Source organism: Setaria viridis, chromosome 2 (assembly GCF_005286985.2).
Source record: "Setaria viridis chromosome 2, Setaria_viridis_v4.0, whole genome shotgun sequence".
Taxonomy (NCBI): Eukaryota; Viridiplantae; Streptophyta; class Magnoliopsida; order Poales; family Poaceae; genus Setaria; species Setaria viridis.
Window position 1 is genome coordinate 10,920,169 of NC_048264.2, and position 53,828 is coordinate 10,973,996.

Sequence of the window (53,828 nt, forward strand, 5' to 3'; positions counted from 1 at the left end):
TAGCCTGCTCCTCCCCGTGGTGGCGACCTCCACGACCCCAGCGCTGGTGGCCTATTCCTCCTCGGCACTCCTCCACCGCCTCGCCTCGGCCTAGCGCCGACGGCTTACTCCTCTGCCGCCTCGCCTCAGCCTAGCGCCAGCAGCCTCCGCGGCCCCCTGCTCCGCTGCATCCCCTCGACCCCAACACTGGCCGGCAGCCTCCGTACCCTCCCCCCTCCCCCCGGCGGCCTATGTGGCTGTAACACCCCGTGTTATTGACAGCCTAAGGATGCCAATAAGGAGTTAATGATGAGCTCTCGAGCAAAAGGGAGGTAGTTCGACTTAAAGTCAAATTCGAGCTGAATTTGACCGAAATTGCAATTTGGAGTTTCAAATTTGGATAAATTTGGCAAAAATATGAAGTTGAGGCTTGAGGGTGTTTAGAACTCAAAGGAGTGAAGTTGGAAACTAATTCTAGTCTTAAGCCCCTCAAGGATGTAACCGAAGAAGGAATCAACAGAGTTACCGTTTCCTGTCCGAAAATACGCGATTCTGAAAATCATAATGAGTACCCAAATTTGGAATTAGTTCCGGCATAATTTTTCATATAAGTGGGCAAATGTTTCTGAACATTAGTGAGATATGGTCCTTAGAAAAGCTAAGTGTGATGTTGTTGGCCATAGAAAGTGGAAAATTCAAATTTTAAATGAAGCTCAAAATCGGCAAATGAGCAGATTTCAGCCGAGTTGCTGAAATAAATTCTGTAAGTCTGAAAATAGCAGTGGATGGCCATGTTTGGAGCAAATTTCAGAGAAATATAGTGCAAAGGGTATATGAGTTCATGTGCAAAATGGAATTTTTGTTAGTTATAGAACACAAATAGATGAGGGTTGAACCATATGGAGCAAATGGTCCTGTGCCTAACAAAACTGAATCAGAGGATTCAGTACAGTTCAGTTCTGCCCGAACTTGGGGCTTAAAAATTTCGGCCCTAGAGTGCTTATCTCGGGTAGAGGCCAATCTATCAATTTAAGTACTTGAAATTCTTTACAAGTTTGCTTAAAGGACTTTTGGACCGTAGGATTCGAAATCAACCGATTTGGGAGGTCTATGCTTCGGAGTGAAGGAGGAGGGGGGGGGGGGGGGGGGGGAGGAACAAGCAGGAAGCAGAGTCGTGTCGCCGCTGGCACTCTCACCCGTCGGCCAGCGCGATGCATAGGGCCACATCTGCACCCACGCAAGCCTACAAGCTAGCCAAGGTGGCACTCATGCACGCGGTAAAAATTTCGTATATGTACTGTTCCCGCCGTTGCGCTTATCCCTGTTACCGCGTCACTCTGTTTTTCACCATCACAAGCAGAGCACGGCCGAGCTTTGGTTGCCGGCTGATTCCCGCCATTCCACCGCCTCCCGCATCGATTCCTCCCACCCAAATCCCCACCAGCATCTCGTCAACAACCACGCCTCCCCGTTTTTTTTAGTTTCCCCGCCGGCGAGCTTCTAGTCGCCGCCGTTTCTGTCCGCCCGCTGCCAACATCCTGCTCACGGTGAGCTCCTCCTTGCCGCCATCCTCTCTTCGTGTGGTAAGTTCTGGGTAAGACCACGGGTCTCTAGGGAGCCTTAGGAGGAGTCGAGGGCCATGTGTGTGCTATCGCCGTGCTTGGCCACGGCCAGCCGTCGGCCAAGCCACCCGCCGCCGTGGAGAGGCCAGCTCAGGCCATCTCCCGGGGGGCCGCTGTCGCCCACGGGTGCGCCGTGGCCTGGGGGTGCCTCCCCGGCCCGGCCCCGTTGCCGGCAGGACGCCGGCCGTCGAGCCGCGCCACCCCCCTGTCGCGCCCTGCTTTTGGGCGCAGGGAAGAAGAAGCCCCTGGCGCCAAGGGCCCATGCGCCAGGGAAAGAAGGAGAGAGAGAGAAGGGGGTGGGCCGGCGGGTAGAAAAGAAGGGGGCTAACGGTTGGGGCCCAGGTGGAAGTGAAGGAGGAAAAGAAGGGGGCCAACCTAAGAAGGCCCATGTGTCAGTACGTGAGGTAGGAGTGGAGTGAGTGAGAAAAGTTTGATCGGAGGTTTTGGATAATCATATGTTTTCCCTTTTGTAGATAAATCGTTTAAATTCAGTTTTCACCATTTAATTCACGGGAAATTCTAGAATTGTCCAAAAATAGTGAAACAAATTTTGTTAGGATTGTTTTATTTTCCTTTATGCATTAAAATTTTTAAACCTTAGGAAAAATAATAAAATTTAGGTATTTATTTAATTCCTTTTGATTAAGGTATTTAAATAAATGCTTAACCTTTATTAAATGCATAAAATTTTGAATAATATTTTCTTATTCATAAATTATTATTAAGCTATAGGAATTAAGTTTTGAGATTAGAAAATATTTAAAATTCTTTCTAAAAATAAAAGAAAAAGGCCTAAGGTAGGTTAGTAAAGAGATTAAAAATGTTGGGTTAATCTTTATGGGTATTTCAGTGTTGGCTTGCAACTTTATCATGAAGATAGGTTGTATAGTCACTTGTTGGCTTGCAACTTTATCATGAAGGAAAGTTGTATGGTCATGTGTTCAAAAATTTACATCTCTAACCCCTGCATGTACTAAATCATAGACACTGAAGCTCCAGAAGTGGAATTCTTGGATTTATCTAAAGAACCTTCGGAGTTTGAGGAGATTGTTGAGTTGATCCCCTGTGAAGCTGAACCCTCGGACAACGCTAACCTTTTTACGGATCAAGGCAAGCCCCGGTGCATCTATGCCTACCTAATTTGGAGTTATTATTTCATGTGTCCAATTATTGGTTATTTCTTTGTGAATGCATTAAGTCTAGGAGTTGATTGAAACCTACTCTTGTGTATAATCCTACCTTGTTTAGAGGACATCTTTGCCACTTGTTCACTAATTAGTAACTATCCTATGCTTAGCAATGCTTAGATACTTCAAGCAACTTGGCTGCTTAGCTCTAAGGTAAATTTTTGTCATACATATTAGTCAAGGAAAAATAGCCTGGAAATTTGAAATGCAGACAGAAGCTAGAGATGGTAGTTCTGTCTGCTAAGTTAATTTGGTTAAGGCCCGATCGTTGTCTTAACCTTTGATCAAGTGAGTTTTACCTGGTTGCTTACTGGGTATGGGACCAGTAAAGCCCGGTAGATTAGTTGGCTCTCTGATCAGGAATATTTCGTACCCGTACTTGACGTGCTGGAGAATGGCAGGGGTGTAGCCGGAAACTCACATGGAGATCAGGCCAGACGTGGGGTCCCATGTGGGGGTGCGTCCCTGGGTTCGGGTAGTCATATTCCCAATCTTTGGGTGCGGCTAATCGAAAGGTCGCTATGTACAACCTGGACAGTTGTACATAGCTGGTGGTCAGGGTATCTCCTGCAGGATATAGATTGATCCGGATCGCCACAATTCTCAGTTATGAATGTATTTGATCACCATTAAGCATCGTAGTGTAATCCAGTTGAATGTAATGTTTTTCTGAAATTAAATATGTTGTATGACTTAGTACAACTGATTGCAAAAATATTTTTCGCCATCTAGACTGGTCAGGTAACAAACTCAATCTGAAATAAAAGATAAAACTAAGGTTCCACTTATAGTAAGCTCCTTTCTACAAAATGTGAGTCAGCTAGTACACTAAAAAGCTATCATTCAATTTTTGAAAAAACTATCTATATTGGTTAGTCGGGCCAGTCTTGCTGAGTACTCTCGTACTTAGGGGAATCCTTCGTTGCTATTTCAGAACCTCAGCAGGAGTCCGCCGAAGGCGAAGACCCGAAGAACTAGGGTATTTTTACGAGTCTCATAATACCCTAGAAATAAAACTCAGTTGTTGTTTAACTGTCACCTAGACTAGTTTATGTTTTAAACTCTTAGAACTGCTCTGACCTGCATTGTTAAGTTTGTTTCAAATTATGGTTTGTAATAATTCGCACCTCGATATGTACGTAAAAATGTAATATTTGTTGATACCTTTCCATCATGGAAGTGATCCTGATGTATGGCTATGGATCACGTCGTGGACGTTTCGAGAAGTCCTGAGACACTCGACGAACTACCGGACTTATACTATTTTAAGTGCGTTTCAGATAATTACGGTTCTGATAGCGATTAGACGCACTTAAACCAGTTTAAATTGGACGGTTCCGCCACAGTGGCCCACTACTCCGCCGCCTCCCCTCAGCACTAGCGCCTACCCCAGCGCCTCCCACGGACAGACAGGATCGAAATGGGTTGAGTGTGTCCACTCATTTTGAGCTGATGCATTCGACCTGCATCTAGAAGAATATCAATGTGACCTAGTTCGACCCCAAACCAAACACACCATAAGTCTCTGCACATGCATCCAGTGTGCTTGCTCTTCTCACTAGAACACTCCTGGAATTCAAGTTTCTCCAAGGCTTTTATATCCGTCCCTAGTAAAATTTAGAGTGACCTTTGGGACGTTTATCATCCAAGCAAACCGTAGGGAAACATGCATTCCATAACTAAAACTCACCATTGATGAAACCCCAGCTTTAAAAGAATTCCTTCAAGCAACGACCAATGCACATAGGCATAGGCCTTAGAGAGATCCAAGTTTATATGCACAAAATATTTGCCTACCATACTAAGCTCTTTGTATTGCATGGATACACTCAAAAGCGATGGGGGGCATTATCTGTTATCGAATCGAGCTTCTCACAATCTTTGGAGTGACCGCTATAGTAGCAAGGTAAAGTTACAAAGATGTTACAAACATGCCAGCCTCAAGCTTGGGACCAGCTGATTGGGGTAAGAAAACCACATAACCCCAAAACATAGCACTATAATTCCACTTTTTACCCTCTAAAAACATTTACACTTGCTCAATCAAATACAGGACATCATACATAATATGTTGAGAAAAATGTGGTGAAGGCTGTCAAATCTGCCCAACTTGGGAAGAGGCTCTTCAGTTTCTTTGTGCTATCAACAATATACTGGTCAAGTACAGCTACATCAATTCTCAGACTTTCCGAAGAGTTGGCCTGTCATTATTCAGAGAAAGGTGTTTCACATTTCCCACGAAACAAATATTATGATGACAAACAAGAAAAGAGCTCCAACAAAGAAAGACAAACGATGAGAAAATAACCTCCAATATTTGAACATCCACATATCATAATAACTGTCAATGGAAGCCCCAATGGTATAGTTCATAAAAACATCGTTCAGTGGAGAAAATTAAAGGAAACTCCTACTTAGTTTGTGGCAGAGAAAATATATCACCAGCTTTATGGTTCTGATGTTTCAGAAATCATCTCCTTTATGACTACATAAGCTAGCATGGCATATCCAGTGGCGGAACTGAGGGGGGGCCGGCGGGGGCCATGGCCTCCCCCAACAAAGAAAAAAAAAAATTCTACTACCCCTTGTCAATTGTCAGCCCATAGACCATATCAGCACTCAGCAAGCCAAAACCGCAGGGGCCAAGCCCAATTGGCATTCTGTCAACTGTTGCCTAGTGCCCAACAACGCACACACGCACACAGGTGGTCAGGCAACGTTTCATTCCAATCTCACGACGCGCCGATGCTGCTAAAACCTCACCCACCGCCCGGTCTCCCGCTGCCTGCGAACTGCTGGAATCTTGCACTGCTATTGCGCCATCGACGACGGGCAAGCCGGTGGCCATGGCGGCGTGGCTGCAATGGAGGGCAACATCACGGCCGACCCTCTTGCTTCTGATGTTCCTCCTCCAGCTCAAACCAATGTAAGCAAGCCCTATTTCCCTAAGTCATATCGGTATATCCCATAAATTGTTTTCAATTTTATTTCTTCTCATAATATTATAGGATTTTTTGATGAAATTAGGCCAAAGACTTTTTTCTTACTCTACCAGTTTCAACTGCAACTACAGAGCGCATTTTCTGCAATGAAATTGGTTAAGACTACGCTTCGAAACAAAATGGAAGACGGATTTTTAAGAGATTGCTTGTTACTCTATATTGAGAGAGATTGCAATGAAGGTAACAGATTCGATTATTGATCATTTCAATATAGTGAAGAATAGCGCGGTCAAATTGAAATGAATAAGGTATATTGATCACTTTTGCAAACTATTCACTCTTGTGTATTGCCGTCGCATAATTAACTACTATAGTCATGGTTACCTATTGTATGCTTGTGCGGACAACGAAAAATTGGGACGAATTGCCAAAATTCTTGAACTGGCAAATGTTTATCTGGCCCCCCTTTAATTTTCTGTCCAGTTCTGCCACTGGGCATATCTGTCCACAGCAGCAGGCCAAGTGGAGGTGCAAGGAAAACAATGCGGTGTGGCCGTGTGGGTGGGGTGGTGAGAACATGTCTGCTATAAGAAGCATATTTGTCAAATATTATAACTATTGCCTATGGTTATACGACAAGACAGAACATCATGAGTTCGGAATTTTTTTTTGTAAATCTCTTAGTTCTTTACACGAATTTATACCTCAGAGCGTGCTTTAAGGCAGTTAGACATGTATATATAGTTTATCAAAGGGAGTAACCAGTATTCAGCTATGTTCTTCGGTATACATTATTCCCTTGGTCTTAATGTCCCAGTCTGCTAGAATTGAAAAATAACAACTAATGCCATTTAAGGACAAAAAAAAAACCCTGGCAGTGATTCTCATGGGTTTGATTACGGGGCATGTATCATTACCTCCAACCAGAATGACCAATCCACATCGCTCTTTCCACTTAGTCGACAAATATATGATGGTGGCCCGCCACTTACACTTTGAGGAGCTAAGGAGGACAAACAGAACTGGTTATTTCCTGCCAGTCTAATGGAAGTAAAGATGAGTAAATGGCAGAAAATAATTGCAACCACCTGGGAGCATGTCATCAGCAAAGGACCATTTTGATAGTGGCCCAGTAACATTGAGCACAGCAGTCCAAATCTCTGATAATGAACTGAAATAGATAAAAAAACATAAAATGAATATTCATATGGAAAAAAAGGTTTACAGGTTAGCAAAGTGTACTCTTTTCGATTGATGATAGTAAAACCCACATAATTCTTACCCAAGTGAGAGCTTGAGATGCACCATACGCTGCCCATTGCTACTCAAGGTCTTCTGAACAAGTAGCTGGGGAAAAAGCTGGTAGTGCTTTCTAATCTCATCAGTTCGTGCCTGAAACTTCAAACTTCCAGAGAACAAGAAAGGGACAGGATATAGAGCCTGAAAATGAAACAACCGTATACTGAATATTGCTTGATGTGCTACCCTTCAGCATGCATTCCTAAAGGAACAGTATGTCTTGAAAAAACTAGAGGAACATGCGATAATTTTGGTGACTCAATGTTAGGCTATCAAACTACACAAGTAGACAATCATGATTACTCACCACCCAAGAGCTTCTATCAGAACGATACTTTTCTTCAAAGGACAACTCTGAGTTATCCTTCAGCCATTTGGCTGCCTCAGGTGCATTATTGAAAAGGAACTCCAACGAGTTAGCATCAACCACAGAGAAACCATAGTTTGAATCCACAACATCATTACCATCTGAAAGAAAAACATCAAACATATATTTTCATACAAATGCTATGGGAATGGCCAACGTAGATAAGTACAAATTTTGTTGCTCACAACGTGCATAATAACTTTTGACAAAATGCCAATGCTGAAGAACGATCAATATTTAGACAGGGTCCAGAAGAGGACACATGTTTTGCTCTAATGCACTGAAAAAATTGTGACTAAAGAAATTCCATAAATTTTGAAACCCTGTACTACTATCCAACAGACAAGAATTGCTACATTGCAAACAAGAACTTGATTTCAATTTGAGCCAGAGCAGCTCAAGAAAGAGTTTCAAAGGATCAAATGAATACTTAAAATTGTTGCATCTTTGCAAACAATTAAACATTGAAAAAATGATTATGAGATGGAAATAGCTGTTTCATTTCAATTGATTCAACTTGGAAAGGAGACCAACCATGAGGAACTAGGTGACTTTTTGTTATTAAAGCAACCGAGATTGAGTTATAAGGCAGCGATTGAGCTAGAGGGACCCCAACTAAGCTAGTCTCAGGGCACATTGGGTTTAGTGCCAATGCCAGCCTTGCCAAAAAAAAAACGTAATATATCATTTGGCTATTGTTTGGTTTCTCACCAATAAGACAAACCAAATATTGCCCACTCTCTGTGCCATTTGTGCCAAAACCAGGATAAAATTGAAGGCACCAAGAACGTCAGCCAAAAAAGTAGCAGCATAAAGGAGGATCCTCAGTGGGGTGGAAAATCTGATTGGTTGCATGAACCTGAGACTTTCTGATGTGTGCTTCAGATGACTTTTTTCCCTAAACCATGTACTCCCTCCGCTCCAAATTGTAGGTCGTTTTGACTTTTCTAGGTTCATAGATATTATTATGCATTTAGATATAGTGTATGTCTAGATGCATAATAATATCTATGAATCTACAAAAGCCAAAACGACCTACAATTTGGAACGGAGGGAGTATCAAATTTATAACAAATTTGAAGAACTGCATTCCAAGGAATTAGTTGAGATATATTTTGAGGTTAAAAAAATTGCCAAGACATGGCATCGTCACAGACAAAGTTGGGACTTTTGGCAGTATTGGCATGGCAGATCTAAACACACCCTGACAAGATGAATTGGGGCTCAAACTAAACATGCCCTCAGTTCTTAAGAGCGATTAGCTTGTACCATACAAAGTGGGAGTACATAATTTTTTTTGCCATGACTCAAGAGCGAACCTGTAATATAAGAGTGTTGAAGAATAACTCTTTTTGGTGCTCCAGTGCTGTAAGGAAATAGTTGGGATGAGATAGCCAAAGCAACAACTGTAATTTGCAACAGGCCCTGGATAATTGAGATCTTGGATAACCAACGACCAGCAACAGGTGCTAGAGGACCAAAACACCAACCAACCACCAGTCCAACTACTGCTCCGACAATAACATCAGGCACAAAGTATCCTGCAAGAAGGCCAAATCATTAAATTAATTCCTAACTAATGATGTCAAGAGGTGGAGTTTAGATTACAAATTGTCCTGGACATAAGAGTAGTCCATGCGGAACATTCTGGTTAATAGCTTATACTACGGTACTCGACTTCAATTAGAAGCCCCTAAAGGGGATTTCTTTCAGCCAACATCCAGTGGCATTTGTAGTGAAATACTGTTCCATCATGAGTCTGCTAGACGGCAACCCAGAATTCTTGCTATTTTCTATGACACCATGAGTCTGCTGCGAAAGGTCTATCTCGCCTAAGTCAGATGGTGGAGCCCGCTAAACAGCATCTTCCTCTCTGTGAAATTCTTCAGTTATGTTATGGCATGTGGAACATGCCATACTACCTTGTGAATTTGTCTTCCAAATGTAACTCATCAAGGATTAGATGGAAGGTGAAGAAGAATTATATTTTAACAGGCAGAGTGCATTCCAACAAACAATCCACAAAACTAGAGCGTAATGCATGCGAACCACATTTCTCAGGTGTCTATAACCAAACACCAAAAAATCAGGGTGTCCAGGACCAAAATTGCGTTAATGCAAATATGATATGAACTATTCATGCCAAATGTTTTATAATGCTGCAAGTAATTCAACAAATTCTGAACTGAAATCAGAGGTAGTATACTAACCGTATGGTTTTGGAAGAGATCCCATCATGCCCATCTTTTCAATCAGGAACTGGATAAGGAATCCACCGTAGTAAATACAATAAAGGAGACATGGGGTCATGGGAACCACATACGCAACCAACGACCTGCACATTATTTGTCTGAATCAAAAACATTCAAAACAGAACTGGAAGGAAGCATACTGTGATGGCTGGATGTGGGCTTAGCATGCAGAAATTCTGTTAGAGAAACCACGTGTAGAATGATATCATGGAGATTGAAATTATCAAGTAAACTCATAGAACCGTTATAGCAGGGTTTAAAGTTAACATGAAAAAACACAGAAGAGTATGAAATAGCTGAATTTGATAAAAAGTAAGCAAAAGGGCAAAAAATAAAATGTGTAGCAGATGTCACCATTCACACAATAACTTGGTAAGCCATGACTTCCACTCCTCTACTAGATAATTTTTTATCACAAACAAGAGCATCTTGACTTCCCAATCTCCAAAAAAAAAAGTCATTATTGGGGTTTGGATTGCTTCAGCTATCTCCCAATCCCAATTAACAAATTAATTAACTTTGGGAGGCACCCAAAAACTAGCACCCCCCCCCCCCAACCCACCCACACAAAAACTCCCAATCCCTAACTGCTGCTGCGACTTGAGAGTGGACCTGGCATTGGGAATGAGATTATTCTGAAATGGTATTGGGGCTCTACCTAACACCGCCTTATTGGGAGACTGTTGGAAATTCTCAAGCACTCAGAGAGGGCTCTATACATGTTTTAAATTCACATGGTTGATGCAAAGGCTACATCAAAGATATAGGGAACTAGAGAGCCAGTAATACACCACCGTTTTCTAAAGCGCATCATCATAAATCAGTATGTCACATACATCATTTTTTTTTACGCAACCATCCCACATCTTACAGAGTTACAGTTATGTTGTAGTATGTGCTGAATCTGATATTTCAAAAATCTATTCATGCTTAAATAGGTATAGGCATCACTTGTTCACTCCAATAATTCAATTAGCTCTCATCGCTGAAAATTTACATATTCTGTTTTTATCAACATGAATTCACTTAACCAATGATTACCCAAAAGATGCTTCTACGCAAAATCTTCATTTTTATTATCGAACTGTCCATATAGTGATTAACGATAAATGTTTGTTGATGGCATTCAATGCGTAAGAGTGCATATGCCAGTGATACTAAGTGACTGTTTTTGGAATCTCATAGTGAGGCATTAAGACATAATAAAATTAAAAATAATTTGTGTTGAGTAAAAAAATAAATGTGTATGATTAATAAAGGGATAAATGTGTATGATTGATCGCATTGCAAACGTGGAAAATAATTAAATGAGATCAATCAGTACAAGAGAGTTTGCATACTTTGTTGATTGTTGGTTCCACTGTCTCTTAATGATGCTAGAGATAAATCGTCCAAGAAGCATGGACATGGAAATGAAAAACGTCAGAAAGCCTCCACTCAGCCCAGCTAGCATGTAGGCCTGCATAATAATGAAATTGACTAGGCACAAAACATCTAGGACATAGAAACTAACTGGTTCAAAATAAGGCAAAATTGAAATAGAACATAGCTTTTGTACCATATATGAACATACAACAACTATTTCTTCTAAAAAGGGTATGGCTGTAATCATATTATGCACAACATGAATGTTTAGAATATGGCCTTTTTTTGCAGGCTGCACAGTCAGTGGCTCATATACATGGAAGAAAATTACCGTATACAGGAAGCAACAATCTCTACTATTACAAAGAACCTTGTCAGTCATACTTCCACTGCCCCTCTCCCACCAAATAATTGCTAATAGGAAAACCAGTAAAAGAAGGTAGCTACCATTAGTTCATATCTAGGCTACCCCTTTCCTCACCTTGTTAGACCACCACATTTTATTGTAATATATCTACAACAAGTACGGTTGAAGTGTTATGGTGGTACTTTTCAACATGAATATACCCATATTATTCTTTTCTTAAACAAATCTACATATATTATTCGCAAGTTCAGTGTAAGCACTGATAATAACCAAAGTATAAGAAGCTGTATATACAGAAACTAAAACATTTTGCGAACGAGGTGCAGTAAAATTATTATTAAATAGTTGTGCAACTGCGATTTGTCAAGGTAAAGGGTGCTGAGAGATGTTCAAAACTATACCATAGTTATTGCAGAATACAACCCAAAAGCACCCCAAAAGTGTGTTTGCTCTGATAGCCCCTAGAATTTAAAAAACAAAAAGTCCATTAGAAGCCACAAACTAGATTCAATTTCAGTGCACTTCACCACCAGAAGATGTTAGATACACTATATGCAAGGGATTAGAAAACATATATATTTTATCCATAACACAGATCATGCAGATTTCAGGATGCTGACAAAAAAAATCTTGTATCCACAAACGAGTTGATATACCATAAAAATTTATACCGCACAAGGATAGGGCCAATTGAGAATTCTAAATTATGGCCACCCTAATGTTTGTGCACATGTAGTCTAGATAACTATTACTCCATTTCAAAAGATATGGCTGTAATTTTTCCAATCATGTTGAAATATGTGTGCATTGGTGCATGAAGATTAATTGATTTGCTATATCTTATGCATTCGTATATATTTTTACACCACTTAAACATTTGTAAACTCGACCCAAGCGGAGAGACATCCTGAAAGCATGGCTTGAAAGGTCGAGTAAAGTCACCGGAAAGCCGGCTCCACAGGCCAGGTGTTAAGTCTTAACCCATACTTTTGGGGAACACATAGCAAGGGGAAGGGGACTTTTTTATGTGAAAAACAAAGTTCGAGCCCAGGTTGCACATGTACAATCACAACTGGAGGACTTGCCACCATGCTACAAGCATGTTCTCCACAAGGCATTACGATCATCTATATGAAAGCAATACCAGTAAATCCTAACTTTCTTATTGTTGCACATATGAAGTATCAAGTCTAGTGTAGAAAAAAGAATCGAACTATTTGTTCAATCTGTGGGCACTGATGATCATGCAATTGAGTCACTATTCATACATCAACAACCAATACAATACACTAAAGAAGCATCATCATATCTTTTTCTTTGTATTCTTCTTCATAAAAAAAGAACTACCAAAATATTAGATGTACAAGGGGACCAAAAAAAAAGGAAAATGGGAAAGGATAGCACAAAGTACATGTTATAACTAAGGAAATACCCATGTAATCCTCGGCAGCAATAAACCAACCAGTGAAGTAGGGACAAACATAAAGAACGCCAAATAAGGGTGAGCAAACCTGCATCCGTGCAATGAATATATAAGAATATAAATTTGATTAGTACTCCCCTCTGTCCCAAAATATTCTAGTTTTATCCCAAGTCAAACCATCTTCAGTTCGACTAAGCTTATAGAAAAGAATAAAACTTATGATATCAAATTAGTATTATTGGATCCATGTCAAATACATTTTCATAGTGTACTTCTTTGATGTAGTGAATGTTGATACTCTTCTATATAAACTTGGTCACACGTAATATAGTTTGGCATAGGACAGAACTATAAATGCTTATATTTCAGGACAGAGGGAGTAAACATAATAAAGAGAATGTTTCACTTCATGTGTTCTCAGAAAGTAGCATATAGAAAGCTCAGGATACTGTGGCAAATTTCACATTCATTCATAGGTCATTGCACATTCTAGCATGCATGTGAGAAAGCACCTTAAAGGCAAGACATTACGATGAAAATCACAGAGCAACACTCACTGCAAGCTCGTACTATATAGACTTGTAGATAAAAATGCATATACCCAACAGAAAACCTGTTATGGAAGGAAATGAAAATATCGACAAAATTGGTAGAAATGACATAAATTAGTGGAGGTGGATGCACATATCTAGAAGCAACACTGTCGCGACTGAGTAGTGTATGGACGCAAATCAGACCCTCAATACACCTTTCACATTCTAGAAGAACTATGAAACGCCTATTGACACCAAAAATTTCTAGAAAGATAAATAATTACCAATTCATTGCATTCTTTGTGAACAACAATCTTAATGCTGCTGCCCCAGCAGGGATAAATATGGCAAGGATGACACCAAATGCATGTAGTAACATTCCTGCAAACCATATGTGAGGAAATTATAGCTGGCCAGCACATTATTATACAGAATTATGTAATACAAAATTGCTTAGTGATAATGCTAGTATTTAATCAGTTTGCTTTTAGAAAAAATATGGAATTATGTTGTCCATAAATCGTTTCCTGCGATTGAGCACTTCTCATAAAACTTCACAAATTGGAAATTTTATATATAACCCAAATTAAATGAAATATTATCTATAAAGCCAAAAGAAATATGTATGCATAAGTAAAGAAAAGATTTAGCTTCAGAACACTACGAGAAAGTTCAGCTTTTACCAGAAAATAGCATTCAAATATTTAGCCTAAGCAAATACCAAATGTAAATACACAATGATTGTGCTAAGGCCCTAGCTGTAAAGATGTCAATGCGTGACCTGGAAACTTTAAACTTGAGGGAGGACAAAAAGAATTATAATTGAATTTCGTAAAATTAGACTTCAGTGTTATATGCCAACTAATCATTTGACATTTCTCATCTCACATGAGTTTCTTTGAGTATGGGTTTATATATTTATGTCAGAGAGAAGTGTTTAAATCAAATTTTATACAACTAATCATTTGACATTTTGCTTCTCACATGAGTTTCTTTGAGTATGGCTTTATATATTTATGTCAGAGAGAAGTGTTTAAATCAATTTTTTTACAAATTATAATAAAAGAGCAGTATATTTGCAAACAGGTAGCCTGGACAAATTTAAATTTTAAGTCCAGATACGTCTCATACTCCCTTCTACCTTCTTAAAAATCCTCCACCCTCGTACGCAAAAAGTAAAACAGTCAGATGTACATTTCAGTCACTTACCTCTTATTAAATCCAACAGAGTTACAGACCATGACATCAAGCTAATGTTCGGGAACTTCAGGAACAGTGGTACAAGAAAAAAAATGGCTATTGGTAGACTGTGAAGAATCACAGAGACGTCACGAGAATAAAAAACCTGTATGTAGGAAAGAAGAATAATAAATTTAATGACAATCCACAAGCAATGGCAGATATACATGGCATATGAAAAGTGGGAAAAGAAAACTTGTTCACATCCAAAAGGTGTTGCCCTCAAATTTGGAAGAACATAACTTACCAGGAACCAAGTCAAATAATCAAAAAAGACAGCTCGAGAATCCTCAATTCCATCCTTAGCAGCTTTACTGGATATTTCATTCTCTTTTAACAACATGGAATTTGTGAATGCCTTCACTAGGAGGAATAAATTTTCACCACGTGCTTGAATACTTCCAGGACTGGTACAGAAAAGATAATTCTACAATTATAATATCCCATATAAAATATTAGAAATTCTTCTTAGGACAATAGTTTAATACATACAGTAGATTCTCCAATGTATCATATGAAGTATGATAGAAATAACCACCCAGAACAAAGATAATATCGAGTCCTGGAATGTTGGTGATGTCTTCAGCAAATATCCTATAATCTGTATCACCTGGAATTATTCCAAACATATCCTGTATATCCGAAGCAATACGGACGAGATGGATTATACAGTACTAGACATTAAAAGATTGAGTGGTTGCAACATGTATCAAAGAACAACTCAGGATGAATCCAGCATCAGAAAAGAGCATCTTAACGATCTTAACAGAATATTCACATACAGATCACTATTGGGTTCAATAGTACACAGTTTATTTAGATCCCTAAGAGACATGAACCAGTGAGTTACAAAAAATTGCCTAATTGTGAAAAATTATTTTCTGCATGCTACTACGTCTCCTTTACTTGTCGATTTGGATGTTCTTTGACCATTTTTTCATAATATTCTCAGGACCTAGAGAGATTTTTTAAAAAGGCACATGGAAATGGGAATTTGGGGTCATTATATTCAATGACCCGCCCTTCTCTTTTCCCTCCTTTTATGTACTTGCATTTACAATCTGGTGCCCTGTTTAACTACTTGCTCATTTACTGCCTCATTGGCCACTGACATGCTCACTGCCAGGCTATCCTATCTACCAAAACTCAAACAAAGCAAATTATTGTGATAAGATTACAAAAACAGTTCTTAAGAATAGTTTACTCTCAGTCTCGGAAACTATTGGTAGAAATATGAATTGCTTGTAAACCTCAAAATAAGCTTCTATTTTTCCCTGAGCTTGGCTGACAGCTTATAGGCTAAAGCTAGGCCGAAAGACAAGAGCTAGAACAAGCATGAAAATAGCCTTATGAAAGGAAGCACATGAAATGAAGCAATAGCGAACAACTTAAATAAAGTATATGAACCCTTTTTCACAACTTATATAAGGAATGATGCAAGTTAACTAGTTAAAAAGCAAGAACCTGTGCGACGCTATTGGCCATAGGATACTTTGCAGTCTGAGCATAAACACGAGAAGGCCACGATCCAGGTCCAGATTGACAAACTAAATCTGGAGAGGAAGAGACAAATTGATAGTGTAAGAGTCACATCTAAAATCAGCATAGTTGTCAAACAACAAGATTGATTTTTTAATATGCCTATGAAGTATGGTTGTCAGTGTCAACAAAAAAGCCATTAGTAGTTGTACCTTTTATCCAACAATGCCAGCATCAGTTTAATCATAAATCACACACACACACACACACACACACACACACACACACACACACACACACACACACACACACACACAAAAAGAATCCATAAAACAGAATTTGTACTTTCCACAAGGAACAGCGCTCAATTGCTACCTTAACACAAAATAGTAAAAGGTTTCTCATATCTAGAACAACAAGCATGAACTATCAAATATCTGATAAAAGTATGTCTTAACATTAATTCAAAGGTCTCTATATTATGAATCGGTCAATTCAAATTAATAGACTTAAACAGTTTGAGAAACTTATCTGATGGTCCTTTCACATAGGGAAAAAAACTATAGGCTTGCAACAGCAATTCCATTGGATGCAGAACAAAAATATTTAGACACAGCAAAACTTAACCACCAATGAACAAGTAACACACGCCAATATTGAACAGTGGTTGCAGGCAGAGACATAATAGCACATGAAAACTTCAGATACTCAATCAGAATACTCGGTACTCTACTATTCTGAGAGTATATCTTATGAAACTAGTATATGCTAGAAGTTACCAACATACTAGTGAACCATACACTCGAATGATAGTCTTTCTTGAAAACCAATATAAAATATAGAAGTAGAATACATGAATACAATAAGAACTAGTACCAAATTAAGATGAAGCTTGTCTTTAACCTGTGTTGCCTTAAGTAGCACAAGAGCACATAATAAATAAGTGCAAAATAATACCTGTGCCCCCACTTCCAGAAGCTTCAATATTAATGAAAGCACCGATTGTGCTGTTCCATTTATGTGTCTTAATAAAACCATGTGAGCCCTGGTTAAACAGCATCGAAGACGGGAGAGGTGAGTTGCTTCATTGGATTTGTTATATGAACAAATCAACAAACAAAATCGACACAAGGTTTATAATTTCTTTTAGATTCTGCTTTGTTAAATCCACTTTTTATCAATTTTTATTCCACAAGAAGAAGGAAAAAATATTTGGAGGACTTTGATGTTTCTTTTCTGTGACAGATAGACTATTGGTAGGATTAGACTATTACTAGGTTGGCCAACTCTACAATTCTTTTGCGCCAAGATAAATGAAATTATGAAAAGCTTCATAGAGGTAATCTCCTTGCAGATGAGAAGATTGAAGTTATCCAGCCCTAAGAACAAAATTAGCTCAGACTAAACTAAAGCACAGCCAACTAAAAAGCACTTCCAGTATTGAAATAACTCCCAGCACAACAATTATCATTTTCATTAATACATTATATACATATGGCCAAGTGGTCAAGCAATTAGGTGATAACTGACAGTAACATACCAAAAGAAAAAGTTCTTCTGCACCATTGAAAAGGAAAATCACCGGTCGAGGAGGTACCCACCCAGAGTCAATGATGAGTCGTGATAGCTCAAGCATAGATGCTGGACAAGAAAAATCCATAAGAAGTCTGAATCATAAGAACAAGGTCTATGTTCAGAAAATAGACATTTGTACTTACCAACACAAGAACCACAATCTGCCGCGCCAGGAGATCCAAGTGGACTGTCAAAATGCCCGTTCACCAAAAAGGATGGATCATCATCTTCTGAAACATTTGATGAAATCCTGTAATTAATTGTTATATCTTAGAAAATAATTTGACTCTTCAGAAAGAATATACAAGATAAACAGACTATTCCCCATATTAGAACCCGAACCATAGTTAAAGTGGCCTGTGCTAGTAACGGATTCTGACCTACATTAGATTATTATATGAATTCAACCATATAAGCCATGGGAAAACACCGACACAAACCATGCTAGCATTTTGTGGGGAAGCAAGGTTGGAACGGGATGGAGTTTTGGGAATATTCAGGGTGCTTCTGCAAACTCTTCACTTAGAGGTGATGTGACTCAAATTAGGCTGGTCAATTTTCCAGCTTGGTAACCGGTTCATCCTTTGACCAGCTCGATTGACAGTTTCTGGTAATTGCAGGGTGGTTCAACAGATGAATGGTTAGTACTTATTATGCATCTAGATAGCCTGGTTACACTCCTACCATATGGTTATGCAAATGAACTGTATCCACTGCTTCTTCTAAAATGATCCAAGTGAACCAGACTCAATGCAATTTCCAGTTTTAGGCCATATACTTGAAGAAGATTGTAGAGGCAAAATTAAGAATACATCCTAAATTAACACAAAAGTTCTACGTTAAACATTTAGGAAGGTATGCTTACAAACGCACACTTTAGATAAATTGTACTAACAATATGAATGGCATGCATGAAAGTTAATGTTGCCCTAGGGAGAAATATTGAATTGAGTTGGTTTTAATTGTTTCTTGTGTTTGATAAAATTTTAAGCCACCTAACTAAATGGAGTTGAAATTTTAGATGAAAAAGAATTTCTCATAAGATGGGAGAGCAAAATCACGAGTGTACCTCATGACAATATTCTTATGATTCCTGTAGCCTAGGGTTACTCTATGACGTAGAAACATCATGCTGAAAGAGCCGCTAACAAGCATTTCATCAACCTCTATTCTGCAATGGGAAACGAAAAGCGATGTCAATAAAAGATGATAAGTAGAAATGAAACTGCATAAAACTTGTTCTATCAGATTACCGAAAATTGGGCCAACATATTCATTCACTCCAATACAATATGTACTAAACAAACACTTTGACAGGGTGACTTGGAAATCATAGGATTTCAGCTATTCCAACCAAATTACAAAACCACTGAAAAAACCTAGTGCAATATACTGATGGTGCTAAGCAGATAGAAGGATGTGCCCTTGATAATAATATTGGCCAATCGGAGGGCTTCAAATGTTAATTTCAAGCTACCATGGATCTGGCCCTGCTTATTTGTTCTGCTTGGACCACGCTTTCTGTCCTTTTTTGTCCTAAAGACGAATCAGTTGAGCATCTCACAAACTGAGTCCACGTAGCAGATACACTGTTAATGTTAGCAGCTCACTAAGCATACAGGCCGATACTTCATCGCATTCCAACTTTAATAGATCCCGATTTAATGCGATACTAGGCCCAAGACGCATTCCAGCGAGCAACCATCGGGCAGGACCACAACTCAACACCCGAGAACAGCAAAACTATCGCTATCACTGGAACCGCGGAGCAGAGCAGGCATTGGAGGATCCAAATCAACCAAAAGAGCAGGTGGAAAAAAGCAGGCGAGGGGCGACGGGGGAGATTCACCTGTACTCCGGGCCCGCGCGCGCGGCGAGGCCCTCGAGCTCCCCCTTGATGTACTGCGCCGCGGCCTCCAACCCCGGGCTCCCCTCCTGCAGCAGCAGCAGCAGCAAAACACAGCGGCAAACGAATCAGCACCCCGGCGACGAACCACGAGCGGGCAGGTGGGGCGGACCTGGCGGCCGGGGATGTCGACGGCGAGGCGGTGGAGGTGGCGGAGCACGCGGCCCTCGGAGAAGTCCCCCGGCGGCGCGTCGGCGCCCAGCGGCGCGACGTGGCGCATGTGGATGACGCGGTAGGCGAGGAGCGAGAGAGCGCCGTAGAGCGCGGCCAGCGCGAGCAGCACGCGCACGGAGTCCCCGGAGCCCGCGACGCCCGCGCCGGCCGCGGCGGGGGCGGGGCGCCGGCGCGGCGGCGCGCGGGTGGCCATCGGATGCGGCGGGGAAGGGAGCGGGCGGGTCAGCCTCGGCGGCGCCGCCGCGATCGTCGCGACGCGCGAGCGAGCGAGGATTCGGAAGGGGCGTGGCGCTGTGCGGGGGACCCTCGTGACCCCGGCGGCCGCTGCGATTCTGCGAACGGGAAGATTTGGTTTGACTTGGTTCGTGGGAGGCGAGCTGAGGCCTGGGGGTGGGGGGTGGTTTCAGAGTTGGTGCGATGGCGGGGGCCGGCCGCCGTGGGCCCGTGGTGCCGTGCGTAGGGAGGTCTTGGGCGGGCCGGAAATTCTTGACCCGGGAAAGCATACCGTGCGTGACGGAGACGGCCAGTTTGGACGGGGACGCAGGAAGTCGCTGTTTTGGGTGGAAAATCCTCGCCAGTCCAGCTCGTGTTTCAGGGACGGGGCTCCTCTAACTTTAGGCCCCTGCCTTTGAGTCACGGCACGCGGGGCCAAACGTGCTTGATTCATGTGGCAGTGACTTAAAAGTTAGAGGAGCTAAAGTGAGAGGATCTACTTCCGCTTTCAGGCTATCTCAAACGTATTTTTTAGGTGAAAAAATATTTAAAAGCATCTTCAGGATATTACTCATTCTCTATAACCAATACATTTTCTCTCTCCCTCACCAATAATATTTTTTATATTTTGTAACTAGTGCTGTAGCAAATTACCAAAACACCTCATACCCATGAATAGGGTAGAGGGATGAATCCCTTTCATTTGGGTGGGAGGGAGGTGTGTTTTAGTGATCATCAAATTTGTTTTAGTAATAGGGATCGGATTGGTAATCTGCTGGAGCATCTCTCATCAAAAAAGACAAGTTTTCAGTATTGAGGATAAGAAGGAGTAATCTGCCTAGTAAATCGGCCTATGTACTTCTTTAGTCCCCAAGTTATTTTAACTTTATTTAAGGTCAAAACATTTAAAGTTTATCAAAATTATAAAAAAATTAATATCTACAATATCAAAAATAAGTATCATTAGATTTATTATTACATATTTTTCATAGTATATCTAATTGTTATTGTAAATAATGCATATTATTTTTTGTAAATTTAGTCAAACTCGAGATGGTTTGACTTAGTAAAAAATGGAATGATATTCCTTTTAGAGGAATGGAGTGCATAGTGGTTTGGGGATATTTATTTTACTTTTAAAAAGTAAAACCTTATTTGTCTAAAAATATATCTACTTTTGTTTTAGAAATGACCAAATTAGCATCGCTATAGCCATTTTGGTCATTGGCACTTTGTTATTCTTTCGGATGGTACTAAATGCTCTATCGCTCCTCAGCCACAATGTATCAAGTAATCAACAAACACAACCCAAAGTAAAAGCAACCCCCTCAAATATTTTGTGGCATCATCACGTGGACAAGGACTTTGTCCTATAAATAAAGAAGAATATATAATGTTCTAGTAGTGAGCCCAAATGTTAATTGTATTATACTAGATTTTGTTTAGTTTTACTTCTGCTATAGCCACCCTAAAAAAAAGGAGGTTAGGTGGAAAACCACCAATTTTGTGAAATACGAAGAAAGCACCTCAACAACATGTGATGCAATTTTAAAAAATGCAATGGAAGTGAAAATCGAAGTGACACATTATGGGTTCATATAAATTTTCAAGATCAAAATTGATTTATTTTGAAAGATATGAAATAGTGAACAACAAAAATGAACAATGTTGAAACAAAACTACTATTTATTCATTTTTTTCCATTTTGTAATCTCCAATCCGGCATATAGTACCTTTAACAAAAAGACTTCTTGAAGGATCTAGGACCCTAAGCATTGTGCTTTGGTGAGTTTTGGTGATTAATGACACCCGGATGTAGTAAGACTAACTATTTCCATGAGTTGATATATTAGGTTGAGTTCCGGCATCAAGATAAGGGTTGATAGCTCATTGGTCGAGGAGCAACAAGTTGAGGTTGTGATTGATGACAACAAGACATCATGTGTCGATGGATAGTCATTGAGAAGGTGTGAAGAAATATGAATATCATGAGTTGATGGAGATCAAAAGCATGGGCATGAAGATTTTGTGATCAACAAGTATATGATGTTGAATGAAGTGAATGAGAAAGTGAGTACACTGAAGATGTGGGAAAACAAGTGGTTTCACGTGGCAAGATGGTGAAGGGCAACCAAAACTCAATTGCGATGGACCATGCAAGGGTGAAGAGCAAGCAAAGAGCAAGCAAGAGGCTTGGCGTCGATGGACCAAGGCAGTGGTGAAGGGCGAGTAAAGGCTTGGAACCAATGTACCATGAGAGGCCATATGAAGCTATGAGTGATCCGCATCAATCATATGAAGAATGTAAGAAGATAAGTAGTCATATAGCTTGAAGAAATGAAAATGAAGGATCATCATGTGTTGATGAGAGTCAAATGATGTGGTGAGAAGTTAGAAGATGGAAATCATGTGTTGACCGACATCAAGTGTATATGATGAGATGAAATGGACAGAGTCTATGTGTTGATGAACATCAAGTGCCCTGAAGAAATGATGGTAATGGACATAATATGCATATTAGCATCAAGCTATACCCAAGTGGATTTGCTCAAGGCAAAGGTATGAAATGTAGGGCCTTTTATTTTGCCGGTCTCGGTGATTAGTGGAGAAAAGACCGGTTGATAAGATAGAATGCCATACTATTAAGAGGGGTCTTGATAATACTTGAGTCTTTACTAGGTGTTGAAAAGCTCAATTTTGGATATGCATACTAGTCTTGGCTTGGAACCGGTAGTTTGATAAAGTCGCTTAGTGAGTGGTTGATGGTAACGGTTTATTGTGCATCTTGGATTGCAATTCTGCTTTGATACAATGTGTTTTGGGTCAAACATTTAGTTAGCATGTGTAGCCCTCTGAATAAGCTTTCCATAGAGTTCAAGATCACCTAATTTGGACATCGGAGCTAAAAGTTATGGCCGTTTTACCAAGCTTCACTTATGCTGAAAATGGACCCACGGACAGTCCGCCATGGAGGTGGCGGACGGTCCGCCAGTATCGATTTTGAAGCTGGATAGTAACATGTTGATTCTGTGTTCAAGATAGAAATGAACAGCGGGCGGTGCGCCGGTATAGATTTCGAGGTTGAACAAAGTCTAGACATGTCCATGGCCCGTCTGTGTGTTTTGGAATGATGAAATGCGGACGGTCTGCCCCTGTAAGGGCGGATGGTTCGCCAACTCTACAATGGTCAACTTCAAGATGCATTTATTGATAATATAGCCATTGGGTTTGAACGGTAGACGGTCCGTGGAAACAAAGCATTTCAGGCTGCTTGAATGTAATGGCTAGTTTTGGAGGGTTGGCCTATATATACCCGGTTTCCTATGTGTTTGGCAAGGGGTTAGGCATCCATTTGAGCATTCTTGAGCTTGTGCAAGTCCTCCCCATGAGTTTGTGCATGTGTTGCACATAAGAGAGGGTGAGAGGCAAGATTCAAGTGCATTTGCATAAGAGATTGAGCTTTAGACACTTGGTGGAGGGTCAAGTGTGTTTTGACTTATTAGTATTGGTGTTTGCCGACACCTAGACGGCGTGGTTGTGCTATGATCCGGTGATCTTCTCAAGAGAAGCTTGTGAGAAGGCTTGGTGTGCTTATGAGAGGCATTGTGCTCACCTCACCGGAGTGGTGAAGAGCAATTCTAGTGGAATCGAGGTGTGGAGTGGTTCTTTGATCTAAGCCGGCTCAAGATCAAGCGGAGTCTTGATAGAGGTGCGGTTGGAACATTGAATCCACCTTAACGTGAATTAGGGTGACCGGCAAGTCACTGAGACCACGGAAAAAAAATTCGATCTCTCCATTGTGGTTTGTCTACTTGAGCTTATTTACTTTTGCAATTACTTTCAAGCAATTTACATCACTAGATGAACTTGAATTGCTTGCTTGTCATCCTAGGATTGCAAACCTTGATCTAGACATAGGGTGTTGTTGCACATAGTTGAGACTTTGAATTTTGGGGGTGTAGTCATGTTTTAGCCGATCGTTTTTATTCTATATCTTTATTGGCTAAGCCTTGTCAGAATTTTTAGGACCGACTATTCACCCCCTCTAGTCGGCCTCCTCGATCCTACACTTCTACATTTTATGTATCAGTACTTTCAACGGTTTAACTTAATCATGTTTCTCACATAATATGTTACACTATCCCACTTTATTTGATATTAGGAAACTTAATCATGTTTCTTTTACAAAACGAACCAAATTGATATTATTGTAGCCATTTTGGTTGTCAAGACATTTAACTTTTTATCATCCTTATGGATGGCGCTATGTTACCGTTCATCTGCAACATATGAAGCAATCAAAAAACACACCTCAAAAGCGAAAGCAATCCTTCAAATATTTTGTGGCATCATCATGTGGGTCGTAGTAGCCATGTTCTAGGAACATTGGGAACGAGGAACGAGGACTTTAAGAAACCATGGTACAAAAGGGGAGGTGCAATACGGGCCAAGCACAATTGGAACGATGTTTTGAAATAAAGAACATTTCAGACTCCCAGCTAGACGGCAGCTTAGCTGGTTACTAAATTACAAGAGCAAGAAGTCTTTGGAGACTTTGGATATAAAGTCCTGATTCGTTGGACCAAGCGCAAGGTGTTGCAGCTCTAGTACTCTTACTCTTGCTGTCCATATCCGAGATGTAGTGGATGGGCATTCCATCAGCTTTTGGGATGATGTTCCCGGTTGTCCCCGTTCCTTGTTCCATGATAAATTTTCCTAAACTCAAACATGGTCACATTCTAGGTTTTATGCCACTAAGATGGGGACAAGAAGGACTTCGTCCGATTCCCATAATAAGCCCAAATGTTAATTGTATTATTTTACTATACTTTGTCTTGTTTTACTTAGTCTCTTTCCGCCCATAAACTAAAAAAAGGTTAGGTGGAAAGCACCGAATTTGTGAAATAAAAAGAAAGCACTTCAGCAGCATTATGCTGTTATTTAAAAATACATTGGAAGTGACACATTATGCTGCCATATAATTATTTCAAGACCAAAATTGATTTCTTTTGAAAGGTATGAAATTAACAAACAACAAAATGAGCCATGTTGAAATTAAACTAGTATTTATCTGATTTTTCTCATTTTGTATCCTTCGTCCAAATTGAGTTTGAACATGAAGTTTTTTATCACATTCCCAACATATATTACCTTTGAATAAAAATTTTCAACATTTTATTTAGAGTGCTTTCAACAGTTTAGCTTAGTCATGTTTCTCACATAATACGTTACCCCAAACTAAGTATTTCCACGAGTCGTGTCTTGTAACTAACTTGTGTGTCTCCACCTCAACCACATGGAGAAAGAATTTTCACGGTTATGTGGTGCTATAATAGATAGATTAAAGAGTAGGTTCGTATGAGGGTTCATTCTTGGTGCATTATGACAAAGTTTCTCCTATTCAACTTATATCTCACTTGTGCACCAGCTCTGCTCGTTTGATGGACTATTTATAATATGGTTGTAGTGATGATGAATCAAAATCTTTATGTTAATCATACATTTTATCCTTGCAAAAGAATCGTACATTTCTAAATTAAATCATGTAAACTAAAGAAAAATAGCAATTCAGTCAAATAGTTTCGTTAAATTTTTGAATGAAAATGCATGATTTCGCTAAAATAGCTCTCTTACTTGTTTAGTTGAAAAAAATAAAGTTTATTATTACTTGGTACCACATTAAGCCGAACAATTTGAAAACATCTTCCGCTTAAAGCTGAGTGCAAATTGAGGCAAATGAAAATGTCGTAGCACCACATTCTCTTGTAGCTAGCTACCTTCATACTGTAACAAAAGAAAAGTAACAGTGTACATCTATTGCTGTAATCTACACAACTCAGAGCAAGTAAATAGGTTGATTGTTGTTCCTTTCGATCTCAGTTACTACTTTAAGCTTATTGCCGCCATCGGGCCTTCTTCTACTTCACAAACTCAACAAGGCTCATAGAGAGGGAATTGGATCCCTCAGCAACAGAATGGACAGCAAGAACAGCAAGGAAACCATTTTGCTGGGGCTGATGGTTGTGGTGTTGGTTCTGCCGCCGACGTTGATGGCGGTGCTGGTTCTGGGGCTTGTTCAGCTTCCGGTACCTCGGCTTCAACTTTTGGAGCTTCCTGCTCAACAACAGGCTCTGCCTGCTGGGACAGTTGCGATGTGCTTTGCCGGGCAAGCTCAGAAGAGTCATCTTTCATGGATCCACTATTTTTCACATCACCGCCTGCCAATCTGAAGAAATTGCAACTAATTAGGAAGAAATACTTGCCACATTTGGTTTTGAACCATTGGCTACATCCTTCCTCTCAATGAAAAATGTGCTAAGCACGGTCGTGAGAAAAAAATCATTGGTTGCATCTTTCACCAAAGTATTATAATATGCTCCTTAGTTTTTTTTAAATCCTATAATGTGCTCTTTAGTAATGTTATATCTGAACTTTGCAGATAGTCCATTTAGTATTAGAGAGATTGGTTATTGTATGCTCTACCGAAACCTGAAAATAGAGAATTACTAGAAGGCACTTGTCAGTATTCAGTTAATTAACTGTTTCACGTTTAAAACCCTATACCTAGATGCCTTGATGAAACACCTGGAGCATTGAAAACTTGTATAGTAAAACTTGTGAGGGAATAGAATGCGCAGAGAGATCATACATTGGGAATGCGAAGCTTGTTGTGCTAGCATCAGAACGGTGTGACAGGCTATGGTTGTAATCAGTCTTGTCATCCCCATCTTGGTCCCCTTCCTTGGTAGCAGGCTTCAGTTTTGCACTGGCCTGTACGGTTGTCTTGGCGCCCTCACTTCTAATAGGGCTAGAGCTGGTGCTCGGCCTTGGCAATGGCGGCAGTGGCGCCAATGGGTCATTGGGGTTGCCCATTTCACCTGATTTGCCATACAAGAAGAAATGGTCCTTTGAAAAGCTCGCGTTCCCAACGTTGATGCTAAAGAGAGATTCATTTGATGTCACGCTCCAGTCCGTCGGCTTCGTCGATTTTGACCTTGCAAAGACGGATGATGGGATTCTTTTAGGGTCTGGACACTCATCCGGTGCTCTAGACATGGCCTGCACCCGTGGTGACTGCTTTGGGTCAGTGGGTGCATGACTTTCAGGATTTGAAGATGAACCGCTCTGTTCTGTAATTGCTGCATTATGACTGAACGATATTGTGCTGCCTAGTATTGGACCCTCTATCTGAAAGAAATCATCCTCATCTATGTTTTCTGATGAAGCAGAAGATGAGGAGCTTGATTCCTTCTTGTCGAACTTGTCTGCTGGTGTTTGGTTATCAGTTTCGGCAGGGGTAACAGCAGGACTGGTGCTCGCTTGTCCTCTATTTTGGTCTTCCTCCTGATGGACCATTGTGTGGTATCAAGACAACTTCTTGATATCTGTCTTTGGTGATTGTTCCTGGCAAATGAAACAAACATAAACTCAAGTCTCCTGCTGATGTGATTATTAATTATAAACCTTAACATATTGTGAGCTTCTAACTGTAAACAGTATCTCCTTCCAATGATGTCTGACTATTGTTCAGTTATTTACTCCTACACAGTTGAATAAGTGAGCACAAAGAATTCCACTAAAAGAAGACAGTATTTTTTTTTACAACAAAACACAAACAACATCTGAGTTATTTCAAAAAATTTACTAAGCTCTGGTCATATATTATTTTGTTTTCTGCTGTGAATGAAAAAACTTGTAAAATCTCTCATCAATGATTTGTTGAGATCTCTCTAGCTAGATTGCACTTGTTAATGTTGTAGATATATGGAAAGAATCGCCATGTTCTATGATTCTTCATGATTCTGACTTCCAAGAGTCTTGCAAAACTAGAGAAGAAAAAAGCACACCTTTCATGGTTTCAGATTTGTTGTTCTTTTCTGGAAAAAGTACAGTTTCATGACCTCTTGTGAACAGGTTCCAGGGAAAAGTGAAATCAACAAAACAAATAGATACAGACGCGGACTGCCTGTAAATATTATAAAGAACATTTGAACCTTTTAATTTGGTTGCAACAACAATTAAATGGCGTACCACATTCACAAGAAGCACTCAACTTAAATGGCCATCACTAGCTTGGTCCCGGGTATCTCTTTACTTTTTAGCTTCCCCCGCGATCTATCAATCAATCTTTACAACATTTAAACCATGGAAATCAAAACAACATTTTACTAAGAAATTAAAGGAAAGGAAACAAGAAGGCGTAAACTAAGGATTACAAATCATGTTACCTCTTCAGCCCCCTACAATACTCAGCTCAGTTTCACGCCTGAAATTTTGGGGAAACAAAAGATGCAGCCAAGAAAAAGAAGATTGAAACAGAAAAAAAAACCAGATCAACAAAATGGAATGAGTGAAAGGAAGTTACATGCAAATATGGAATGGTTGGTTTAAGCGGGATAATTTCACCCACACATTCCCATCCGCAGATCTTGCGTGAGCACAATATTTTGTTACCATTTTCTTTTTTGTTGCGTTAGAAACAATGCTGGAGAGTAGGTACAGGACACTATTATTAGTCTATCATTTCTCAATATTTACATAAATCCATGCTGATATAAAGTATCTGAATTGTCTAGATTTAAAATTTGTATACTGTTTTCCTAATTTAAAAGTAGTTTTTTTCCAACCATTGTAAAATATCCTCTTAAAAAGTATCTGCACAATATAACTGGTTTATGGTTCTTATTCATAAGCTGTATACATCCATATATAAGGTCTCTAGTACATCCTGATTATAGTGTTTCTAACAGTTTTAAGTGGCATAAATATAAATGACCATTTATGACGCTTAGTTCAAAAAGAGATCTTCCTGTTGAAAAAATGGCTACTCACCACTTAGGGATCACGTGTTTTTAGGGATTTATTATGTTACCAGCAACACTGCAACATTCCTTTTGCCACCAGGTCATTTTTCATTTCTTATGACTTAAGAGCATATATTAGATGAAAATTTCTCTCGTGCCATATTTTGGACAGTAAACGTGCCAGCGACTCTGTCACAGCCACTTTTGATCTGGATTGGGTACGGGGGAGACCGCCGTCGGTTGGCTGGCCGGAGCCGCTGTAGGAGTTAGGCACCCAAGCTTGGAGAGATCCACATGAAGTCACCACCTCAGCATGATGATTTGGGTGCTCGGAAAACGCTTCACGTTATTCTTTTTAACAGTAGAAGTAGACATCATGTTGCTAACTAGACTAATTTTTCCTCAGCCCTGCATACACTGTGAGCTCCTCTCTAGACGCTTGATCATATTTTGTCAGCTTGATCCTGCAGGGGTATATCGAAATGCAATGCACATCGTGATCCTGCTAAATTTGTTTGCGCAAATTGAGCTGCAAATAAATGGATGCTCCCTTTTCACTTGTGTGTTGCTGATTCTCTTTGCCCACGGAAATGAACTTATATATATGCAAAAAAAAGAAAACAAAAAAAAAACAGGATGCCTGACGAGATCTCTTCCGTGCTACCGGCGGCCAGAAAGCTAAAGCGGCCGGCAAACTGGCCACCTGTGTCAAAGTTGAGAGCTAGTCATCGCCCTTCACGAGCAAAGCTGCTCTGATCACTCGCCTTTCTCTTTCTGCCGCCGCGCCTTTCGGTTCCTTGCTTCATTCCCAAGGATGGCATTCCATGGACGCTAGCTTATTGCCTGCCTCTCCCTGCCGGAGCGGCGACATGAATCTCCCACCACCCAGCAGAGTACCTTGGACACAGCAACCAGTGCGTGAGGGAGAGATGGTGACGACGGACTGGGGGCCGATCATCGTGGCGGTGGTGCTGTTCATCCTGCTGTCGCCGGGGTTCCTGTTCCAGCTGCCGGCGAGGTTCAGGGTGGTGGAGTTCGGCAACATGGGCACCAGCGCACTCTCCATCCTCGTCCACGCCATCCTCTACTTCTGCATACTCACCATCGTCGTCGTAGCCATCGGCGTCCACGTCTACTCCACCAAGCCCGATCCCGTAGACTAAATTTCCATGCGTTTAATTTTTTTTCCAGTAGTATACGGTGGTGTAATCATATGTGTTGGTGTTTTGTTTTCACTTTCTATATATACAGTGATTTTTCATGCTGCCCTAGATCAACAATAACAGAAATAAAATGGTAAAGAGCCTTTGTGCATGTTCTCTTGTTTATTTTTCTAGCTGCTTCTGGTTGGTTCTTCTGTTTATCCTACTTTTTTCTCTCGAAAAAATGGAACAGTGTATGGAGTGATTTTTTTTAGATGGAGGAAAGCGTTCCGGAGTATGGAGTGATTTAATTACCATGGTAACGAGCCTTTTTTTTGTTTAGTTTTCTAGCAGCTTCTGGCCGTTCTTCTGTTTATTCTACTATCGGTAGATTCTGTTTTATATTAATATGTTAATATGTTGCTATCGGTGGCTCCAAAACGACAGTGACACATTGTGTTCTTACATTGAGAAGTACTGTATTCTTCAAGCCTGCTGGTTGTCTAATGTTAGCAAAAATTACTCCAAATCTCCAATGCTCACATCTCAACCCCATCGGAATGCCCGTCGTGTGTAACTTTACACACTTCAACAAATTCTTTTAATCCGGCATGCGTAGAGCCTTCAAGGACTTTACTTGGTTTGCTTTCAATTTTTGTCATGGTTTTGGTGGTTTTCTTTTCATTCATCTTTAGAACTATAAAACCCTTCTAAAACGTATACTTCACAGACAAATTAAGTATTATCACTCAAATAACCAAAATCACTAACAAAGTATATTTTCTAGAGGGCTGTATTCGTTTCACAATTTACCAAAAGTCTATATGCATTTGTCAGAGTGTTTTAATTTACGGATACATTATGAGCAGCGCCCATAAAGAAACACGAACAAATAACACAACAATGGATCGGTGGGGAGGGTAAGGGCCCGCATGAAAAGATCCATTTAGAAAACAAACAGCTCTAGTCAGAATGAAAAGTACTACCATCGTTCGGATCGGTGGTGGGGGAGGGTAAGGGTCCGCACGAAAAGCACTACCATTGTTCACGTAGGTGGCAAACACATTTGTTTTATTTATGAAAATACTCGTCCATGTGTGCATTTCGGAACCTTTGAACTTGTGTGGATAATAACTAGGGCCCTAGCTTCTAGGTATGAACTGCTCACGTTTCTGCATACGTGTACCAGCTTCTCCACTGAACTAGTGTAACCATGGCCCATGGGTGGGTAAATGGAACAAACTTTTGGGAAATTTTTGCTATGCAGAGCTAAGTTTTTTAAAATAAATAAAGCAGTTAAGAAATTTTAGTGGCATCCTAGCTACCACAAAACGGATTTGGGTTGTCCACACCTACTACTTCTATTTGGGCCATGTATAACTTGTTGGGATGATGATGCATGCATGTTGCTGTGTTGCAGGTGGCAACCTGCAGAGCACTGGTGGCTGACGGCGCAAACTACTAGGAAGTTGTGTAGTTCAGCTAGATCCGGTGCCCAATTGCCCGTAGAGGCAAAGAGCCATGGAGGCACATGAGCAAGCTAAGATCGTTGGCTGATGGCATAGTGTAACAAGTAGTTGTGTCGCGTAAGGGTATGTTGGACTCCCACGTGCTAAAGTTTAGCACCTATCATATCGGATGTTTGAATACTAATTAGGAGTATTAAACATAGGTTAATTATAAAACTAATTGCACAGATGGAGTCTAATTCGCGAGACGAATCTATTAAGCCTAACTAGTCCATGATTTGATAATGTGATGCTACAATAACCATTTGCTAACGATAGATTAATTAGTCTTAATAGATTCTTCTTACGAATTAGCATAGGGATTCTGCAATTAGTTTTATAATTTGCTCATGTTTAGTCCTACTAATTAGCATCCAAACATCCGATATGACACGGCTAAAGTTTAGCACCTGGTATCAAACACCCCATAACTGTAGCCTCAAGAAGTATTACATATATTCATTAAGTATTGACCGAATATACGCAAGTACTACCTCCATCCTAACTACATGACGTTTAGGACAAGTTTCTTGTCCTAAACGTTATATATGTAAGAACGGAGTATATATTACAAGCTCCTTGTCCCTTTACCACATCAAACGATGGCGCACGCGTTTGGGTTCTCCTCGGTGAACGCCTCCGGCGGATACCCATACATGCCATGGCCGCAAGCGTACGAGTACGCCGGGTAATACGGCTGCGGATACTGGCACTGGTAATAATAAGACGGGTGCGCGTAAGCATAGTACGATGACGGGTAGGAGTAGTGGTGGTAGGGGGTGACGTTGCTGATGGCCATCGTCTCAGGCGCCACCGTGAAGACTCCGGCCGGGAGAGGAGCGGCGAACAGGCGGTCGTCCTTCTTCTGGTCCTCCAGCACAACCCCGTCGCCGGTGGCGGCGTGCTTTTCACCCTCACCTGCATGGGCTTCCTGATGAAGTTCCTCGGCGGCGGCGCGGTCGTCGTCGCCCGTCCTCTTCTTGTCCTCCTCTGGCTCTCCTCCTCCCTTCTCCTCCTCCTCCCGTGGCTCTTCGTTCTTACCGTTCTCTTGCGCGTCCTTCTTCTCTCCCGTGTTGTCAGTTGGGCCATCTTTCTTGGTCTCGGCTTCCGGTGGTGGTGACTTTGGCGCTGGCAGCGGGTCCAGTGGCTCCGCCCTGAAGATGGCGGCTTTCCTCCCCGTGCAGCTGCGGATGAAGCCGACCAGCGTCGCCGGCTCCACCACCCCCTTCACCATCACCTGCGAGGATTTCAGGTGCGGCACGGCGTCCTCAACACCTGATCAACGAATCGAATGAAATACTGTAAGCAACTGTCCAGGTGATGTCATATGCAATTAGCATCTTGTTGACACAAATCTCGATCAAAACCTTTGATTCGAAGTATCCTCCGCTTGATCTCCTCGCAGCAGGCGTCGCAGTGCAAGTTTATCCTCAATATCACCACCATTTTCTGGTCACGGAACAAACAAAAGGTTAGATCACTTACTAAGCCACAGGATTTCTCTTAATTATTGAGCTTTTTCGGACGACATGTCTGTATATACCATGTTAATTTCCGGTAGCTCGTACATGTCCTTGTTCCCATCATCTTTCTTGGTCTTCTTCACAGCCGGCGGCGGCAGCTTCTCCGGCGCCGGGCTCAGCAGCACCGCCTTCCTCCGGGTCCTCTTCTCCACGATCTTCACAGTCTCCGCCGGGTTCTCCACCACCTTTGGTCCTCTCACGACCACCGTGTTGGTGTTGGAATCCACGCTCACCTCTCCAACCCCTGCAATTATTCAAATCCACAAAAGCGCTCAGAAATGAAATCGCCAACCACATCAGCTCAAGCAGAGGAGTATGTTACAGTCGAGGCGCTCCAGGGAGCGGCGCAGCTTCCGGCCGCAGCCGTCGCAGTGCACCGGCGCCCTTATCACCACCTCCTCCCCGGCCGCCTTGGGGGCGGTGCCATCGCCACCCTCCGGCTTCGTCCCCTGCGCATACGTTCCGTAGTGGCGCTACGTGAGATCAAAACAGTGGAATGTTACAAATGAATTCAGCAATTCAGGAGAAATCACTTGCATCAACAAAGAGATAACACAACATATCTCTCTCTATCTGCTCATCATACCTTAGCCATCGGCTGGTGCTGTTCGTATGCGCAGTTACTTTGGACGCTAGACAACGCTTGGAGTTGGAGATACACACATGTATATATATTGGCAAGCGTGGGTACACCTACATGGAGTTTTTAGGGGGTTGCCGTGGAGAGCGCTGGGGGTGCCACGCCCGTGGCGCCGCATGCGCGAGAGCTTGGGCCTGCGCGGCGCGATCGGTTGCTTGCATTGCCCGCGCCTTGCTCTGCTGGAAACCACCAACGCAGGCGCAGTCACGCAGGCGTGCGCATAGCTAGCGCTTTGGCTGCACCCGGCGCCGTGTCCGCGCGCCGGCTTGCCAGAGAAACGCTGACGAAGGGCTGCCGCTGGAGGGGTTTGCTAGCTCATCGCCTCTTCCGTGTGCGCATCCTCGTAATGGATCTTTGTCGTGGCCACTCGTGGGGATGGTGGGTAGGTGCAGGAACATGTGGCAATGCGTCTGTTTTTTCTCTCGCTGTAATCTCTCACTCCTGCTCCCTCCTCGTATTGATATTTCTAGATTTATAGTTTTTCTATACACTTATAGATACACTATGTCCAGATACATAGCAAAACCTATAAGTTTAGAAATACCAAAACGACTTACAATTTGAGATGGATGGAATATGTCAGTGCTATTGAACAAGTCAGCCAGAGGCTCTTGAGTATAAGCAGGAAAGGCCCTTCGTCTTTGTATTTTGTTGTGGTCGATAAGCAGCATCCTCTGATATACATAGTGAGGCACCAAACAGTTAGAATGACAGCCAGTACATGGTTTTGTTGTGTGTGCCCAAGGGCAGCACATGCTCTTGAGCATTATTGTTACATATTCGTTGAAATTTTTGCCCCGAAAGGGAGATACAATATGGCTTATCCGTAAAATCGTGACATGAAAATGGGCATTGGAGGTATAGTTTCATTCATCAGCAGTAATAAGTTTAGATGATGTCTAATAAGTTTAGATGATGTCGCATTATTCAAAGCCATCTCATTAAACCCTTCATTGAGAATGGCATAAGTATTTTTTTTCTGCAAGATTCGAGAGATTGGCTGCTCAAATAGCAAAAGTGCACATCTATTAGTTGTAGTTCAAAGATCTGGCTACAAGATGTGTTACAGGAGTTAGCAGAGTTTGAATTGGAATTTTGGCGCAAACTTGAATCAACCCAGGCGGAAATGGAGAAGAAAGGGAGAAGTAGAGGCATGTGGCGCTGTCACGCAGCTGCTTGCTGGCGTGCGCTGCCGCTCTACCTCGCTTGACCGTCACACACCTGCCCGCCTTGCCGTCCAAGCTTTCCTCACGTCGCGCCCACGCTACCGCTACCGCCTCCTTTGGCCTATAAAACCCCACCGCCGACGTATCCTCTCTTTTCCCCACAGCAAAAACAGAGTTGCGTCTCGGTCGCCGGCAACATCCCCCGCCGTCCAGCCACCACCCATCGATTTCCTTCGCCAAAACCACCGCCTTGAAGCCCTGAACCCATTCCTCCAGTCATCGTCCAGCCCTATCCACTCTAGCACCCACACACCATCGTCCGCCACCCCTGTTTTGGTAAGCTGGCACCGTGGAGAGCATGGTTGTCGTAGTTGTCGTCGCCATCTTAGGGTGCAGTGGTGTCACGCGTGAGTTGTAGATGGTGTAGGTCTCGTTCATTGGTCGGGAGCATGGCCGGGTTGGCCGGTGCTCCTGTGCCACCGCGCGCGCCTCCGCTATGGCCGCCGTCGCGGAGCACCTTGCTCCGGCTGCGGCGAGCTCTGGTATAGGAGTGTGTCGGGCGTTGTAGGTCTAGGCGAAGCTACTGGTGTAGCTTGTGGCCGTCGGCTCGCCGTTGTTGAGTCGTGCACCGTCGCGAACCCTAGCGCCGCCTGCTCCGCCGCCAGTCACCGCCGTTCATCGCTGCCGCTAGCCAAACCACCCTTACAACACCCTAGTAGGTGCGCGTAGTCGAGGCGAGTCCAGCCGTGTAGTCATCATTGCCAGAATCCTCGCCGGCGGCGAGAAACCACCGTTACCCGCCGGCGCATCCACAGTCAAGGCTGGGGGTGTGGCCTGGTTGACCGGGCTCGCGTGTTAGTGAGAGAGGGTAGGATGGGGGTGAGTAGATCTAGGTTTTCCAAGGGGGTTTCCGGGATAATTGAGTTCAGGTGTTTTAGAAATTAGATTTAAATTCAGTTTTCATCTTTAATTCACTATAATTTGTAGGAGTGTCCAAAAATAGTGAAACCACTTTTGTTAGTTTTTTATTTTTCTTAATGCATTAAAATTCTTAAACCCTAGGAAAAAGGTAATAAAAATTAGATGTTTATTTAGTGCCTTATATTTAAGGTATTTAAATAAATACTTAATTTTATAAAATTTATAAAACTCTGAACAATATTTTATCATTCACAGATGCTTATTAATCCATAGGAATCAGGTTTTAAGATTAGAAATTAATTATGAAGCTTTTATAAATAAGAGAAAAGGTTTAAGGTTAGGTCAGTTAAGAAATAATTTGAGGGTTAATCTTTAATGGGTAGTTTAGTGTTGGCTTGCAACTTTATCATGAAGATATAGTTGTTGATGGTTGTTAGCACGCCAAGTTGTGAACCGCAAGCGTACGGATCAGTTGTAGCTCTTCCCTGAGAGTACCCCAAGGTTTATCAATCCGTGGAACTTATAGCACAAGATCTATTTCAACTAGCATTATTAGTGGTGTTTATGAAAGATTCAGATCCATGTACAGACAGATAACAGATAGGGCAAAGGTAACCAATCTAGAGCAACCTAAACTATGCATATGTTGTAATTCTGAGCATGGATAGTAAAGCAACACATATACGATCTTAGTAAAAAGTATATTTAAATCTACACCTCCGGTTCGGATCCCGAAACCCCCCACCTTACACAAGAAAGATCCTATCAAGATCATCTCTATTAGTGCAAGCAGGTTAAGGGTACGATCAAAAGAACGTGTCATACTCATCGGTAGATCAGGCATGCAAATCTGATCACCACGACCACAAGAACACCCTAAGCAATCTATGATCGATACATAGATTGAAAAGCAAGCAAACCCAATAAAGCATAAAACAATCAAAGGAGATACTTAGATCGCTAAGAACATGAACATATCTATTACTTCACCATGAATGATTGTACATCACAAGATCACCACTGGGATCCTACCTTGATCTTGATGACTCCTAGCTCCAGAACTCCAGTGCGATCTTCCTCGCAGGGTGATCACGTCGGCAAAGGTTCGCCTATGCTATCCTCTGACAACTGCGCGGCCCTCGGCTCTTCGGAGAGGTGTCCCTCAAGCTCATTTAGCTTCTCTGTTGCTTCATGTTAAGTACGTCGTCTTGCATATGGGGCTCGATGGATTTTTCGAGGTATTTATAGTCTAGAGAGTGCATGGAAAAAATTGGAAGGTGAGGGGGCGAAGGAAACCCTCAGGCCGATTGCCTGGGCCTTCCTTTTGGCCCCTCGCATCTTGCTTCATCTCCAAGTATCCTCTGGTACTTTGAAGTCTTATTTTCACTTGCATGTGGGCCTGACACGTCAGTTGCTTCGGGATGAGATTGATATTCAATGACTTTTCAAATCTTCGCTTGATCTTCTTTGATTCCTCTTTGATCCTGAAGTGATCCTTGCCATATCTTCACAAACTTAGCCCTTAAGTCATCTCGGAGGATTGCTTGCCAAAAATGGGCGTCGGAAGGCTCCAGTCTAGGCCGATCAGCCTAGGCTCCTCTGTGCCGATCGGCCTAGGCCCTTCTTGAGCCCGTAGGCCTTTGTCTTCATCTCGTTCGATGCTCGTTCAGTGCTTTATCCATTATTGAAGATAAACACGGGTAAAAGTATGTCAATAATAAGCATCAACAATAGTCTTTTTTATCAAAAAGTTTTGCATATTTTAACTATCACTTGCATGATATCGTAGAATCTAAAGCTTCTGGAGTTGAATTTGTGGAATTATCTGAAGAACCTCAGGAGTATGGAGTATGAGGAGGTTATTGAGGTTGCTCCTATATTTGAAGGGTCTTCTGAAGATACTAACATTTTTTTGACCCCAGGCAAGCCCCGGAGCATCTACACCTATTAATTTCAGATATTCTTATTTCATGTGTCCAAATTATTGGTTATTTCCTATTTATGCATTAAGTCTAGGAGTTTACTGAAAACTTATTTTTGCGCACAATCCAACCTTGTTTGTTGGGACATCTTTGCCACCTATTCAAAATAATTAGTAACATCCTATGCTTAGCATTGCGTAGTTATGCTATCCTTTTGCGTAACATTTGTTGCTCAATAAACCTAAAGAAAATATTGTTCATACACTTAACTCAAGGCAATGGTTTGGTTTTGAAAGATGTGGACAGAAGCTAGAGATGGTAGTTCTGTCTAGTAAGAATGAAATTGGTTAAGGCCCATCCATTGTTTTAATTGCTGATCAAGTGATCTTACCTGGTTGCTTACTGTCATTAGGAACCAGCAAGCCTGATATGTTAGTTGGCTCTTAGGGTGGAAATATATTTACCCTACTTGGCGTGGGTGTATGGCGGGGATGTAGCCTGAAATTTATATGGAGATCAGGCTAGATGTGGGGTCCCATGTGGGGGTGCGTTCCCAGGTTCGGGTAATCAATTTTCCTATCTTTAAGTACGGCTAATCGAAAGGTCATTGCGTACAGCCCAATCAACTGTGCATGGCTGCCTAGCTGGTGATTGGGTATCTCTTGCAGAATGTAAATCGGTCCGGATGGCCGCAATTCTCAGTTATGAATGCGCTTGATCACTGTTAAGCATCGTAGATGAAATAAGTTGAATATAATGTTTTTCCTTGAATTAATATTGTTGTATGATGTTTAGTACCACTTGTTTGAGCAAAGGATTTATTAACCTAGACCGGTTAGGAAAGAATTAATTGTTGTTAAAATGAAAAAACTAAGTTTACACATGTAGTAAGCTTTTCGCAAAATGTAGAGTCAGCCGGTCCACCAAAAAGTTTTCATACTCCTTAAGGTGTAGTTATTTTAACTGATTACACTACTACAGAAAACGTTTCCAGGGGTGGTTGGATTGGCATTTGTAGGGTCGGGCGTGGCACCCGCTCCTGCTTTTCGCAGCTAGAAATAGCTGTTTGTAGGGGCGGGCGTCGACCCGGCCCTGCAAATATCATTTCTAGGGGCGGGCTATGTGGTCATTCGCCCCTGGAAACCAATTTTTTTTAAAAAAAAGGAAAACAAAAAAGGGAGAAAAGCCACCCGACGGCCACCGGCCACTGCGCGAGCTCCCCTGCCGCCGGTCGTTGGTGCCGGACGCTGGACCTGCTGAGCCCGAGCTGGCCTACACGAGAGCTCCCCTACCCCGACTCGCTAGTGCCTGACGCCATGAGAGCTCCCCCCGAGAGCCCAAGGCCGGCTGCGCCGGAGCCCGCGCAAGGAGGTGACCGCTACTATGACTGTGCTGCCATGACCCTGGCTGGAGCACCGCGGGCCGGCCACCGATCCCTGTCGTGGCGTCCCGCCTGTGAGGTCTGGCCACTGAGCCCCTGCACTTGCTGGCATGCAGCTGCCCCATACCCCAAGGCCGCCTTCGCTGTCGTGCAGCTGCCTCGAACCCCAAGACCGCCGCCGCTGGCACCCGTGCCCCACGTCCCCGGCCGCCGGCGTGTCGCTTCCTCGAGCGCCATCGGCGCGCTGCTTCTGCACGCCCCCAGGCCACCACACGTGGGTGCCTGTGTCCGGCGTCCCCGGCCGCCGTCGTGTTGCTTCCCCGAGCCGCCGCCGGCACAGCGCTACCTTGCGCCCCGGGGCTGTCGGGCTAGCCGCCGCTGCCTGCACGCCCCGCACGAGCCACCTGATAGAGGATAAGGAGATAGATAAGAGAGGTAGAAGATGAAGGAGAGAGATGGAGAGTGAAACGGACCCGGGTTCCGATTTTTGAGAATCAAAGCGTACGCACCTCGGTGATAGTCCCAGAACGGCTATCACATGCGAATCCCTATGTCATATAGTAAAAATCCATACCAACACAGAACCAGAGAGAGAAATAGAGTACAAACATCATAGATAACATGAGTACGAGTACATCTCAGTGGCACATGCCAGTACAAGTCCATCAGGACTGAATCAAGAAAGGTAAAACATCTACGCAGCGGAAACAAGAGCTATGATGAACTCCATCTTCACAGGCGTCTCGAGCGAAGAACGGTCCCTAGTCTTCCCAGCCGTCGTTGTCGAAGTCGTACTTGGGCTCCGACCCTGAAAAGCCAACATTTACCAGAGAAGCGGGTAGGCCATGTCAACTCCCAAAAGTAGTAAAGCTAAGGAAACAGGGGAAATATACTATATGCATGGGTAAAACCTATATATGGCTGTAGGGGTTTGTACAGCAGCAGCAACCAAGGAAGCAGCAAAGCAACATTATCTTTGAGGTCAACACCTCAAACAAGGAAGTCGGCACAAATCACCAGATCCTTCACCCAAGGGTCCAGCACCCAAACACACTAGGCGATGTGAGAGCTCCCTTCCCTCACATCTCAACGGCAAATGTCGGCCTATCTCAAAAGAGGGAAGGTAGAAGTACAAGAAAAGTCAAGTTAGAAGTAGCGGTCATCAACAAAACTATCCATAACTAGTGAACACGGACTATAGCTATAGCTTTATACACTCTGCAGAGGTTGTATAACTGTACCCACACCGATGGAGCCTGAACGGTAGCGATTCGTCCAAACCCCACCTAACAGCTGGAGCCCTAGTAAGTGGATAACTCTCTCCTGTTTCCTCGAGTCTGGAACCATCCTCAGCTGCAGGGCACGCCGTCACCAGTGAGGACCTCGAAGCTGTGAAACCTACCCACACTGGGGTGCGGTCTGGTCAGAGCAAGCCAATGCCTCGAACTCCTTACACGATCCTCCAATCCACCTATAGGCAGAGCACTATCCACTACTAGTGTTGGACCGAACCTCACCCATAACGTAAGTGAGCGGTAAGTACGTAAAGTAGCTGCTATGACTGGTGGTAAACTGACTTGGTCCTTAAGTGGCTGAGAGCGAGCACTCTACCAACAAGTATGTGCCGAAGCACCTGCAATGTACAAGTACGCTACCTGCTCCTCAGTAACAAACAAGATATCCGCCATAGGTACGGGGTATAGAGAGAATCCAGAAAGCTCTCTCACAACAAGGCACTCCTCAGTACCGACCATAGCTCGCTCTCGCCAAGAACACATCAAGGAGTCACACTCACCCAAAACACACGCGAGAGTGTTCAAGGAATCCAATCACCAAATCCATGGTAAATACCCATCCATAACTCAAAAGCATGTATATGGATATATGAGCGGTGGACTAGCTAGGGGTCTGTAGCTAGTCCACAAAAGTAGGTAAACAAGGAAAATAGGATAAAACAATTATCAAGGCATGGATAAAAACATTCGCTATGCAATCCATCATCATCAAGCAATATAAGTAAAGCGCTAGAAACTAAGCATGCATAGGATCTATATGATTGGGAGTGACATGACACCTTGTTTGTAGTCGATCGGATCCTCCTTGGCGTAGTCGGGGTCTTGAAGGTCTTCCTGGTCGTAGGTCGGGTCTGAACAGAATGAGATACGACGAAGTGTAAATTAAACGGCATTACATCTAGGCAAAACTTCAAGAAACCCAAATTTAGAAGATTCAAATAACACCAAACTAGCTACAAACAGCACAGGCTCGACTTTATGAATTTATGCAACTGATTTTATATTTTTCTGAGTTAAAATGAATTAGTTATAAATTTTTAAAGATTAAAGAATTTATTTAATTATTTATTAATTTTAGAAAATATTTATTCAAAGGTGACACGTGTCAGCTCCTGATTGGTCCACGTGGCAGCTCGAAGGGGGTGCCACGTGTCTGCTGACGTCAGCGTTGACCGGTCAACGGTTAACGAGCGTGGGCCCTACCAGGATAGTGGGTCCCACAGGTGGGCCCGGGGGATGGGATGAGCCGCTCCTGGAAATCGAGCCGATTTTTAGGAGCTGACCACCCCATCAGCCGCTCTTGCGGATCAATTTTTAGGATTGGGCTTAATGCTACGGTGTACTTCCATTTTTGTAGAGGTTGGTGTTCTTTTGGCTAGTTCCTATAAAAAAGGAGGGCGCTCCTACAAATCTTTTATGTATTAGTGTTAGATGGGTCAGTCTTGCCGAGTACCTTCGTACTCAGGGGATCCTTTTTGTTATTTTTCAGAAGCGCAGCAATAGTCTGCACAAGAGGAGAACCCGAAGAACTAGGATATTTTATGAGTCTCAAAATGTTCTAGTGTTGGACCTAGATGTTTAATTACTTTTTAACAGTACTATCCCTAGCTTGTATTAAAGTTTGAAACTCCTCTAGACCTAGATGTTTAATTACTTTTTAACAGTACTATCCCTAGCTTGTATTAAAGTTTGAAACTCTTTAGAATGGCTTGACTTGCACTTAAGTTTATTTCAATCTATGGTATGTAATAATTTGTACCTTCAGTATTTATGTAAAAATGTAATGTTTGTTGATGCTTTCCCATCGTGGAAACGATCATGATGTATGGCTAAGATTCAAGTTGTATGTGGATGATTCGGGTTATCCCGAGGACACTCGACGGATTGCCAGACTGAAACTATTTTAAGTGTGTTTGTGGATAATTACTATTTCTACAGTTATTAGGCGCACTTAAGCCAATTTAAGTTGGACGGTTTCACAACAGTATAATAGATCCTCAAGCAATCAACAACTCTTTCATAACTTTAATTCCTAAAACCAACAATCATGTTGGAGTAAATGATTTCATGCCTATTTCCTTACTAAACTTGGTGCTGATTTTATTACAAAGCTTCTGGCTAATAGGTTGCAAGCATCATTAAAGTTCAAGCAGATAGACCCTGGGTCATCCTCCCAGGGGTGACGTGAGGGCCCAACCTCCCGGCCAAGAATCCCCGTCCCCGGACCACAAGCAGGCCCGTCGCCGCTACCGGCGGTGGTGGCCAGCGGCAGGGCCAAGCGGCTCCGATACGTGCCTCACTCTTCTTACCCTCCCCATCCATGGTGAGCGTGGCCGGTGCTGCATCATTCAAATCTGCATGGCTACAACTTGATCTACCTGTTCATCAACGTGATCTGCAAAGGGCCGGTTGGGATTCATGTGGCTCATCCCTGCGTAGCTCTCCCTTGTGGCGCTGGTCGTCAGGTGCTTAGATCTGCTTGCTTCGCATGTGGATCTGGCACCGGCTGCCTTGCGCTTGCAGCGGGGTTGGTTGCTCTCTCCGCGTATGGCGTTGTGGCGGCTCATGGTGATTCTTCGCTTGGTTGGTGCGGTGATCGTGCGAATGGATCTGCTCAACCTTACCGGGGGAGAATGGCCGGTCGATTGCTGATGGCGCAGCGTGGACTCTAGTAATTACATTCACGAATGTTGTCCTTGCAATAGGTGCTCAATACCTCACCGTGTGGCATGTGTGGTATGGGATGCACTTCGTCAACATTGGGTTTTAGGTGCTCCGACCTCCAATGATGGGCAATGGTGTGGGATGGGACGCGTTTCGTCGACCCTTGGGACTGTGTTGTGGTGGACTAAGGTGCGATGGCGAAAGTCATGTTGGCCTTAGCCAGCTTCGATGGTGATGACGCCTTTGGGGGCCGTTTTCCTTCTTGAGGGAGCCATCACTTTTTCTCGAGCCCACCCCATCACTAAGTCTCCAGGTGAAAACTTTGTCCTAGCGGGCAGCGGCGGCAGCGACTATCGTTGTTTCCTCAGTGGAGGCGTTGTTTCGGAGATTTTCAGTGGTGGTGTACTCCGTGCGGATACTGTGGTTGCCCAACTTGGATTCTTCAACAGCTACTGGTATCTTGCTTATGCCCACTGCCTATGTTAGTAGAAGTGTGGATGGTTTTGCTACTGTCTTGATTTTGTGGTCAGAGTGTCAATCAATATATGGAGTTACTTCTCTTCCCCATTGTTGGATTGGCTCATGCTTTGGTTTTGATTTCACCTATTGAGGAGAAGTCGGTTCATTTTAAGGCAACTTTAACCGTATGTGGAGATTATTGAAGTAGCTTGTTAGTGATTTTGAGTTTTTCTTTTTCTTATATTTTGTTATTTCTCTTTGGTACATCAGATCTTTTGATGTCTTGGCTACATATTGTTTTGGAATATGTGCCCCTCTGTATTGTTTGTGATCTGATGCATTGTTGAAAAAGAATGTTTGAAGCTGAAATATTATCTTTCATTATCTAAACAAAGGTTGCAAGCAGTCGTACTGTCAATAATTCATAAGAATCAATATGGATTCATCAAAAGTAGAACCATTCATGATTGTTTAGCATGGGCTTACAAATACTTGCATCAATGTCATCATTCAAAGGAGGAGATATTTGTATTAAAATTAGATTTCAAAAAGGCTTTTGACACGGTGGAACATAGCTCAATATTGTGTATGCTGAGACAGCTTGGTTTTGACAACAAATGGCTAGGATGGATTGAAAATATCCTATCCTCTGGTTCATCGGCTGTTTTGTTAAATGGAGTTCCAGGCAAGTACTTTCATTGTAAAAGAGGGGTGAGGCAAGGGGATCCCCTATCTTCATTGCTCTTTGTGATTGCAGCAGACATGTTACAATGCATTATCAATAAAGCACACAACATGTGATTGCTATCTATGCCTCTACATAACACTAGAGAAACTGATTTTCCTATTGTGCAATATGATGATGAAACCACACTAATTCTAAAAGGTTCACAAAGGGAGCTGTACTGCTTGAAGGGGCTGCTTCAAACATTTACTGCATCAACTGGATTGAAAGTGAACTTCTCAAAATCGTGCATGATTCCAATCAACATTGATGCAGAAAAGATTACACAACTTGCAGGTTTTTTGGATGTTCAATTGGCTCACTTCCATTTACTTACTTGGGTTTGCCTTTAGGTACTACGAAATTGAGAGTGGAAGATCATGCCCCCCTCATGAACAAGATTGAAAGGAAATCATCCATCTCGACCTTCCTCTCTCAAGCTAGCAGATAGGAGATGGTTAACTCAGGCATTACATCCATAGTCACCTAGCCAATGTGTACATTCAGATTACATATAACTATGATTGAAAATATTGATAGAGCTAGAAGGAATTGCTTATGGTGAGGATCAGATGTCAATGCTAAGAGCAAGCCTCTGGTGGCCTGGAAGAAAGTAAACATGCCAAAAAACAAAGGTGGATTGGGTGTTATCAATTTGTATGTGTAGAATGAGGCCTTACTTATTAAACATTTGCATAAATTCTACAATAAATTAGATATCCCTTGGGTTAACCTAATATGGACAGTTCACTACCTAGATGGGCAAATTCCCCATGTAACCACAGAAAAGGGCTCCTTTTGGTGGAGGGATGTGCTAAAATAAGTTGATATGTTCAGAGAAATTGCTTCTAGCAAGGTAGGTGATCGTACAACAGTCCTGTTTTGGAATGGTGTTTGGAATGGAAAACACCTTAGAGAGCACTTGCCAAGACTCTTCACATTTGACAAGGATGAAAAATATCTCAGTAGCAGAATTTTTGCATGACAGCACGACTTAGAGGCACTTTCACATTTCCTTATCAGAGGAAGCATATCTTGAGTTGCAGATCTTACATAGGCTGACTCAACCATTATAAGAACAACCAACACATGTAGATGAGTGGCATTATTGCTGGGATCTAATATATACTCGTCTAAGAAATTCTATGATCTTCCTTTTCAATCCATCTCACCTCCACAGCCTATAAGTTGGATCTGGAAATCTAAGTGCAATAACAAGTTGAAGGTTTCACTTGGCTACTGCTAATGGATAGGTTGAACACAAGTAACATGCTTAGCCAGACGAACTATAGAATGTAACGAGATGACTACAGTTGTGTTCTATGCAATCAAAGAGTGGAAGAAACAACTTTTCATCTATTTTTCGAGTGTCCATTCAGCTCCCAATGTGGGCAGAGTCTGAACATTCACTGGGACTTCCAGCATCAAGTATTCCCCATGATTCAAAAAGCAAGTGAAGAATTTCAAGGCACATTCTTCATGTAAGTATTCATCATTGCATCTTGAACCATCTGGAAACAGAGAAATTACTTTATTTTTAGACAAATCAGACCACTGTTCCAAAACTGGAGAACATATTTTTCCAAGGAAGCATATTTGCAACTTCATAGAATGAGAGCCACGTTAGAATTATCCTTTTCTTCTTGGCTAAGATCACTTGTCTAGCTGTTCTTTCTGTCCTCTCTTGGCCTTGTATAGCTCTCTTTTTATTTATTTATATTTAATATATCTACTACAGTAGGGGCTTCCTTTACTGCTAAAAAAACTAGTGGCTTTTATGACTTTTCTCCAAAATTATATTTAACAATTCATTCCTTCTACATATTTATTTGAGGATTGTTAGACATTTATATACTACCACATCAATATTACAAAAGGATTTTGGTTTGCATGCCCGTTACTAGAATTGCTTTTATGAATCTAACTCACCAAAGTCTTTTCTAAGGGGTGACAGTGCGGCTCGTTAGCTGAATTGTAAAAAAATATCAAGTCGATATATTTCTAAACTATTTAATTGTTCTTATTCATCGTAATATTATTTTTTCCATTTACTCCATATTGAGTTATTTTTTGGACCCAAATTTTGTGGTACGATACAGTAAGCTATATCAGAAAAAATGTTTTAATAATTTTATGCCACATTTTCATGTATTTTTATATCTCGAAGATAGGATTAATATGACATGCTCCCAACCCATGAATATAATAACGATGATTCCTAAGAGTAACAATATAAAATCCGAACCCCGAGCAGAACTCGTTCAATGAGCGAGTTGAGCCCAAATTTTGTAAGAGTTAAACAATCAAAGCAAACAACATCAGAGGAAAACATGTTCTATTAGAGATGATTTTTCAAAATTAAACTATGTTCAATATGTATATTATTTTCATTGAAATAGAATTGTGACCCACATATTGTCTCAAATGGTATTTTTCCAAATCGTTCAGTAAAATAAAATAATACATTTGTAGTTTGAATTACAAACTATATATATATATATATATATATATATATATATATATATATATATATATATATATATATATATATATATATAGTGTCACACACACACACACACTCCCCTCTGCACCCTTCTCAGTTCTCACCTCAAGTGCAGCGTTGCCCTGCTTACAGTTGTCATGGGCGTTTACATGGGAGGATTTTAGAGCACCGTCCAGATATGAGAAGGTAATGAAAATCTGTATGAGGATATACATATGTGTAGCAGGTTTGGTGCATCTAACGCGTTGAATAGCCATCTTAGGTGTCACGTTTGGCAGGGCAGTTCAGCTATCAGCTGCCAGATTTTGTTCATCTAGTTTTCCAAACTCGTAGTCAGGGCAACTGATCAACCACTATTATCTACACTAGGCTCGTACCATGAGCCACCATTACGCATAATAATAACATAACCCTGCCGCTAATCTCTCTATCTCTATTTCTTGGTTGTTCCTTGCTGTAACACGCAGCCAAATTGCTTCCAAGTTATTCCAACTCCAAGCATATCATTCCATATATAGCCTTTTATTGGCACAACACGATGCAACTGCACCACCAATAATGGCGATGCCGGCGCCGCAAGCCGCTACGCGCGTCGTCGCCGGCGGCCAGCTCGTATTTGGCAAGCCTGAGAAGGCGAAGGGCGGGAGGCTGCTTGTGAGGAGCTGTGACAATGGCGGCGGCAGGAATGGCAGACGTGTTACGGTGGAAGCTGTCAACGGCGCTGTCAAGCTGAACGGCGCAGCGGTGGCGGCCGACGTTCGGCAGGTCCCGGCACCGTCATCCATGGACGACGGTGGCGATGCCTTCCGGCTCGGCAAGTTTGTGGAAGGGAGGCTTGTGTACAGGCAGCAGTTTGTGATCAGGTCCTACGAGATCGGGCCTGACCGGACTGCCACCATGGAGACCCTCATGAACCTCCTGCAGGTGCACACACTTCAGTCACTCACCCTGAAACCTTGCTAATTACTTTGCAAATGCAATGATTGATGAACTTTCATAAATGTTTCCTGTCTGAAGATTGACCAGCAGATCTGTATGTGCAGGAGACAGCACTGAACCATGTGATGTGCTCCGGGCTTGCCGGAGACGGCTTCGGCGCGACACGGCAGATGAGCCTCAGGAAGCTCATCTGGGTCGTCACGAGAATCAACATCCAGGTCAACAAGTACAGCAGATGGTACAGAAACACCCTCCTGACCTTGGTAGCTATGTTTACTGGGTCTCATGTGTTTCTCATGTCTTCTGGCATGTACAGGGGAGATGTCGTCGAGATCGACACCTGGGTCGCGTCGTCAGGGAAGAACGGCATGCGCCGTGACTGGATCATCCGGGACCGCAACACCAAGAACATGATTGCAAGAGCCACAAGGTAAATCATCGAATCTACAAGTATATTACAGGTTACAATTGTGAATCATGTGTGTAATTAAGTACTAGATGTAACGTAACAAGCTTTGATGGATCGACTTTCGATTGTGCATCAGCAACTGGGTGATGATGAACAGAGAGACCCGGAGGCTGTCCAAGATCCCCGAGGAGGTCAGGCAGGAGGTGCTCCCCTTCTACCTGGACCGGAGCATCATCACTGCCGACGCTAACGGCGGCGGCCGCAAGATCGAGAAGCTCACCGACTCGACGGCGGAGCACATACGATCAGGACTAGCTGTAAGAAATTAAGAATCAGAACGTGCTTGTTCAGCTGTTCTAATGTCAGAATCTTCCCATTCCATTCGGCCATGAGGAGAACTTGATCCTCTGACATAACCTGTTCGCTTTCAGCCCAGGTGGAGCGACATGGATGTCAACCAGCATGTGAACAATGTCAAGTACATCGGTTGGATCCTGGAGGTAGATAAATCGGTCGTACTGACACTCTGACACATCATCTCACACCATCTCTGAATGGAATAATGATGGTTAAATACAATGCTGATTGCTGAACACCTGAATTCTGATGTGCATCATATGCAGAGTGTACCGCTGGACGTGCTGGAGGATTACCACCTGACGAGCATCACGCTGGACTACCGCCGGGAGTGCCGCCAGTCGCAGCTCCTCGAGTCGCTCACCAGCATGACGACCACGACCTCGCCGGCGACCGACGAGCCACCGGCGGTTCCGGCGTCAAGCCGGTGCTGCTCCGACCTGAACAGCACGCACCTGATACGGCAGCAGGATGACGGAGCCGAGATCGTCAGGGCGCGTGCGGAGTGGCGCTGCAAGGGGCGTCCAGGGGCGACGAAACAGCCCTGACATGTAGTGTAGTGGTACACTCTGTTTTCGTACTTGCTTGGGTCTATTGCAAGATTCGTGTATGTTCACTTGTGCTTTAGTTAGGTTCTTCATTCTTTTTGCCTGCATGCTGGGATGTGAGATACGATGTTTGATTGGGAATTTTCGAACTCCATGAATAAGAGGCTACTTTACTTGCCGACTATGTAAAGTTCAAGTGGTTTTCATAATATTAAAACAAGGATTGTAAGAACTATGGCCTATCACAATACAATGGATTTTTTAAGATTCAATCTGGCGTGACTAGCTTTATTGGCATACTACTGTACGTCGCATGGCTACACCTTATCTATATACCTAATATTAAATATTAAAGTGCGGTTGTTTCTTCCGACCGTTGTAGTTATTTTGAAAAAAACCCTTGAACTTTACTGAAATCAACCCGCGATCCAACTCCATCATCGACTGATTCAGCCATCCATCATTGACCGTTGATGTCACCTCCCACTCCATCTCAGTTCGCGCATCAACCACGGACCGCCCCCGCCCCGCTTATGAGTTCGAATCTCTATTTGTTATCCTGGTCTGCAAGCTCCCCTTCGCCCTATCCGTTATTCGGCCACACGGCGCTCATCACCTCCCTTCTCTTGCTCCCCGCGCCGCCTATCCGCATCTCACCTCCCTGCATGAGGACGCGTGACACAGCGGTAGGAGATCGAATTTGGGAGCTGCAGCTGCACGCTTGTCAATCTGCAAGTGGATTGGGGCTTATCTGATTTCATTGCTTGATGTGCAATACAACTAAGAGGGATCAGAGAGAAGGAAGATTTAGCTTGCGTGAATTGGTTATTCAACCTGGATTTGGTGGTGCTCGTGTGTTCTTGCTAGAGGAAGAGGAGCAGTGAGGTGTTGGCTTTACTGCCGCCTACCGAATTGAGCATTGTCGGTGCAAATCAAGCTGCAGGCTACAACAGCCGTGGAATCGAGCACCGCCGCCCAACCGCTGCCATGGACCTGCAGCTCGACCACCGCCCCTCAGCAACTCTGCATCCCTGCCTGATGTGCTCCTCTGGCACTCCGCCATGCGCCATGGGCCAAAACACCAAGGCCCTTGACCTGCACGGCGCGCCCCTTCTGGCCCCCACGTGTTGCTCCGCTGCAGCCGAGGTGCTTGCCGGCCAGGAGAAAGAATGCGACGGAGGGGAGGCAAGGTGAGGGGCCAACCTGCAGAAGTAATATCGGGAGCTCCAGCTCATTGGCCTCCACCGGCCCCAGCCCTCGCCAGCGCTCTGCTCACAATGGTGCCGGCCATCGAAGCGGCAGTGAGGCATGTGCCTGGACGGACGGTTCACAATTGTAGAAAATGGACGCTGGAAACCTGGCAGAGATAAGACTTGGCACATTTACATGAAAGCTCCCGTAGTTGTTCTAAAATGTGCTGCTAACTAATCCTAAAATGCAATTTTGAAGAAATATCTTCAAAAAGATCCTAGGTTTCTTAATATTTGAGTAGAGGAATTCGTATTTCATAGCTGCAACAAACATATATTATATGTCATCTTTTTCGATCATATCAATTAAAATCTAACAGTAAATGAATGCTCCATCGTTTTTTCTGAGTATAATAATCATGCGATAATATTATTTGCACAAATATATAATTATTTAAGTAGTTCATTTTAAATTTAATATTTTTCTTCTGTTGCAATTCACTGGCATATTTGCTAGTTGATATTACAAATCTTGTAACTACATCATATAGTTAATTTCCCCAAACTGCACGCTTACTATCACATCGTATCACAAAAGTACATTTTTAAGACCCAAGTGTAGTTTTGCAATATGAAATAACTCTAAATGGACTTGATATATTTTCTTGTGCATAAAATCTAACAATTTTCAAGCGAGGGATATGCAACATAAAATAAAATCAAAGTTTAAGACATTAAAGAACAATGTCTGCATTGAAGAGCAAATTTACAACATCCGAAAACATGTTCTTAGGTATCGTTTTGATATAATCTCAACCTAGTGTTGTTTGAAAAATACTAAAGTGATTGCTCTTTTCATAGTAAAAATAAGGAAACATGTACTTGGCCTAACCACAAAAATATCGCAAAGAAATCTAAAAAAATACCCTGAGAGCACAGGAGGGGCACATCTACTTGTAGAGGAGGACAATGGGAAGCCGAATGTGGCCTATCAAGTGATGAGCTGTCAGAGATGGCATGGAAGGATGAAGCAGAAAACTATGATATCCCGCTGCGTTTCGCGATGCTATGAAAATGATCACTCTGACAGCTAGCATCGATGCCGAGCAGGCTTATCACGCACAATGTTAATTGATGACGATGTGAAGGTGGACCCAAGTCGTCATAATCACCTTCTTCAGCATCTGCTTGCTTCAGCTGGTGTGAAATCAATTTTGTTTTATCTAGTACCGATGCATCAAAATGACTCTCAATCCTCCTTTTCGTTTTCAACACCAGGCCCAGCAGTGGCATGCATAGATGCTCAGAAGCAACGAAAAAAGAATGTAGCTCGCCTTCATGTTGGTTGTGGATTCTTTGTTAGCATATTAGGGTTTAGAGAAAAGGATTTACATGTGAAAACTTGAAAAAAGATTCAATAACTGTTAAAGTTAGTTGGAGTTAGGGATAACTCACTTATATTTCAAGTTTTCAACATTGAGTTGATGCCTTTTTTCGCTTGCCTAGAGCTCTGGAGTGATTTGATATATTTGTAAGTTAGAATGCTGATCCTGTTGGAAATATGTGCCTAAAATACATTTCAGATTTTATTTGGAGGAAAAACACATAGATAAAAAATAATATAAGCATATAACACATGTAAACAGGCAACATACTGCCTAGAACAAAATTGTGCAAGGAAATTACTTAATGATCCCGCGTAGAACGTAGTCAAACGTGTTGAAGTAGATGTTGCAGAATCACCAAGCGGTCGCATGTAGACGCTGCCCAAAAACCTAATTGCCGCCCCGTGCAAGAGTCTCGTGGTAGTGGTTTCGAAGATCCCGCTTTCCTTCAAGTCTGGTGCACGCCAAACTCAAAGGTCGACGAGGAGCAGCAGCAAGAAGTTCAACACAGTGAAAATGGAGTGCGCGAGTGGGGAGGCGAGCGTGTGACAACGTTACTATCAACCAGGATGTCTCCTGGTGTTATAGACCTTATAGTGCATCAATTCCCCTCATCAAGCAGTAGAAATTGCCCATTTGAATGATAGAAACCGCTGCAATCAAATTGTAGAAACTGACTCATCTTATTGCTGTTTAAAATGGCAGTTTCAATCACATTGAAGCTCCATTAGGCTCAGCATAAAGAAAATAGAAATCGCACAAACAATAGACTGCTGTACATGTACACGTCACGCGATTTTTCACGCGAAAATACGCGCAGGCTACGTGTGCGTGTAGCAATGGTCTCCTTCTCTCTCATTTGCACCTATTTTGCACAGAGAGGAGACTTCCATATTTAAGCAAGGCAACCTCTCCTTGACTTAGGAGTATGGGACTAAAGGTTGTGCATGCTTTGGAATTTTTAGATTGGACCACACATGGGCCTAAATCCAATAATCCCCCACCAATTCCAATGCAGTGAGAAGGAAAGATAAAATTGTTGTACTGAACATTCTTTATATATACCAGAATTTCAATATAAGTCCCATATGGGTTGAACTTACACCTAGATTAACAAGGTCCATCTTCTAGCAGCTTGTGAATGGACTAAGCCTTGAATTCATAGCTTTTTGCTGTCAGATTTCTTTTGAAGATCCACCTGGTACTAGGCTGCCAAAATGTCAAGTCCAAACGGAGCTTTTAAAGGTCTTCCTTCCCGATCTTCTCATGAGTTTTTCAGAGAGTACCCCACTCTCATAAACTGCGACCTAGTAGTTTAGCTCACATAGGTGTATTCATTTTAGGTATCCTGTAGGATAATACCTTTTCCCTCGGTGGACACTATAATACATTAAGGCATAATAGCCTTCCATATAGAAGAGAGTATATTTTATGGAATATGGATAATTTTAAATAGTCTGTACTCCCTGTTACAATAGTAACTTATTTTTCTCATTTTCCAAATCAGGGATCTCCTATCAAAGGAAATGAGTTGCCATTACTTTGCAACTAAATGGGTCTCATCCCCATGTCCATGTATGCAACAGAAATCGCTGTCCGTGCAAGCCCTTTTAAGGGATCTACTAGATTTTTCTCACTGTGAATATAATTCACAGCAATTACTTTGGAGTTTTTCAGTTTTCTAACAGATTTAAGCCTCCGCTTCACATGTCTCGAGGACTTCATATTATCCTTAGTACTCATAACCTTGATCAATACCGTTTGGTTGTCACAGTATATAAGGATTGCTGGAACTGGTTTCTCTACCAGTGGCAAGTCCATGAGTAGCTCTTTTAGCCACTCGGCCGCAACAGTAGCCATGTCAAGTGCTACAAGCTCAGCTTCCATGGTTGACCGCGTCAAAATGGTCTGTTTACATGACCTCCATGAAACTGCAACACCTGCTAGTGTAAACACATAGCCACTCTTGGCTTTAATTTCATCCGCATCAGAAACCAGTTGGAATCACTATATCCTTCCAATACAGATGGATAACAAGTATAGTGAATTCCATATTCGATTGTACCTCTCAGGTAATGTAGCACTCTCTCTAGTGCCTCCCAACGATCCTTCCCTTGATTGGAAGTAAAACGACTTAATTTGCTCACAGCAAAAGATATGTCGGGAAGTGTTGCACCAGCAAGATACAAGACGGACCCAATTATTTGTGAATATCTCAATTGGTCCAACTCTTCGCTTTTAGTTTTCCTTAGCTTTACACTAGCATCGTAGGGCGTAGGGGATACTTTGGCATTCTCAAAGCCAAAGCGATACAGTAATTTTTCCATATAATGAGATTGATTTAGAATAATCTCATTCTCATTTTTGGTCAACTTAATATTCAGGATAACATTTGCTTCTCCCAAATCCTTCATGTCGAAGTATGA

The 53,828-nt window shown here is 42.3% G+C and overlaps 5 protein-coding genes across 5 annotated transcripts; 2 read left to right on the forward strand and 3 right to left on the reverse strand.

Annotated features, from left to right (window-relative positions):
• Positions 1 to 4,576: 4,576 nt before the first annotated feature.
• LOC117843570 (uncharacterized) lies at positions 4,577 to 20,067 on the reverse strand. The gene is made up of 21 exons (XM_034724215.2): positions 19,648 to 20,067; positions 19,479 to 19,564; positions 18,699 to 18,800; positions 17,773 to 17,879; positions 17,595 to 17,695; positions 17,012 to 17,099; positions 16,040 to 16,128; positions 15,068 to 15,207; positions 14,823 to 14,982; positions 14,546 to 14,681; positions 13,621 to 13,717; positions 12,813 to 12,891; positions 11,782 to 11,841; positions 10,989 to 11,107; positions 9,607 to 9,731; positions 8,716 to 8,937; positions 7,337 to 7,497; positions 7,013 to 7,170; positions 6,819 to 6,901; positions 6,648 to 6,733; positions 4,577 to 4,989 (listed from the first exon to the last, which is right to left on the reverse strand). The coding sequence occupies exons 1-21, from the start codon at positions 19,900 to 19,902 to the stop codon at positions 4,846 to 4,848; spliced, it is 2,598 nt and encodes an 865-aa protein (XP_034580106.1). The 5' UTR covers positions 19,903 to 20,067; the 3' UTR covers positions 4,577 to 4,845.
• Positions 20,068 to 25,886: 5,819 nt separating this feature from the next.
• LOC117842909 (uncharacterized) lies at positions 25,887 to 27,278 on the reverse strand. Its single transcript, XM_034723429.1, has 2 exons — positions 26,572 to 27,278; positions 25,887 to 26,148 (listed from the first exon to the last, which is right to left on the reverse strand). The coding sequence occupies exons 1-2, from the start codon at positions 27,276 to 27,278 to the stop codon at positions 25,887 to 25,889; spliced, it is 969 nt and encodes a 322-aa protein (XP_034579320.1).
• A 2,022-nt stretch (positions 27,279 to 29,300) lies between these two features.
• LOC117845724 (uncharacterized) lies at positions 29,301 to 30,040 on the forward strand. The gene has a single exon (XM_034726789.2). It carries the CDS (start codon positions 29,551 to 29,553, stop codon positions 29,887 to 29,889), a length of 339 nt encoding a protein of 112 aa, XP_034582680.1. The 5' UTR covers positions 29,301 to 29,550; the 3' UTR covers positions 29,890 to 30,040.
• Positions 30,041 to 31,810: 1,770 nt separating this feature from the next.
• LOC117846418 (uncharacterized) lies at positions 31,811 to 33,494 on the reverse strand. Its single transcript, XM_034727576.2, has 5 exons — positions 33,486 to 33,494; positions 33,222 to 33,372; positions 32,920 to 33,143; positions 32,744 to 32,825; positions 31,811 to 32,651 (listed from the first exon to the last, which is right to left on the reverse strand). Exons 1-5 carry the CDS (start codon positions 33,492 to 33,494, stop codon positions 31,972 to 31,974), a joined length of 1,146 nt encoding a protein of 381 aa, XP_034583467.1. The 3' UTR covers positions 31,811 to 31,971.
• Positions 33,495 to 46,955: 13,461 nt separating this feature from the next.
• LOC117842871 (palmitoyl-acyl carrier protein thioesterase, chloroplastic) lies at positions 46,956 to 49,011 on the forward strand. Its single transcript, XM_034723395.2, has 6 exons — positions 46,956 to 47,498; positions 47,618 to 47,751; positions 47,830 to 47,943; positions 48,059 to 48,239; positions 48,354 to 48,422; positions 48,546 to 49,011. The coding sequence occupies exons 1-6, from the start codon at positions 47,133 to 47,135 to the stop codon at positions 48,825 to 48,827; spliced, it is 1,146 nt and encodes a 381-aa protein (XP_034579286.1). The 5' UTR covers positions 46,956 to 47,132; the 3' UTR covers positions 48,828 to 49,011.
• Positions 49,012 to 53,828: the final 4,817 nt, after the last annotated feature.

What these genes read in the sequence shown, in the direction of transcription:
- LOC117843570 (XM_034724215.2), bottom strand. Translation starts at nt 19,902, where the DNA reads ATGGCCACCCGCGCGCCGCCGCGCCGGCGCCCCGCCCCCGCCGCGGCC. An exon ending in CGCGCGGGCCCGGAGTACAG is followed by an intron (nt 18,801 to 19,478) that starts GTGAATCTCCCC and finishes TTCCCATTGCAG; the next exon opens with AATAGAGGTTGATGAAATGC. An exon ending in AGATTGTGGTTCTTGTGTTG is followed by an intron (nt 17,696 to 17,772) that starts GTAAGTACAAAT and finishes TTTCTTGTCCAG; the next exon opens with CATCTATGCTTGAGCTATCA.
- LOC117842909 (XM_034723429.1), bottom strand. Translation starts at nt 27,278, where the DNA reads ATGGTCCATCAGGAGGAAGACCAAAATAGAGGACAAGCGAGCACCAGT. An exon ending in ACAAGCTTCGCATTCCCAAT is followed by an intron (nt 26,149 to 26,571) that starts GTATGATCTCTC and finishes CAATTTCTTCAG; the next exon opens with ATTGGCAGGCGGTGATGTGA.
- LOC117845724 (XM_034726789.2), top strand. Translation starts at nt 29,551, where the DNA reads ATGGACGCTAGCTTATTGCCTGCCTCTCCCTGCCGGAGCGGCGACATG.
- LOC117846418 (XM_034727576.2), bottom strand. An exon ending in CTCCCTGGAGCGCCTCGACT is followed by an intron (nt 33,144 to 33,221) that starts GTAACATACTCC and finishes GAATAATTGCAG; the next exon opens with GGGTTGGAGAGGTGAGCGTG. An exon ending in AGCTACCGGAAATTAACATG is followed by an intron (nt 32,826 to 32,919) that starts GTATATACAGAC and finishes TTCCGTGACCAG; the next exon opens with AAAATGGTGGTGATATTGAG.
- LOC117842871 (XM_034723395.2), top strand. Translation starts at nt 47,133, where the DNA reads ATGGCGATGCCGGCGCCGCAAGCCGCTACGCGCGTCGTCGCCGGCGGC. An exon ending in GTCAACAAGTACAGCAGATG is followed by an intron (nt 47,752 to 47,829) that starts GTACAGAAACAC and finishes TGGCATGTACAG; the next exon opens with GGGAGATGTCGTCGAGATCG. An exon ending in ACATACGATCAGGACTAGCT is followed by an intron (nt 48,240 to 48,353) that starts GTAAGAAATTAA and finishes GTTCGCTTTCAG; the next exon opens with CCCAGGTGGAGCGACATGGA.